Source organism: Schistocerca americana, chromosome X, assembly GCF_021461395.2.
Source record: "Schistocerca americana isolate TAMUIC-IGC-003095 chromosome X, iqSchAmer2.1, whole genome shotgun sequence".
Classification (NCBI taxonomy): domain Eukaryota; kingdom Metazoa; phylum Arthropoda; class Insecta; order Orthoptera; family Acrididae; genus Schistocerca; species Schistocerca americana.
Genome location: NC_060130.1, coordinates 562,741,070 through 562,813,158, shown reverse-complemented (window position 1 = coordinate 562,813,158; position 72,089 = coordinate 562,741,070). Strand labels below are relative to the sequence as shown.

At 42.6% G+C, this 72,089-nt stretch overlaps 1 protein-coding gene across 1 annotated transcript; it reads right to left on the bottom strand.

Moving 5' to 3' along the window:
- Nucleotides 1–14,889: 14,889 nt before the first annotated feature.
- On the bottom strand, nucleotides 14,890–70,004 carry LOC124556158. The gene is made up of 5 exons (XM_047130169.1): nucleotides 69,945–70,004; nucleotides 69,312–69,402; nucleotides 68,000–68,262; nucleotides 15,031–15,096; nucleotides 14,890–14,945 (listed from the first exon to the last, which is right to left on the bottom strand). The coding sequence occupies exons 1-5, from the start codon at nucleotides 69,976–69,978 to the stop codon at nucleotides 14,890–14,892; spliced, it is 510 nt and encodes a 169-aa protein (XP_046986125.1). The 5' UTR covers nucleotides 69,979–70,004.
- Between the last annotated feature and the right edge of the window lie 2,085 nt (nucleotides 70,005–72,089).

Genomic DNA, 72,089 nt, shown 5'->3' with positions numbered 1-72,089 from the left:
GTAGGATCCTACGCAGTGCCGTAGGGGACCGCACCGCCACTTCCCAGCAAATTAGGGACACTGTTGCTCCTGGGGTATCGGCGAGGACCATTCGCAACCGTCTCCATGAAGCTGGGCTACGGTCCCGCACACCATTAGGCCGTCTTCCGCTCACGCCCCAACATCGTGCAGCCCGCCTCCAGTGGTGTCGCGACAGGCGTGAATGGAGGGACGAATGGAGACGTGTCGTCTTCAGCGATGAGAGTCGCTTCTGCCTTGGTGCCAATGATGGTCGTATGCGTGTTTGGCACCGTGCTGGTGAGCGCCACAATCAGGACTGCATACGACCGAGGCACACAGGGCCAACACCCGGCATCACGGTGTGGGGAGCGATCTCCTACACTGGCCGTACACCACTGGTGATCGTCGAGGGGACACTTAATAGTGCACGGTACATCCAAACCGTCATCGAACCCATCATTCTACCATTCCTAGACCGGCAAGGGAACTTGGTGTTCCAACAGGACAATGCACGTCCGCATGTATCCCGTGCCACCCAACGTGCTCTTGAAGGTGTAAGTCAACTACCCTGGCCAGCAAGATCTCCGGATCTGTCCCACATTGAGCACGTTTGGGACTGGATGAAGCGTCGTCTCACGCGGTCTGCACGTCCAGCACGAACGCTGGTCCAACTGAGGCGCCAGGTGGAAATGGCATGGCAAGCCGTTCCACAGGACTACATCCAGCATCTCTACGATCGTCTCCAAGGGAGAATAGCAGCCTGCATTGCTGCGAAAGGTGGATATACACTGTACTAGTGCCGACATTGTGCATGCTCTGTTGCCCGTGTCTATGTGCCTGTGGTTCTGTCAGTGTGATCATGTGATGTATCTGACCCCAGGAATGTGTCAATAAAGTTTCCCCTTCCTGGGACAATGAATTCACGGTGTTCTTATTTCAATTTCCAGGAGTGTATATATAGCCAAGCAAAGAAGTGAGTACTTCAGTATACGCGTCACCGTGGATAAATTCTAAAATCGCACGCATGCCGGGAGCTCAATTTGATAGGATGGGTGTATATAGACAAAACGTTCGCTTGCACGTGGACGTGAAAATTCAAACCCTCGAACGTAAAGTTGGAGGTGTACGCAAGGAACTCGAGACGTATTTTCAAACCCTTCTGAGACTGAACAACACACTGAATGATCGGGTTAATGCAATCGAGAAGAAAGTAAACGGTTTAACTGAAGGGAGGATAGCTGTCATTGAGAACGGGACATTGTACGAATGGGTTAACGCAATTGAAAAGAAAATAGGCAACTTAACTGACGGGAGAATATCTGTTACCGAGAAGGGAGAGCAGCATAAGAAGTAGAAGATAGGATGTATAAAACCTCACGCTGCACAGAAGTCCGATTAGCATATACCGAGATGTCGACTATGCATAAAATCATCGAGACACGGAAGGCCGTTCGCGAGAAGTTACGGTTGCTGAGGTTAAGTCAATTGAAGTGGGAGCATACACTACGAGAAACCTTTTAACCAGTTACTGAATCTCTCGACGAACTCTCAGCGAAATTCCGCAACGACGACGATGACGCTATCGCTGATTTCATTAACAGTCACGGCGGCGCTAGGATAGACAAAACATTGTTGATTGTCAGACACCACACATGTTGGGCACACAGCCTATAACTTTAAATGAAAAGACGATACCGATCGGCAATAAAAAATTTCAAAGAACATCCGGTCTATTGAACCTTATTTTCCTAAGACCCGCAAAAACTGTAAATTATTCGCCTAAAGATCTGGAAATGTATCGTGAAATATTGCTTTTAACTGAACTGCATAAGAATGAAAAAAGTCGAAGCAGTGTGAAATACAAATCCATTATAAGACCTATTCTGGATGGTGAAAAAAATTGCAGTGGTGATGGTATTGACATTCGGCATAAAAGATTGCGCAATCGACTCCCGCACTATATATATTACGACGACCCCAATGAAATAATAGACCGGCTACGACTGCTCATGGCGTCAGCTGCCCCTGGTAATACAGCTCATTCCAATGAAGTTGTTTCAATAATTTCTGAGGTTAGAGAGAGAGGTATCATCGAATAAGTGTGGACACTGTCGTTCGAGAACTGCACAAACCAGCATGCAAAACATACCCTCTAAGATATTTTATGATTAAAGGTTTGGACGACCTGTGGCAGGCAGATCTGGTTGACATGAGAGAATAATGACGTGTGAATAACGGATTTAAGTATATTTCAATGGTCATTGATACTTATTGTAAATTTGCCTGGGCACTGCCTGTGAAAGCGAAAACGTGGAAGGAAGTCGCGCACGTGTTTGGTGGATTGCTGCATCCGGGGACGAATTAAAGCCCAGACCACGTTCAGACAGATCACGGCGGTGAGTTTTACAATAAATATTTCAAAGCTGTGATGGAGCGGTGTGGAATACATCACTATTCGACGTTCACCCATATGAAGGCGAGTGTTGTGGAACGTCTGAACAGAACAGTGAAAACCCGGTTGTGGACGCCATTAAATCTTCGTGGCTCCCACAGATGGATCGATGTCTTCACACAAATAATTTCACAGTATAATCGAACCCAACATCGCACAATAAAAATGAGACCAATCGATGTTCGCGATAATAAACTTCTAGGTACAGTATACAATCGTATTAAAATACACTCCTGGAAATGGAAAAAAGAACACATTGACACCGGTGTGTCAGACCCACCATACTTGCTCCGGACACTGCGAGAGGGCTGTACAAGCAATGATCACACGCACGGCACAGCGGACACACCAGGAACCGCGGTGTTGGCCGTCGAATGGCGCTAGCTGCGCAGCATTTGTGCACCGCCGCCGTCAGTGTCAGCCAGTTTGCCGTGGCATACGGAGCTCCATCGCAGTCTTTAACACTGGTAGCATGCCGCGACAGCGTGGACGTCAACCGTATGTGCAGTTGACGGACTTTGAGCGAGGGCGTATAGTGGGCATGCGGGAGGCCGGGTGGACGTACCGCCGAATTGCTCAACACGTGGGGCGTGAGGTCTCCACGGTAGATCGATGTTGTCGCCAGTGGTCGGCGGAAGGTGCACGTGCCCGTCGACCTGGGACCGGACCGCAGCGACGCACGGATGCACACCAAGACCGTAGGATCCTACGCAGTGCCGTAGGGGACCGCACCGCCACTTCCCGGCAAATTAGGGACACTGTTGCTCCTGGGGTATCGGCGAGGACCATTCGCAACCGTCTCCATGAAGCTGGGCTATGGTCCCGCACACCGTTAGGCCGTCTTCCGCTCACGCCCCCACATCGTGCAGCCCGCCTCCAGTGGTGTCGCGACAGGCGTGAATGGAGGGACGAATGGAGACGTGTCGTCTTCAGCGATGAGAGTCGCTTCTGCCTTGGTGCCAATGATGGTCGTATGCGTGTTTGGCGCCGTACAGGTGAGCGCCACAATCAGGACTGCATACGACCGAGGCACACAGGGCCAACACCCGGCATCATGGTGTGGGGAGCGATCTCCTACACTGGCCGTACACCACTGGTGATCGTCGAAGGGACACTGAATAGTGCACGGTACATCCAAACCGTCATCGAACCCATCGTTCTACCATTCCTAGACCGGCAAGGGAACTTGCTGTTCCAACAGGACAATGCACGTCCGCATGTATCCCGTGCCACCCAACGTGCTCTAGAAGGTGTAAGTCAACTACCCTGGCCAGCAAGATCTCCGGATCTGTCCCACATTGAGCATGTTTGGGACTGGATGAAGCGTCGTCTCACGCGGTCTGCACGTCCAGCATGAACGCTGGTCCAACTGAGGTGCCAGGTGGAAATGGCATGGCAAGCCGTTCCACAGGACTACATCCAGCATCTCTACGATCGTCTCCATGGGAGAATAGCAGTCTGCATTGCTGCGAAAGATGGATATACACTGTACTAGTGCCGACATTGTGCATGCTCTGTTGCCTGTGTCTATGTGCCTGTGGTTCTGTCAGTGTGATCATGTGATGTATCTGACCCCAGGAATGTGGCAATAAAGTTTCCCCTTCCTGGGACAATGAATTCACGGTGTTCTTATTTCAATTTCCAGGAGTGTAGTAGATCCGAGCAAACAGCAAATTTAATGTAGGCGATTTAGTACGTATTTCAAAGCACAAGACAACGTTTGAGGAATCATACATGCCAAACTGGTCAGCAGAGGTAATCACAGTTTCCAAAGTGCAGAGAACGAATCCTAGAACCTACCTCTTAAAGGACAGCAGTGGTACTGAAATTGTAGAATGCTTTTACTCACAAGAGTTACAGAAGAATTCGGAACCAGATGTGTATCTCGTAGAGAGGGTCATACGGCGTCCAGGGAATAGAGCGTTGGTTAAATGGCTTGGTTTTCCCGCATCACAAAACAGCTGGATCGACGCTGACGTTTTGATGTATAACAGGAAGCGCAGACCGCAAGCACCTCAGTAGCATAACAAGCGTGATAGGAGACGCATTAGACGAGGAGGCGGAATTCTCGAAAAACTACCAGTTAAATAACACATTACTGGATATAACTACGGTGGACCTGGAACAAAACTTCAAAAATGATTAGCTCGCGGTGATAAGGGAATAAACCTACTCGACGACGCGTGTATAGAACACGACATCACTTACGCAGGAAATAAAGATCGTCACACCACCCATCAAATTTTAGCTGATAAAGGGGCAGCGAGGAAGGATAGCGGTATAGGTCAACGCATTGCAGCATTAGCAGTTGAAAAATCTACGCGTGGTAAAGTTAAGTTGGGTCTGGGTGTGAAGAAGTTCAGCCAAGTTATGAGCGCTGCACGTAGAGCGCTAAGGAAGAAGATTAAAACCAAAGGGTGCATGAAAAACTGTATCCTGACAGCGTTGTATGCAGCTAAAAGCGCCCTTAAGCAGAAAGGAGTGAGATAACAATGATCGATCAAACCACCCAGGGTTTTACTAATACCCAAGACGTCGGATGGAATTATTCCCTTCCTTATTCCTGCCTTAGCCGGTCTCTTAGCGGTGGGTTCGCTGATTGGGGGTGCTGCGAAAATTGCCTGGACAGTCAAGAATGCACAAAGTTCTCAGGAGCAACTGTAGGAGGCACGAAGACATAACCGTATTATGGAGGCAGCTATACTTGAAACCATACAAGAAAGGAATACGTCTCTTCATAAACAAAAAAGAAACCCCCTAACATTCCTACCAGACAGGGCGCTTACAAATTGTGATCTGCGTGATTTTGTTACGAATAAATTCAACATGCCGAGATTCAGAGATGTTTTTATGCGAAATACATTACCAAAGACTATGTGGAGATCAGGAGAATGAGGAATTGTAAATCTCGATGTAACTGGAGGACCTGGAACGCACTGGGTAGCATATGTTAAGAAAATAAATACAAATAACGTCTACTATTTCGACTCATTCGGCGGCCTGCAACCCCCATAAGAATTACAACGATATTGCACAGGCAGAAGACATGTGTTCTACAATTTTCGACCATACCAAGACTTTGATACATTCCTGTGTGGTCATCTATGCGTCATGTTCCTTCTGACTTTTAAAAATGATGTATAAGGCCGGGTATTAAGCACCCATTGAATAGTCGTCGTTTAGATGCAATGTTGCACACTCTGACATTAAAAGAACGATCGTCTCTACTACGTGCGAATTACTTCCCACCAATTGATTTAAGCGTTGGAGATTGGAGCATCGCGCTGATTGGACTGGAGACATACAACACCATCCTAAATATCACAGAGGCTAACAATAAACTGCATCTGAAAATAAATGGTAAAGAAGAAATCGTAGAAATAGCAACTGGTGCATACGATAGTGACAATTTAAACGAAGTTTCACAAGTTTCGAAAAGAGATTGAGCTCCGTGGAAACATCATTACACTTAAATTTGAAATAAGGACGGAGAATGCATCGATGACTTTAAGCAGAAAGGTTCAATAGGGCCACTACTTGGTTTCACAAAGAGACAGATTTTGAAGACGGAGGCCAATAAATTTTACAAATCTGATCAGATAGTGGATATTCTCCCCGTCAGTAAAATCCGTGTTGAGTGTAACATTTCAACGAACTCATAGCTCAACGATCGAATGGTTCGTTCAATTTACGGATTCTTCCCATCAGTCGGAATAGGGTATAAGATCGTTGAGACTCCTACCACAGCTTTATACCTTCCAGTGACAGTTCAGACATTGGACTATCTGGAGCTGCGTATTGTGGAGCAGAATAACCGACTTTTAGACTTTCGTGGTGAGGAAATCATTGTACGACTGCATATGTGCCAAGATGGGCGTAAGGTATAAAACCAGCGCACGCAGTCACAGCATACCACTTGGCAGCAGAACCGCAAGCAGATAAAGCGTGCTAACTACAAGTTTCTTAAATCAGCAGGCTTGAAACCTCGCAATGACGTCGTCGCTCAATATATCGCATTGGAATACTTCTCGCATAAACCTTATGCTTCAACGACATTTAACAAGAACGATGAAATTAGGATTGTCATCCAGCATCAAGACGCTTTAACTCTTCCATGCAAGAGTTCCATGTATTTGGATGGATCCTTTAAGAAAAAGGATGGTACTCATACTGTGGGATCAAGGCTTACGCGTAATGTTTTGGCATTCCTGTTCCAGGATGTTTGTTATGATCTTAATTGGGTAGAGATTGATCGTACAGGTAATGTCGGCATAGCATCAACCCTTAAAACTTATGTCTCATCATCACCCTCGGACGTGAATGGCTTAGAAAATGCAGGATGGTTCATAGACGAGCCTGTGGGCAGAACAGCAGAAGAGTACCGACGACTTACTGCATGCATACCACTAAAAACGCTTATGGGGTACTTTGAGGACATGCAGTGAGTTATAATGAATGCTAAAGAGGAGCTTATTCTGATACGGATCGCAACAGATAGCAACTCACACATTCAAGGAGCTCAAGAGGAGAATCAGATCATCATCAATAAAATTATATGGAAAATGCCGCACATCACTGTGGCAGACGAGGAGCGCTTGAAGCTTTTAAAAGTTATGAATACCCGTACTTACCTGCCACTAACTTTCAGCTCATGGGAGGTTTTTGAGTACCCGGTGCTACCGACAGCGAGTAGACAAGCATTGGCTATTAAAACCTCAGTGCAGCTGGAAACACCAAGATTCACCTGCATTCGAGACCAATAGTAGTTCAGCAAATGATTCCACCGTATTTGAAAACTGTAATTTAACTAATGCCAGAGACTACTGGAATTCCGATTTCTATCCGTATGACAATTTACTGCTACAGTGGGATCGGAATGTATACAGTCTAGCATTCGACATTTACGCAAGATTCCGTGCTTCTTACTATGAAGGTACAAAAGAGGAAGGATGCCTACTCAGTACACGGTAATTCAAGAAGCTGGAATCAATCAACATGATACACTGTTCTAAAGATAATGAGATAATTAAATCAGGACCAATATATGTACGAAACGAATTTGAATCTTCATCAAATTTCCCGCAACACACTGCAGCCTAAACTGTGGTTCTACATGACCACGTGATTAACTATTGCCCACTTACTGGTGTTGTGCAGCGTGCGGTACAAGTGACCAAGTGTTGTGGCATGCCTAGAGCATTTCACAATGACAACTTGCTGCCTGAACGTCGTTGCTGACATTCAAGATTTGTATGATGATGAGTGTAGATAATTCGTATTTTAAGATGTTGGACTCATAGCATACAGGGAAGATGCTGGTATAATAGAGACATTTTCAGCAAGAATTGTATCAATAAGGCCTTTCAAGTATGTGAACTGTGCTAAAACACGGAGGAGTGCAAAGTTGCTAACACGTTTCGTTCATGGACTGCACTGGGACAATCCTGGTATACCTTATAAGGAAATTATGACGTCACTTCGAATATTCGATTATCCTGAGTCCATCATCTACGTCAAAGGCGAGGAGAAGATCTCATAGATGCAGCGAATCTTCAAGTTTGTAGCTATTCAATACCTGGAAGTCTACGGGTGACCTGCTATCCATAAGCTCAAGAAGAAGAAGATGTGTGAAAATAGTGTTGTGTCTGCTTATGAAAATGTAAAATTAGTTTTAATCTGCATAAATGAAAATAAACGAATTTTTTACCTCGCATTCTGTGTTTTTCTTTCTTTCTACCTAGCTCCTATTTAGATTGCACGTAGCATTGCCCAGATTCTATGTCTGTGGCTTTGTTCAAGCACAGGAGAAGTAATTTTAGAAATGTTTGCTACATGCCTTTGGCAGCGGACACTATCACGAGCCGCCTGTTCCAAAAAACCTATACGTTCAGCGCCACAGGCGAAATCCCATGCAATCATTACATATATTTTGTTTTCATCCATCTTAAATGTCACCCGCGTCATGCTTTGAACTAATATCTTGCACATCTTTCACAGCCTTTATACTCATTTGTAAGAGTAGGGATTTGTGAAATAACATCAAAGACGTATGGTAAGGAATAACAACTTTTTATTCAGATATAAATACTAACAGTAGTAATAGAGCTTTACATTCACAAATCTTGTTATTTCCTCGGTACACGAAGTAATACCGCTTTTAAATTCGGTTCTTGTAACTGTTTCAATTTTTTAAATTTAAAGTTCATAATTTAAAAAAAATTATAGTACTGATTGGAAATTTTTTTGTGTTTTGCATTGCAGTACTCATTACATCTATTGCAGAGGTATAGTTTCTCTTACACTAATACTATTACTAGTTAAATTCCACCCAAACAGAAGATTAATTTATACTTTGAACTGGGTGGCTGTATACATTTTCCACCTGAAACAGCTGAAATAATTTAATAATACTATGAAGATTATGGCACCAAAATGTTCATCCCAAGCAGCTGTACTAAAATGAACTGGGTGGAACTCACACGTAAAGCTAGAATGACTTGGATAGCTAGCGGTAGGTGAAACTTAAACACTAATCTGTTTACACATGTACTCATCCACTCACACAAGCACATGAAGTTCAAAAGCGAGAAATAAAGTGGTAAACTTTTTGTTTATTTATATTTCTTGAGGATTTTGGTTCAATTTCTTAAATCTTTTATCTTCATTGCACATTTTAACTTTTTTATAATTTGTTTTCCCAGCACTTACTGCTTATATAGTCCTAGCTAGATATTATGGTAGTTCTTTACAATATATATATACACACACAGGCATACGTATTTACACAGACATTCGCACTCGATCTCACTCACTAGCATACAAACAGATGCACATCAGCACTCACACATTAAGGTAGGCCGGCCGCTGTGGCCGAGCCGTTCTAGTCGCTTAAGTCCGGAGCCACGCTAATGCTACGGTCGCAGGTGTGAATCCTGCCTCGGGCATGGATGTGTGTGTTGTCCTTAGGTTACTTAGGTTTAAGTAGTTATAAGTCTAGGGGACTGGTGACGTCAGATGTTAAGTCCAATAGTGCTTAGAGCCATTTGAACCATTTGAACCATTCAGGCACGCCATACATCACATATACAATATTTAGGCTTTGATAAAAGACCCTTCCTATTACGTACAAGCTCTGACTCAGCCAGTCACTCATTCACTCACTCATTCTCTCTCATTCACACCGTTGTAGTCCCCCACCCTCTCTCGCACCTCAAGTAAATAGTGTGATTATGGAAAGGGTTTGATCCCGTCATCACAAATGGCCCTTTTATCGTCATGAGGCGACAATCTGACTTCAGCTTGCAGCACACCTCGCGACCTCGCGATCGAATACTAGTTTGCTGTACCAAATGCGAAGGTTGTGAGAGAGCACCGCGAATGCCACCGTACAGGCACTGCAAATAGTCTTCGACCGTGAGGACACGTGATGCCACACATCGCACACCCTTAGCCCACCTCTGGTGGCTTCATTTATTGTACTATATGCATACATTTTGGATCTTAGAACCACGAACTCCACAATCGGCAATCCATCCACCTCACCTTTCATTAAGCCGACAACCGGCCTGTTCGGAGGAACAATACCGTAAGGATTATAGGCTGTCTGTCTCAGTGTGTCGTATTCGTTACCACGGCACCTAGTTACTTCATATGGACCACAGTTCTTCACCCAGTAGATGAAGCTATCTGTATCCTTATAAAGTAACTTTAGCTCCACGAAATGAGTTTTAACAAACTCATAGTGGAATCGGTACATGTGGAGTTTGGAGATGTCCTGTATACACATACCCAAATAGATTGGTTTCGTAAACTCTACTGAAACCTTCGACATCTCCACAACAATAAAGTTCCCATTGAACATAGTGACCCGCTTAAAATCTGCTCTGGCGATGCACTTTCTTACGCCCCACGGCCGATCCCATTCGGCCCTAATCAAAATATCTTGTTCATTTCTGACATTCCTCATTGTTTTACCGAAAATGGAAGTATTCATTAATTTGTAAAAGTCTTTTGCGAAATCACTACTCGCGACCGCTCTCTTTCCGGTATTTATTTCAATATACTCCTTCAACCAGGGGGACTGGTTGAAGGAGATAGCCCGGGTGATTCTACCAAGCTCCATCCCTAAGCTGAGACACTGCTGGAGATTACGATAATGAATTACATACGTCTGCTTGTCTCCAACAGTGGTCATCAGTTTAGGGATAGTGCTTTCTCATAGAACTTGTTGCTCTGGACATAACGGCAAGTTGCTTGTCACTTCATGCATACTAAGAGGGTATATAAGGTCTGCCTCTACCACATACCCTACATCAGAATCTGCTGCCACACCAAATATTTTTCCTCCTAATTCCTCTAGTTCGTTTTTGGGCACAAATTGAAACTCACCAACCAGCAGTGGCTGCGTCATCGTGTGCCCGTATAAGTTATTTACATCCATATATAGAATATAACTTGAATCGAGAGATGCATTAAACCCCACACTCATATGTGGATTATTTGCCTTGGCGTGTCTATGGACACACTGGCAAAGTCGTCCACGGATCCCAGGCTCAAAGAAAAGAAGCATATCAGCATCAGTGAAAAGTTCGATCCTGTGCCTCGTTTTCTTGAGCATTGTGCCCCAGGACTATTTAGGTGCCATGTAATAAAAGGTGGGGTCCTAAGAGTAGGTGGCCATACATATACTCCGGAACTTTTCAAAAACATCCGCAAGCCAGCGCACATCACTGTCTATGTAGAGTCTTGCGTATTCACCCAAATTTGGAATATGGAATTCCCGGCAGACATTCATGACATACTCATAATCGGCACTAGTTATGGCATCGCCTGTGAGAGTGCTGGTAAATGCAGAAATAAAAGGAAAAACTCCTTTCCTAGTCACAAGCTGAAACTTTTCCTTATCTGAGTAAGCAGATCGGGTCATATTCAAATACTCTCAAGGTAGAGTTTCAACGAGTTTCTGGAGTGGCGCATGTATAAAACGTAGCATGTGAAGGAAGCGGTTCCCGGGTTCGATTCCCGGTGGGGTCAGGGATTTTCTCTGCCTCGTGATGACTGGGTGTTGTGTGATGTCCCTAGGTTAGTTATGTTTAAGTAGTACTAAGTCCTAGGAGACTGATGACCATAGATGTTGAATCCCATAGTGTTCAGAGCCATTTGAACCATTTTTTGAAGGAAGCGGAGCGCAATTTTAGGCGTCATTCGTTTGGAGAATGAAATATTCTTCTCAACACTCTCAGGCAGGACACTGACCTTAATTTTTCTCCCGACCGAAATTAACCAATTAATCAACTACAAAGTGAGCGTCATAGCCACTTAAGTTATGGAAGAAAACGGGTATGTGTGGTGGTAACTGATACTTCAAAATTGCATGCATTGTGAGCTTGCACAACGGAACTTCAATGTAAGGTGACAATTATCTATACGTGGAGTTTCAGCTTTTCTATCTAACGGCAGCCCACAAATATGCCAGTTAACCGCATCATTGTATAATTTTTTATCCTCCTCCGATTCGGTCATGGGGATCTTGGTGCTGTAAAGCCTATCAGCACCCCATGAGAGCCTTTCAAGTTCAGTGAGCAACCAAACCGCAGGATTATCTCCAACATAAGATTGATAGCGGTTAAGACTTGAATAATACGAACATGCTACCTGGTACGATGCCACATACGGTACGTGTTTTTGCGTGAAGGTGGTATGTGAGGCTAAGGGGTTCCTTCACAGCAGGTAATAGGGACAAGGAGACATTCGAAGTCTGCATATACAAAAAACGAACATTGTTCCTCGTGGTGAGGATTCTTGAATTTAATGAACTTGTTTTCTTCTGTAGGCATAACAACACGTACTAAAATGGTTGAAATGGCTCTGAGCACTATGGGACTTAACAAAAATGGTTCAAATGGCTCTGAGCACTATGGGACTTAAAATCTGAGGTCATCAGTCCCCTAGTACTTAGAACTACTTAAACCTAAGTAACCTAAGGACATCACACACACCCACGTCCGAGGCAGGATTAGAACCTGCAACCGTAGCGGTCACGCGGTTCCAGACTGAAGCACCTAGAATCGCTCGGCCACACCGGCTGGCGGGACTTAACATCTGAGGTCATGAGTCCCCATGACTTAGAACTACTTAAACCTAACTAACCTAAGGACATCACACACATCCATGCCCGAGGTAGGATTCGAAGCTGCGACCGTAGCGGTCGCGCGGTTCCAGACTGAAGTGCCTCGAATCGCTCAGCCACACCAGCCGGCTAACAACACATACTGGTTCCTTGGATTCACTGTGCTCTAGATGCCTTTTTAAATACTTTTCTTCTGAAAAGTTTTTTAGACATCTGAAACAAAATTTTTTGTGTTCATGTTTTGACAATTGGCTGCAAAGGAAGTGGGACATGTCTTTGATCCATATTCTTATTATCACCTTCAGAGAAGAGCAGCATGTTTATATGAAGATCACGCTCACCTGCATTTTTCGAAAAATTGAGTTGTCAAACTGTAGTATGCATGTCCTACTCATCTGGCTTGCTTTTCTGCTTCTTCTTCAGACCATAAGCGTGAACCGATATTCCGGGATTTTGAGCCTCAAATTTTGGTATGTCCTGAATCTTTACGGGGAACTAGATACCGTCAAAGCTATAACATCCACAAATGTTAAGACCTATTCCATATCGAGATGTGCCCTGCGGATTTTTTGTGTAATTTCTCTCAGAGGCCAGGAATGACACTGCGTAACAAGCATTATCTTTTTCATTTTCAACGTTAATGCAAGCGTTCTTCTTCTTCTTAATATCCTCATGGAGTTTGATATAAATGGGCCCTCCATTTAACGGATCATAGACATGAATATGGATGTCGAGGTGTGGTATTTGGCTGAGTGCTTTAGCTGATCCTCTTACTTCCATCCTGGAAAACTGGGCCAGTATAGCACCCAAGGAGGATTCGTGATACCACTCGGCGATTGATGTGCTCCGAGACATAACGAAATTAACACCCCAGATGTAATGTAAGATTTTCTCCTTGGCTGCACCCTGCTGATTTGGTGAGTGGGTCAACTCGCAGCAGAGCACTGCATTACATTTAATGTCAGTGTATCTTGGATCGTCTAGGGCTTTCTGGAGCTCCACCTCTAACACCGGGAGGCACGCTTCTAGGAACCTGACTGGGTCACGATACCCCCCAGCCGGCTTCTCTATTCTATTAAATGAGATACTCCCCTCAAAGGCCCTCGCAACTGTAGAGTATTCTAGAGGGGCATAACGCCGCTAATCTGATGTCCTTCACTATCAGGACGGCGTAGAGCCCTCCCCTAGCCACAGGTTCATTATCATTAATAATACTACAGCTAGGTGAAGACTGAGTGCAGCCGATGGATGAGGGCGCTGGGGATGAGGTGCCTTCAGGGGGAAGCAGTATGCACCGAGGTACATGTACCTCGGAACGTGAAGTCGGAACGTGAGTAGTAAGATATGTTGGCTGCGACCTCCTGAGAGAGCTCCCATGCTGCGGCGAGGCCGCCCCTTGATACTCCTGCATAGTGGAGCATACACCATGGGGAGGAGAGGGATCGTTGCTCTGACTGAACCACCCAAGGACGCCAGATTGTGTGCAATGGTTCGGGGGCAGGCACTGCTGCAGCCGCGGCCACCTCCCGCACGGCAACGAGCGGTACTTTCTACGGCGGTGCACGCCGCTTGGGTGTGTGTTTGACACCCGCCCCCACAACGACCGCTCTAGTTGCACATGCCACAGCCATCTCCTGTCACGGCGGTGTTTTGCCACCTCTATAACATACGAAAAACGTGAAAAATTAGGCACAATGCTCAAGTTTTTTTAAATATATGCTGTAAACAATCAATTACAATTAAGTAAACCACCTTCCCTGAATAATAATTATATGCTTAAACGATGACAGTCACATTATAATCACCTCTTACATTCTGGGTCACAGGACTGAGCAGTTCAGTCGATCTCTCTGGCACTTCTCCCACTCAGTCAAATATATCCATCCCCTGCACCAGAAGGGAGGGGTCACACTGTCTTTCAGCATCCACCATAACATGTTCCTACTCAAGCATGTCACCCTCGCCGGAATTGTTGTTGTTGTAGAGCCATCGATCAATCTCGCTGAAGTCTCCTACAACAAGTTTTTGATTATTAGAAACAACAACAAAAAATTAGTACTGAATTGGAGTACATCGAGATGTTGATTATAACTAAGAAAAAATTAAATAAATAAGTAAAAAGTTCATACCAGTTGGGAGTGATAACTCTAGATCATCATTCTCAAAACATATCACTACAGGAATCCGATTTTCTTCCTGAGTAGTAGAAACATCTACGACAATGAATTTATATGTGCCTCACACAACTGTATGTGATAAAAAAGTCTAATGGCAATATATTACAACTGTAGTCACTTTCTTGCTGCGTTTAAGACTCCAGAAGCTGCAACTCAAAGTCCGTCAGCTGCTGCTCTATCGCTGCAACTGCGAAATCAAAAGTTTTATAACCACTTGTTACGATCTTTTCTGAACATGTAAACTACCACACAGAATTTGGAGATGTACTTACAAGATGCTAGCACAAGCTCTTCCACACCATGGGGACTTTCAGTTTCCAGCTGCTGCTGCTGTAATACTAGAACAACAGTAGAAATGCTATAAGCACTTGTTACGATTTGAACACTTTGGAGACGGTTTCTGAACATATAACTATCACACACAGAATTCTGAGATGTACTTACATGATGCTAGCACACCCTCTTCCACTTGCTGGAGACTTTCAGCCTCCAGCTAGCGTTCTAATTCCAACAGCATTTTGAGAATGGATGCTCCAATAGTAAGAAAAAAAGAACATTTATAACCACTTGCTACAAAAATACTTTGCTACGAAATTTCATAACTGTGAAAATTAGAACTCATATATTTTTTATAAACACTAATACGGCAACTGACTCAAGTTTGGTCGTTTCCCACCCGAATTACCGCTGGCATCACTGCTGGCTGAGCGCTTCATGGCGCAGGAATCACGCTATGCACTGTCAAAGACTGATATGATTGTGGTGGGGGTTGGGACTTATATATCTTCAGACTCCTCCATCTATTTTGTAGAAAACCAATAGGAACTCAGACTGCCATACCAGCAAGTTATAAATTGTATTTTCTTTCTTCAAGCAGGCTTGGTGCAGCTGTTTAAGAAAAGTATCACATCTGTTGGAGGGGGAGAGGGGGAGGAAAGAAAGATCTGAGACAAACATCCTGTGTTTGCCTGCAGGTAGATGGAATATTGAGTGCAGCTGCTAGCCTGAGGAAAACACTGTTTCTTCATTCTGAGACAGTTTCTGAAAGCAATTCCAAAGATTTCTGTAGCATACGCCTGTCCAGAGGGAGATTTGGCTGTCAGCTTAACATTGACAACCTTCTAGCTGTGCCATGCTTTTGTTCCTCAAAGGCAGGTGGCCACAGACATTAATAACGTGTGATAATCCATGTTTTGAACGTCACGAAAGCTCTTACAACAATAGCGATCATTAACTATTTCTGCAGTACTTCATGATTGGCAGGAAGGGGTGATATGTAATGAACAGGGTGTCTCATTACGATCGCGAAGAAGAATGGGTTCTGTGATATTCTGGGATGTTTTCGTAAACAGTTTCTGAAGGCAGTGCAAAAGATTTCTATAGTGTGTCCAGAGGAAGGCTTCGCTGTCAGCTTAATACAGCCAACCTTTCAGCTGTGCTGCAAGGGTAGGTCGCTAAGACCTGTCTTTGATTTGACTCTTTAAATCGAGGGTTTGGAATTAACACTAACGGCTGAGTTATACAGTAAGTCACACTTACAGATCATGTACTTGCCAGACTACCATACCAACTACCAAAAACAATTGGTTAAAATTGCCCAAGATTTCCGTAGCATACGTTAGTGAAAACTGATTACTCATGAAGCAGGAGTGACTGGACGTTGTGTTAGCCATTTGGACACAATGGACAGCTTACACAACAGCAATGTGTCAGTAGTCAGGTAATTAAATGTGCAGGCTGAAGAACTCTCGCGCCCTATTACCAATATATATCACGGTTTAACTACCTCAGAATTAATTACCTAAATTTTAATTACCTCATTATGAGATGAGACTTTTTAGAACTGTGAACTACACTGTAAAAATACGGAAATACCTTGTGGCTAGGGCCTCCCGTCGGGTAGACCGTTCACCTGGTGCAAGTATTTCGAGTTGACGCCACTTCGGCGACGTGCATGTTGATGGGGATGAAATGATCATATAAGGACAACATAACACACAGTCCCTAAGCGAAGAAAATCTACGACCCAGCCGGGAATCAAACCCGGGCCGTTAGGTATGACATTCCGTCATGCTGATCACTCAGCTACCAGGGGCTGACACTTTAAAAGTAATTGTCTCAAGATGAACGCCTGAATATATTACCGATCCGTGCTATTATCAGCACCATATTTTTTATTAATAGGTTACTATTGTATGAGTCACTCTGCTCGCTTTTCTTCGGGTTATTCAGTGTTGACCTTTGCCCAGGTCCTGATATTTGTGGGAAATAGGTAAAATTCGTTTCTAAATTTATAACTTCAGTGTGCAGTTTGAGACCAAACCATGTTTACAAAGAGTGTGGAGAGTGGATTTCCCTTGTTCTCGTAGCGAAAATAACTGTCAGCATCTGTTAGGATTCTAAGTGGTCATCAATTTCCAGCAGATTCGGAATGCTCTTCTGCCATTTACAGCAGGAGTAGGTAGCACAGATCTGTATGTTGTGGAAGCTGGCCTCTACAATAAGCAATTTTGTATTCCACTTCTTTTGTGTGGAGAGTGGCTAATCACAGAATCAGTTACCCTTTTCATAATTCGTTAATTCACTACGCTTCAGTATTTCGACTGCAGTTTATAGTGTCCTAGCGACACTGCCGTTTTGACCAGGGACTAATTAACAGAGAAGAAAAGTACGTGTCATTTTTTAAACATAACAGGATGTAACATTGAAGATCATTATTAAAGTCTGTCCTCTCAGTCTGGTTAACAGGTTCAAAAATGGTTCAAATGGCTCTGAGCACTATGGGACATCTGAGGTCATCAGTCCCCTAGAACTTAGAACTACTTAAACCTAACTAACCTAAGGACTTCAGACACATCCATGCCCGAGGCAGGATTCGAACCTGCGATCGTAGCGGTCGCGCGGTTCCAGACTGAAGCGCCTAGAACCGCTCGGTCACACAGGCCGGCGGTTAACAGGCAGAAGTCGTCTACAAAAAGCCTTTAGGCATGATGATACATACAGTCCGCAACCTCTTAGTAGACCGTTCACTAGAATTAATTCAGCTGGTATTTCGAACACGTGGCACTCATCTCGGCCAAGTAGCTACCATTACCATTATTAATGCCTACACTACTCAGTTGGGGCTTATGTGTTGTATGTTTTGGAGAGGACGCATGGGTGCTGTAGTTGCAGGACTCGGGACCGAAAGGAACCAGAATCGTCTCTTTGAGAAAAAGATACCTGCTGAGTTTCACTACTGCATCCACACATCCGTCTCGATTTGAAGCGTTCTCGAAGTTTCTGGGAACTACACTGCATCAGGTTTTACTCTAATTCTGCATTCGTGATTGTAATACACCATTTTAATAGCAGTACAACACTGCAACATACTGATGAGAAGACAACCCGCAATTACATAATTTTGTGGAGGGCAGTCAAATGAAAACTGAACACACCCCACACAGGAACATGGAATGATTCCATTCAAATGTAATCAGGAATGCGTTAAGCCATTTATCATACTGGGGCACGGAACGGTCGATTCCTGTTTAGTATAAAGCGGTCGGCCGCTGAGGATTCCACAACCGTATCACACAGTGAAGAACCAAAGAATCTGGTATAAGCATGCGTGTTCTAATACAGAGTTATATAAACAGGCAGAATACAGCACTGCGGTCGGTAACGCCTGTGCAAGACAACAAGCGTCTGGCGAAGTTGTTAGATAGATTACTGCTGCTACAATGGCAGTTTGGACGTGGTGTTTTAGTCGGCGCACGAGCGATGGGACACAGTTACTCAAAGGTAGCGATGAAGAGGGCATTTTCCCGTACGACAATTTCACGAGTGTACGAGAATATCAGGAATCTGGTAAAACATTAAATCTCCAACTTCGCTGCGGCCGGAAAAATGTTCTGCAAGAGCGAAGCCACCGACGAGTGAAGATAATCGTTCAACGTGACAGAAGTGCAACCCTACCGTAAGTTTCAATGCTGGGCCATCAGCAAATGTCAGCGTGCGAACCACTCAACGAAACATCATTGCTGTGGGCCTTCGGAGCCGAAGCACCGCTCGTGTACCCTTGATGACCGCACGGCACAAAGTTTTACGCCTCGCCTGAGCCTGTCAACACCGACAATGGATTGTTGATGACTTCAAACGTGTTGGCTGGTCGGACGAGTCTCGTTTCAAATTGCATCGAGTGCATGGACGTGTACGGGTATGGGGACAACCTCATGAATCAATGGACCCTGCATGTCAGCGGGGGACTGTTCAAGCTTCTGGAGGCTATCTGATGTGGGGCGTGTGCAGTTGGAGTGATATGGGACACCTGATACGTCTATATATTACACTGACAGATGACACGTACGTCAAATTCCTGTCTGATCACCTGCATCCATTCATGTCCATTGAGCATTCCGACGGACTTGGGCAATTCCAGCAGGATAATGCGACACCCTACAAGCCCAGAATTTCTACAGAGTGGCTCCAGAAACACTCTTCTGAGTTTAAACAGTTCTGCTGGCCACCAAGCTCCTCAGACTAGAACATCACTGAGCATATCTGAGATGTCTTGCAACGTGCTGTTCTGAAGAGAACTCCACCTCCTCGTATTCTTACGTATTTACGGACAGCCCTGCAGGATTCGTGGTGTCACTTCCCTGCAGCGCTAGTTCAGACATTAGTTGAGTCTATGCCACGTCGTGTTGCGACACTTCTGCGTGTTCGCGGAGGCCCTACACGATATTAGACAGGTATACCAGTTTCTTTGGCTCTTCAGTGTAATATTGCACTTCCTCGTCCGACTGAAACTGATGTTCACGTATTAGTTTCTTCAGATCGCCAAAGATGTGAGAATTACACTATGAAATATCCAGGCTTGCGGAGGATGTTGCATTGTTTCCCATCAGATTCGCTGAAGCGTAGCGTTCATCTGATTCACAGCGTGACAACGGACGTTATCATGCAACGGTATTATTCATTCCGACAGCATTCCGACAACTGAGGGCAGATGACGCAGCCGACAGTGGAAACATCCCATATCGCTCATGGTAAGAATATCCAGAGCTGTTCTAGTTCTGTTCAAGTCATAAAGATCTCCTTCTTGGAATGCAGGAGCCCTCTGCTTGTCGAGTAGCTCGAGCATGGAATTACAGTGAATGCGCAATACTATGAAAACACTTTGCGGAGATCGCGATCCTCTATCAAAACGCCGAGGAATAGTGTAGGACCGGAAAAAACAAAAGGATGTTCGATCATTATTCACTCCAAAGTTTCCTGAAATTTTTAGGGCACTGTGAAAGTCACAATTAAAAGCTCCACCCGTTCTTCGGATTCACCTGAGAGTATCACAAGATATCAGAAAAACGTAATCCGTGGCAGTTTCAATAATCAATTCCACCTTAACTCGAGATCACATTTCACACTCGGATTCACATATTTCCTCCCCAGAAAACAATCATAGGCTCATAGTGAGCTATCGTAACAGTTTGGCACCTGCCCGCTCTGGGCGCTCCTGAGGTCTATAGTTCTAACCATTGTCAACATTAACCAAAATTCGTATTTACTTTTACGTGTGGATTTAAAGTTACTGAAATTATCATTAATAAGATGTCACTGCTAGTAACGTCATAAGCATGGCTGAGATGTTTAAGTAGAAAATATTACTGAAGAAAGGTATATTGTTTTGCGCCAAGCGTCGCAGGTGAATCCTTGCAGTCTGTATAGGTTGCAGCACGATATGGTTCCCACTCATCTCACCGTTCCCACATTCCGAGACCGTCTGTCCCATGACGTGTCGTGTACCCTTCTTCCCACGTTACAGCGACAGGAGTCTTCCAATACAGAACGTTAAAACGTACTAACAAAAATGTATGAAATGTAGCTCGAGATGTGGCATAAACGCCACCTATTCCGTATCAAATTTTTTAAAAATATTTCGTATCTTTAATAAAATTTAGGAAATACGACCAGTTCCAACCTTAATAAGGCGTTATCTGGACTGCTACAAGATATTTTCCAACTATTTTGATTTCAATATTTCAAAATTCGTTATGTCTAAGGCGCTCGTCCCTACCGTCTATATACAACAACATATACACGTAATTAAATAGTTGAAACATTTTCCTGTTGTAAGATAATGCTACAACTGCTTAGCGATTTCTTTTCAATACACCAAACAATAATTTTCATGTTCAAGACTCACAATATTCTCACGTCATGTCCACCTATTTATACTGTGTGGCTACTTGCAGACTCATCTGTTGATTCACAATTTGACTATGCCGTTTCGGTGTTGCTGGTATCCATTCTCGGCTCTTATCGAACATCTTGAAACACGAAACATACATTAAACAGTTCAAACATTAAGCACGTAAACCATCACAGTCCTCCTAAAAGAGAGATGAAAATAACAGTAGTATAAATTATCTAAGTGATTAATGACCTCAACACTAACTTGGATGCTAATCATACAATATTCCCTTCCAGTTCTCAGACCATTAAATGCCTCTTTCGTTTCTAAACATTAAATGCTCTCTTACGTCTTGTCGCACACCACACAGCGATGCGTCATCTGTATTCCGCTCTGTGATATACTACAGGAACTACATTGCCACAAAAGCTTTTGGATAGCATTTCGTCGCCTCCCACATTGTGAGACACTCCTCCAGAACTGCTACTATCTCCTCACCTGATTTTAACAGTCCATACACTGTGTACTTATTCTGCGAGATCTCTCTTTTACATTAAACACATAATAAGTACACAGATCGAGGACAGTGCCACACCATACTAGCAAAACTTTAGAATAACATCACAGTATATATTAAATCAGTAGGTACACTTCTAACAGTCTAAACAACTACATATTGTTATCACCTATGGCTTCTACTATGACGTAAGGGAAGATGTCGTTTAAAAGGGCCATACTGCTAAACCTCAAACCAGTGAGCGTAGTCTTTACAAACAACACAGATCCTTGAAAATAATTTCTTTTGTTTTCTCAAGTATCTTAGCAAAGGTTAATTTCTCGTCATAGCTTGTTATCTGACTTACCTGATCGTTACCTACAACAATAATGTTATTGAAAAAGTATATGTTTTACCCTGTAGCCGTAATTTGCAACTGCTAAACTTCAGTAGTAGCCGACCGCGACAGACGCAGCAACAAATAAGTAAACCGCTTTTGTGACATTTACAAGTCCCTAACAAGGAGCGAATTTTATTATATCATCTGTGTGCTTTCATAGTTTAGTTTCTTGAGTTCCTGCGTGTAAATTTAAAATCTAATAGCTACAGTTCTCGAGTTTTCGTTTGCGTGAGAAAGTAAATCGATGTTGTGACATATTAGAAGTTCCTTATCAGGGGCAAATTATTTAGTTTCACCTGAGTGCTTCGGTAGTTAATTTCTTGAATATCTGCGTTTTACTAGACACAGTTCGTGCGTTTTCGTCAGGGTCTACATTAGAGTTGCGCAGCACGTGCCGATAGTCCGTTTATCTGCATAGTTTAGTTTCCTACGGTCTTTGGTATGGACAAGGATTGCGATTGATTTGCGCGGATGCGAGCCGAGTTGGTGACACTTCGCTCTCAGCTTCAGGCTGTGACGGCTTCGGTCACACAGATTGAGGCTGCAGTGGATGGGCACCACTGTCGTGGGCCAGCCTTGAGGATCCAACGGATTTCCAGCACGTCAGAGTCCTCCGATCGGTCCTCACCGGTGGCCAACCCAGTTACTGCTCGCACTGAGGCTGACCCCTCACCTGAGGTCGAGTGGGAGGTCGGCCCATGGCGAAGCAGGCGGCGAAAGACTTCCAAGGGGGCCGCACGTAAGGTGGTGTCTGTGGCTGAAACTGTCACTGATCCGTATGCTTTCGCCTGTCCTGTTTCAGAGGAAACCACTCAGCCTGCAAGATCCGGGCAATCGCAGAGGGTGGGACTATCGGTAGTTGGGAGCTCCAACGTTAGGCCCCTTATGGGGCACCTTAGAGACTTGGCTGACAACGAGGGTAAAAAAACCAATGTGCAGTCCGTTTGCATACTGGGTGTCCAGATGTGGAAAGGGTCGTCCCGGATGCTATGAAGACCACAGAGTGCAGCCAAGTGCAGGTGGTTGCTAACGTCGATGCCAATGATGTGTGTCGCTTTGGATCAGAAGAGATTCTCTCTGGTTTCGAACGGCTAACAGAAGTGGTAAAGTCTGCGAGTCTTGCTTCCAAGATGAAAGCAGAGCTGACCATTTGCAGCATAGTCGACAGGACCGATTGCGGACCTCTGGCACAGAGCCGAGTGGAAGGCCTGAATCAGAGGCTCAGACGGTTCTGCGATCATGTAGACTGCAGATTCCTCGACTCGTGCCCAAGGGTGGTAGAGTTTCATGTTCTGCTGAATATGTCAGGTGTCCACTATACGCAGGAGGCGGCTAAACGGGTAGCAGGGTCTGTGTGGCGTGGACTGGGCGGTTTTTTATGTTAGCGGGTCTCAGGAAAACACAAGATTGGATTCAGTCACAAAGGGTGCAGGCTGAACACAGGAAGAAGATAGATAAAGGAACCATTGGTATAACAGTTGTAAATTGTCGTAGCTGTGTTGGGAAAGTACCAGAGCTCCAGGAGCTAATAAGAAGCACTGATACTCAAATCGCTACAGGCACTGTAAGCTGGCTAAAGCCGGATATAAGCTCAGCCGAAATTTTAGCGAACAACCTAACGGTGTTCCGAAAAGTAGGCTAAACACGGTTGGCGGTGGCGTGTTTATTGCTGTTAGAAGTAGTTTAACTTGTCGCGAAATTGAAGTAGATACATCCTGTGAGTTTGTATGGGCAGAGGTCATTGTTGTCAACCGGAATAATACGATAATTGGAACCTTTTAACGACCTCCCAGTTCAGATGATACAGTTGCTGAATGGTTCAAAGAAAACATGAGTTTGATTTCAAACACGTACCCTACTCATACGACAATAGTTGGTGGTGACTTTAATTTACCCTCGATATGTTGGCGGAAATACATGTTTAATTCCGGAGGTACGCATAAAATATCATCCGAAACTGTGCTAAACGCATTCTCTGAAAATTATTTCGAGCAGTTAGTTCATGAGCTCACCTGAATAGTAAACGGTTGTGAAGACACACTTGACCTCTTAGCAACAAATAATCCTGAGTTAATAACCAACATCAAAACCGATATAGGGATTAGTGAACACAGGGTTGTCGTAGCGAGACTGGATATTGTAATCCCCAAATCCTCGAAAAATGAGCGAAAAATATACCTATTCAGGAAAGCAGATAAAAATTCACTTTACGCCTTCTTGAGAGACAATCTCCACGCATTCCAAATTACACTACTGGCCAATAAAATTGCTACACCAAGAAGAGGACGTGCTACAGACGCGAAATTTAACCGACACGAAGAAGACGCTGTGATATACAAATGATTAGCTCTTCAGAGCATTCACACAAGGTGGGCGACGGAGGCGACACCTACAACGTGCTGACATGAGGAAAGTTTCCAACAGATTTCTCATACACAAACAGCAGTTCACCGGCGCTGCCTCGTGTTCTTTGTTGTGATGCCTCGTGTAAGGAGGAGAAATCCGTACCATCACGTTTCCGACTTTGATAAAGGTCGGATTGTAGCCTATCGCTATTGCGGTTTATCGTGTCGCGACTTTGCTGCTCGCGTTGGTCGAGATCCTATGACTCTTAGCACAATATGTAAGCTGTGGGTTCAGGAGGGTAATAAGGAACGCCGTGCTGGATCCCAACGGCCTCGTATCAGTAGCAGTCGGGATGACAGGCATCTTATCCGCATGGCTGTAACGGATCGTGTAGCCACATCCCGATCCCTGAGTCAACGGATGGAGGCGTTTGCAGGACAATAACCATCTGCACGAACAGTTCGACGACGTTTGCAGCAGCATGGACAATCAGTTCGGAGACCATGGCTGCGGTTACCCTTCACGCTGCGTCACAGACAGGAGCGTCTGCGATGGTGTACTCAGCGACGAACCTGGGTGAACGAATGGCAAAACGTAATTTTTTCGGATGAAGCCAGGTTCTGTTTACAGCATCATGATAGTCGCATCTGTGTTTGGCGAAATCGCGGTGAACGCACATTGGAAGCGTGTATTCGTCATCGCCATACTGGCGTATCATCCGGCGTGATGGTATGGAGTGCCATTGGTTACTCGTCTCGGTCACCTCTTGTTCGCATTGATGACACTTTGAACAGTGGGCTTTACATTTCAGATGTGTTACGACCCGTGGCTCTACCCTTCATTCGATTCGTGCGAAACCCTACATTTCAGCAGTTTAATGGACGACCGCATGTTGCAGGTCCTGTACGGGCCTCTCTGGATACAGAAAATATTCGACTGCTGCCTTGGCCAGCACATTCTCTGGATCTCTCACCTATTAAAAACGTCTGGTCAATGGTGGCCGAGCAACTGGCTCGTCACAATACGCCAGTCACTACTCTTGATGAACTGTGGTATCGTGTTGAAGCTGCATGGGCAGCTGTACCTGTACACGCCATCCAAGCTCTGTTTGACTCAATGCCCAGGCGTATCAAGGCCGTTATTACGGCCGGAGGTGGTTGTTCGGGGTACTGATTTCTCATGATCTATGCACCCAAATTGAGTGAAAATATAATCACATGTCATTTCTAGTATGATATATTTGTCCAATGAATACCCGTTTATAATCTGCATTTCTTCTTGGTGTAGCAATTTTAATGGCCAGTAGTGCAATAATGTAAGTGTGGACCAGATGTGGCTTAAATTCAAAGAAACAGTATTGGCAGCAATTGAGAGGCTTATACCAAATAAACTAACAAACGACGGAACTGATCCTCCTTGGTACACAAAACGGGTTAGAACACTGTTGCAGAAACAACGAAAGAAACATTCCAAATGCAAACAGACGCAAAATTCCCAAGATTGGCGATCCTATACAGCAGCTCGAAACTTAGCGCAGAGTTCAATGCGAGACGCCTATAACAGTTTCCACAACGAAACTTTGTCTCGAAACCTGGCAGAAAAATCACAGAACTTCTGGTCGTATGTAAAGTCTGTTAGCTGCAAGAAACAATCAATGCCTTCTCTGAGAGATAACAATGGAGATACTATTGAAGACAGTGCTGCCAAAGCATATTTACTAAACGCAGCCTTCCGAAATGCCTTCACAAAAGAAGGCGAAGTAAATATTCCAGAATTCGAATCGAGAACAGCGGCCAACATGAGTAAGCTATCCTAGCAGTAGTGAAGAAACTCGAATCACTTAATAAAAGCCAGTCTTCTGGTCCAGACTGTATGCCAGTTAGGTTCCTTTCGTAGTATGCTGATGCATTAGTATCATACTTAACAATCATACACAACCGTTCGCTCGACGAAAGAAGCGTACCCAAATACTGGAAAGTTGGACAGGTCACACCAATATTCAAGAAAGGTAGTAGGAGTAATCCACTAAATTACAGGTCCATATCGTTAACGTCGATATGCAGCAGGATTTTAGAACACATATTGTGTTCGAAAATTATGAATTACCTCGAACGAAACGGTCTACAGACACACAGTCAACATGGGTTTAGAAAACATCGTTCCTGTGAAACACAATCAGGTCTTTATTCACATGAAGTGCTAAGTGCTGTTGACAAGGAATCTCAGATCGATTCCGTATTTCTGGATTTCCGGAAAGTTTTTGACACTGTACCACTCAAGGGGCTCGTAGTAAAATTGCGTGCTTATGGAATATCGTTTCAGTTACGTGACTGGATTTGCGACTTCCTGCCAGAGAGGTCACAGTTCGTAGTAACTGATGGAAAATCATCGAGTAAAACAGAAGTGATTTCTGGCATTCCTCAAGATAGTGTTATAAAAAATGGTTCAAATGGCTCTGAGCACTATGGGACTCAACATCTTAGGTCATAAGTCCCCTAGAACTTAGAACTACTTAAACCTAACTAACCTAAGGACATCACACACACCCATGCCCGAGGCAGGATTCGAACCTGCGACCGTAGCAGTCCCGCGCTTCCGGACTGCAGCGCCAGAACCGCTAGACCACCGCGGCCGGCGGTAGTGTTGTAGGCCCTTTGCTGTTACTTATATATATAAACGATTTGGGAGCCAATCTGAGCAGCCGTCTCCGGTTGTTTCCAGATGACGCTGTCGTTTATCAACTAATAAAGTCATCAGAAGATCAAAAAAAACTGCAAAACGATTTAGAAAAAATATCTGAATGGTGCGAAAAGTATCAGTTGACCCCAAATAACAAAAAATGTGAAGTCATGAGTGATAAAAGGAACTAGTTAAACTTCGGTTACACGATAAATCAGTCTAATCTAAAAGCCGTAAATTAAACTAAATACCTAGGTATTACAATTACGAACAGCTTAAATTGGAAAGAACACATAGAAAATGTCGTGGGGAAGGCTCACCAAAGGCTGCGTTTTATTGGCAGCACACTTAGAAAATGTAACAGACCTACTATGGAGACTGCCTACACTACGCTTGTCCGTCCTCTTTTAGAATACTGCTGCGCGGTGTGGGATCCTTACCAGGTATGACTGACTGAGTACATCGAAAAAGTTCAAAGAAAGGCAGCACGTTTTGTATTATCGCGAAATATGGGGGAGAGTTTCACAGAAATAATATAGGATTTGGGCTGGAAATCATTAAAAGAAAGGCGTTTTTCGTTGCGACGGAATCTTCTCACAAATTCCAATCACCAACTTTCTATCAGAGCAAAGAGCCATTCTTGCAACATATCCGGATAAGCCATTTCTGCGAGGAAGCTTGAGCAAAAAAAAAAAAAAAAAAAAAAAAAAAAAAAAAAAAAAAAAAAAAAAAAAAAAAAAAATGGTCCGTACACATGATGTCGGGACACAGAGAAGATAACGTTCAATTTTGCGGAAACTCTTTGATATTTCAAAGGCTCATGGCGATGTTCTGACACCAAGATACAAACATTATTGGGATTTACCTTCCTACTTAGATATAAAACTGCCTCATTACTGAACGAAACACAATCAGGAAAGTCATCTTCCCGCCGTAACACTTCTATTACAAAGCAATAACGTACAATTCCCCACTTCCGTCTTTGGCTACTGACGTTCAAAAGTTGATTTCAGAACAGATATCTTAGGACTTCGAAAGTAAGACGCTTAGACACAGTTAGCATTCTCTTCAGAAACTTTATGGTTGTCCTGTGCTTTTTCTTTTACGCGAAACACGAACATCTAGTCGTATCGAATTGACTATACTACTAGCGCATGTTTCTGGCTCATGGAGGATTACAATTATATTTTAGATGAAACGCATCTTAAACTGAAATCACAGACTCAATGATGGCAAAACTGCAGAACACAAAACTCATTATACTTAGGAGCAGTCTTTTGCGTATGTGGCGTTTGTGATGCTGGAAGCGGGAAAACAAGAAAGCAGTAGCAGCGAATGTACTTACCTGAAACGGGTGGAGATATTCTTTATACGAGATCTTGAGCTAACTTTCTACAACGTTTGCAGCTGATACTATTCAAATTTATAACTGGTACCTGAACATAAATAAGGTAAAAGGGTTAACAACTAACGTGACATAAACAAGAGAAGATGTTCCTGGGAACAGTGAAGAAAAGATGAAAGAATAGAACATGGCCATGGCAAGCAATTAAAAATCACATCACAGTCATGAAAGGTAGCTCCATCTGACAATAAGCATAAAAATGTACAAATATTTATAAGCAACCAGGCAGCTCAGCTAGAAAGAACGAACATTATCAAACCATCGTCATCATTTGTGTCACATGGAATCATTCATTCAGTCAGTGAAAAATATGAAATTTATGAACAGATTAACATTATGATATATCAAGTCACATTTACAGCACATGAAGAAGGAAAAAAATTACTCAGATAGGATCTGAGTCGTCACCTGGTTGATCGCATACATACATTTCACCAATGGAGATTATTTTAAAAAATCTCAGTGTCAGAAATGCAGCTTCAGGGGTTCCACCTTTTGTCTAGAATATCAATAACTCATTTTCAAAACAGTTATCCATACTTCACCAAACCTTACGAAGCAGAGAAATGTTTTAATATTTATTTTACATGCTCCATCTCTTTAACCAACATTTTTCTCCCAAAAGGTTCCTCAACAAGTGACACTATGGTGACTGCTCTTCAATTTTCATCAGATCCTTTCTGAATCTACATATTACAAAATATACTATGACCTCTCATTTTCTGTAAACTACATTATCATTAGTAGCCTTTCAAATTTATCATGATACCAAGGTTCTGAAACCTGACGTGGCGTACATTATAAAGAGGGATGCTTTGTTCAATCAAATAACTGTGCTCTCCTTATATCGTATTGAACAACAAATGACTTAAATGCCTTTAACACCAGAAAAACACCTCATTAACCTCAAAACAGGATTTGATTTTTTTCCATTAGGAATCAGAAAGCTATTTTCATCATCAGGACTACAACAGGAGACACGTGTGAGGAGATCAATGATCATCATTGCATCTTTCATTGAAACTTAAGACAACGTAAAACTCAGGAAATCAAACGTTTCATTCTCAGCTCTTGAAGGGATTCAGAAACCCCCCCCCCACCCACCCCCCCAAAAAAAAAATCATTTTAAATAATCTGCTAAGAATTAACTGATAAAACCAGAAACGAAGTTATCACGTAATTCTCATCAAAAAATCTTTACAACCATTCTAGTCACCATTACAAGCTGGAGAAACCATTCTAAAACAACTGGAACACAGTCTGTACCACATCTTACTCACGAACACTCCTTTTCATCACACATGTAATTATGGCCTGCGCAATAAATTAATCATTTTGTTTTAATTTCACATGGACATATGCACTATCTTACATATGACCAACCTCTTCATACCATTCTGACACCTACCACTGTAATCGTAAGAGATCCATTCATAGACAAATGATCAAACAATGGTAAGGACACAGCACGAATATAAAACATAAAATTATGCACTGCTCAGTTGGAGTAATTGTGTGCTGTCTCGCCCATCATATGCACAGTAAGTATGTGCCTCTAAGGTTTAAGACAGTAACGTCACTTCATGTCATATTCACATTCTTTCTCACAGCCCACTCACAGTCTTTCATTAATGAAAGAACAGGCACGGCAGCCTTCACGTCATATACTCATATCATACAAGAAACGACTACGTGCAATATCTAAATTAACTTGTCGACATTCTAGGACAGAATTATCACTTAGACCAAATAACTGAACAGTCATGTAATTAAAATAGAAAACCTGAAAAAATATGAACCTACACACAGGTCACATCCTGCCTACACACATCTGCATCATGTACTAAAAATCACTGCATAGGAACTATCCACTCATGATAACCTGTTGCAGCTCAAGATTCACAATAAGCAACAACAAAATATCCTCATCCTGTATCAACTCACTATGTCAAATAGTCTCGAAATTAATCAAAGACCATTATATTCATCAAGAGCGCGCGATGAGGCAATGCTAAGAAATAACTGCCAGAGTCATGTAGTAAAATTACTTGTTCACTGAACAAAAACCAGTGTAATAATAAATTTGTCATGTTCTAGAGCACTCCACACCAGCTCATTAAACATTAAGGTTGAAAAATCACTGCACTCTCCCCAAGAGTACTAAATTCCTCAACACATATTGCCTCTTATATGGAAGAAACGATCTGATTCTTGCCCTGTTGATAGAAAAAATCTAATAACCTGAAAGATAATCATAGAAATACTATAAAAACTGGCTTGTACAAAGAACACACTAGAGCTGCCGGTTTCTACACCGAAATATAAGTAGCATATAAACAAAAGCAATAGAAATTTGATAATAACAACATGAACATTAGGAAGTACGGTACCTCCACACTTCCTGACACTGAGTCCTGCACTACGCTCAGTAAATCTTAAACCTGTACACCTCACTTTTCGTCACATGGTTTCCCCAGCTATTACGAATGGAACTGTATGACTTGAAACATTATGCAGTCCCTGTTGAAAATTTGAATACCTCATACGGGACACTAACTGACTCCCAAAAACATAAAAATTCCAGTTTTCGTGGTATCACCACAAAAATTTTATTCTGTTACTGCCTCATACTCATCGGCAAACAGAAAAGACACAGCTCATGTTTGGAAGCTTTACTCCTCACTGGAACAGTATTTAGCAAGCGACATTGACCTTCAACAAAAGGAAACACTTAAGTTGTGAACTCACTTTTTCTCCCTGAAGCTTCATTCATTACCTCTTAACATAATGACAGTTCATTTACTATAATATCACTGATAGGTTTTATATCTAGCTCCACGTGTTCCTCCACATCTATATTGGCACACAGATTACGATCTGCAACTAGAGTAAATTATCCTAACCCAGATTTACCTCACAAATTTGGTTTAGCATGTACTGTGTCCTCAGCAGGTTTAGCGACCGTCTCCTTCTGACACGTTGTGATACCCATTGAATCATAAACATTGGCTGGAACTGTGCAGCTTGAGCTCTACTCTATAGTCAGGTGGCCTACAGCAGCTGCAAGTTCATTAACTTCATTAACTGTTTTCGGCACCTCAGTTTGTACCCGTAATTCACTGGTCCTATCTTGCGACTGCGTTTCTGTTCATCTCATTGACTCATGAAGATTGCCGCCCATCAGTTCACTCTTCCCTCCAAACATTTTACAATCTACATCGCCATCTAAATCTACAAGGCTACTCAGTAATCACTCGTAAGTGCCCGGCAGAGGGTTCATAGAACCATCTTCTCACTGATTCTCTGTTATTCCACTCTAAAACAGCGTGTAGGAAGAAGCAACATGTATGTGTTTTCGTGCGAGCTCTGATTTAGCTAATTTTATGACAATAATCGTTTTTTGTCTTAAGGTAGGTCGTCTTCAAAAAAATACACGACTGGGCTTTAAAATTGCTACACCACGAAGGTGACGTGCTACAGACGCGAAATTTAAACGACAGGAAGAAGATTCTGTGATATGCAAATGATTAGCTTTTCAGAGCATTCACACAAGGTTGGCGACGGTGGCGACACCTACAACGTGCTGACATGAGTAAAGTTTCCAACCGATTTCTTATATACAAACAGCAGTTGACCGGCGTTGCCTAGTGAAACGTTGTTGTGATGCCTCGTGGAAGGAGGAGAGATGCGTACCATCACGTTTCTGACTTTGATAAAGGTTGGATTGTAGCCTATCGCGATTGCGGTTTATCGTATCGCAACATTGCTGCTCTCGTTGGTAAAGATCCAATGACTGTTAGCAGAATATGGAAGTGGTGGATTCAGGAGGGTAATAAGGAACGCCGTGCTGGATCCCAACGGCCTCGTATGAGTAGCAGTCGAGATTACAGGCATCTTATCCGCATGGCTGTAACGGATCGTGTAGCCACATCCCGATCCCTAAGTCAACAAATGGGGACGTTTGGAAGACAACAACCATCTCCACGAGCAGTTCGACGACGGTTGCAGCAGCATGGACTATCAGCTCGGAGACCATGGCTGCGGTTACCCTTGACGCTGCATCACAGACAGGAGCGCCTCCGATGGTGTACTCAGCGACGAACCTGGGTGAACGAATGGCAAAACGTAATTTTTTCGGATGAAGCCAGGTTCTGTTTACAGCATCATGATGGTCGCATCCGTGTTTGGCGAAATCGCGGTGAACGCACATTGGAAGCGTGTATTCGTCATCGCCATACTGGCGTATCACCCGGCGTGATCGTATGGGGTGACATTGGTTACACGTCTCGGCCACCTCTTGTTCCCATTGACGACACTCTGGACAGTGGACGTTACATTTCAGATGTGTTACGACCCGTGGCTCTACCCTTCATTCGATTCGTGCGAAACCCTACATTTCAGCAGTTTAATGGACGACCGCATGTTGCAGGTCCTGTACGGGCCTCTCTGGATACAGAAAATATTCGACTGCTGCCCTGGCCAGCACATTCTCCAGATCTCTCACCAATTGGAAACGTCTGGTCAATGGTGGCCGAGCAACTGGCTCGTCACAATACGCCAGTCACTACTCTTGATGAACTGTGGTATCCTGTTGAAGCTGCATGGGTAACTGTACCTGTACACGCCATCCGATCTCTTTTTGACTCAATGCCCAGGTGTGTCAATGCCGTTATTACGGCCGGAGGTGGTTGTTCTGGGTACTGATGTCTCAGGATCTATGCCCCCAAATTGCGTGAAAATGTAATCACATTTCAGTTCTAGTATGATATATTTGTCCAATGAATACCCGTTCATCATCTGCATTTCTTCTTGGTGTAGCAATTTTACTGGCCAGTAGTGTATTTTCGCATTCGAAGGAGAGAGATGGTGATTGAAATTTCGTGAGAAGCTCCCGCCACAATGAAAAATGCCTTTGCTTTAATAATTTCCATCCAAAATCCTTTATCATGTCCGTGACACTCTCTCCCGTGTGTCTCAGTAATACAAAATGTGCTACCCTTCTTTCATCTTTCTTGATGTACTCCGAAAAGCCTATCTGGCAAGGATCCCACTCCGCGTAGCAGTACTCCAAAAGAGAATGGGCAAACGTAGCATAGGTAGTCTCTTTAAGAGGTCGATAAGCTCACACATTTATTATTGAAGGTCAAATGCCAATTTTGGCGCCTTACAAATATCTCATCTAAATCATTTTTCAGATAGTTTTGATCCTCTGGTGACTTTATTAGACGACAAATGACAGCATCAACTGCAAACAACCTAAGACGGCTGCTCAGGTTGTCTTCTAAATCATTTATGTAGGTAAGGAACAGCAGATGGCCTTTAACGCTTGAATGGGAAACACCAGAAATCACTTCTGTTTTACTCGATTACCTTCCGTCAGTTACTACGAACTGTGACCTGTCTGACAGGAAATCACGAATCCAGTAGCATAACTGAAACGATACTCCATAAGCACGCAATTTGATTGCAAGCCACTTGTGATGTATAGTGTCAAAAGCCTTATGGAAATCTAGAAATAAGGAATCAATTTGAAATCCTTTGTCGGCAGCATTCAACATTTTGTGTGAGTAACGAGCTACTGGCGTTTCACAAGAACAGTGTTTTCAAATCCGTATTGACTATGTGTGAATAGATCGTTCTCTTAGAGGTAATTAATAATGTTCGAACACAATACAGGTTCCAGAATCCTGCTGCATATCGACGTTAACGATATGGGCCTGTAATTTAGTGGATTACTCCTACTACCTTTCTTCAATACTCTTGTGACCTGTGCAACTTTCCAATCTTTGGGTATGGATCTTTTTTGGGTGATCAATTGTATATGATTGTTAATTATGGAGCTACTGCATCAGAATTCTCTGAAAAGGACCAAATTTGTACACAGTGAAGACAGGAAGACTTGCTTTCATTAAGTGATTAAAGTCGCTTTACTTCTCCGAGGATACCGACTTAAAAGTTATTCATATTGGCAGATGTTCTTTATCCGAATCCTGGAATGTTTACTTCGCCTTATTTGGTGAAGGAATTTCGGAAGGCTGTGTTTAGTATCTCTGCTTCAGCAGCACTGTTATCGAATGCATTTCGATTGCTACCTCACAGAGAAGGCATTGATTGTGTCTTGCCGCCACCATACTTCACCTATGACCAGAAGCTTTTCGGATTTTCTTCCAGGTTTCGAGACACAGTTTCGTTGTGAAAACTATTATAAGCGTCGCACATTGAAGACCACGCTAAATTTAGAGCTTCTTTAGAAGATTGCAGATATTAGAGATTTTGTGTTCGTTAGAATTTGGCATGCTTTTTTCTTTGTTTCTCCAACAGTGTTCTAATAAGTTTTGTGTACCATTGGTGATCAGCTCCATTTTTGTTAACTTATTCGGCATAAATCTCTCAATTGCTGCCGGTACTATTTCTTTGAATTCTAGCCACATCTGGTCTTCACTTACATTGTTAATTTCGAAGGAATTGAGATGGTCTCTCAGGACAGTGACAAGAGAATTTTTATCTGCTTTTTTTGTACATATATTTTTCGTTTGATTTTGGTGGATCTAGGAGTTACGGTACTTAGCCTCGCTACGATAACCCTGTGCTCACTAACCTCCTGCTACGGTCGCAGGTTCGAATCCTGCCTCGGGCATGGGTGTTTGTGATGTCCTTAGGTTAGTTAGGTTTAAGTAGTTCTAGGGGACTGATGACCTTAGAAGTTAAGTCCCATAGTGCTCAGAGCCATTTGAACCATTTGAACTAACCTCCTTTTCCTTTTTGATGCTCGTTATTAGTTCAGGTTTATTTGTTGCTAAGAGGTGAAATGAGTTATCACAATCGTTTACTATTCGAGTGGGTTCATGAAGTAAGTGTTCGAAATAATTTTCGGAGAATGCTTTTAGCACAGTTTCGGATGATGTTTTAAGAGTACCTTCTGATTTAAATAGGCATCGAAGGTAAATTAAAGTCACTTCCAACTATAATTTTATGACTCTGTTACAATCTTCAAATTAGACTCAGTTCTTCTTTGAACCTTTCAAGAACTATATCATCAGAATTGGGTTGGCGGTAAATGGGTCCAGTTATTATTTTCTTTCGGTTGCCAAGAATGACCTCTACCCATACTAACTCAAAGGGACTATCTACTTCAATTTCACTGCAAGATAAGTTACTTCTAACAGCTACAAAAAAGCCATTGCCAACTGTATTTAGCCCATCATTTCTGATTATCATAGGCCCTTCGATAAAATTTCAGCTGAACGTATCTCCGGCTTTAGCCAGTTTTCAGTGCCTATAAAGATTTAATCATCAGTGCTTTCTATTAGCGCTTGGAGCTCTGGTACTTCCCCAACAAAGCTTCGACAATTTACAGCTGTTATAATGCTTCAGATGGCTCTGAGCACTACGGGACTTAACTTCTGAGGTCATCAGTCCCCTAGAAATTAGAACTACTTAAACCTAGCTAACCCAAGGACATCACACACATCCATGCCGGAGGCAGGATTCGAACCTGCGACCGTAGCGGTCGCGCGGTTCGAGAATGCAGTGCCTAGAACCGCTCGGCCACACCCGGCCGGCTTACAGCTGTTATACCTGTGGTTCCTATATCTACGTTCTTTCATTGTTCGACCTGCACCCTTTCAGACTGACGCCCTTTTCTGATTTCTCCGAGACCCTCTAACCTAAAAACCATCCTGTCCACCCCACACAGCCCCCGCTACCTGTATAGGCTCCTTCTACGTGTAATGGAGTCCTGAACTACTTAGCGGAGCACGAATCCCCACCTTCCTATGGCGGAAGTCGAGGACTCTGCAACCTACACTGTCGCAGAACCGTCTCAGCCTCTGACTCAGACCCTCCGGTCGGCTGTCTACTAGAAGTCCACAATCGGTTGTGTCGACCATGCTGCAAATGATGAGCTCTGCTTTCATCTCACAAGAACGACTGGAACCCAAAAACCTACCACCCTCTGACGGAAGTAGATGAATCTTCAGCTTACACGGTCGCAAAACCGTCTGAGCACCTGATTAAGATCCACCACTCGACCCATACCAGAGATCCGCAATCGGTTCTGTCGACTGTACTGCAAATGATGAGCTCTGATTTCAACTTTCAAGCAGGAGTGGCATCCTTTACCACTTCAGATACTCTTTCGAAACCGGAAAGGGTCTCGTCCGACCCAGAGTGACACATATCGTTGGTACCGACATGAGCTTCTACCTGCAGTTTGTTGCATGCTGTGCTCTTCATGGCATTCGGAAGGACCCGTTCCATATCTAAAATGACTCCACCTGGTGTGCACACAGAATGACGCTGGCTGTCTTCTCTCCCCCCCCCCCCCCCCCCCTCCCATGGCAGCCATGGTCTTAACGTGCAATATAACGCACCTAACATGTAAAGTACGAGAGTACCTTTTACTAGTCCTTCACGATTATCCATCATTTCTTCACAGCTTCTCCTCACTTCTTTTAATAATTCCTACAAGAGATGTGCTAAAAATGAGTTGTGTTCTGGCTGTTGTTGGATTGAGGGGTACATGACTTCACAATTTACAGTTGTATCATGTAGTGCTATGAAGTTTAGAATTGTCAGCAGTTACTGTTTGGGTATAGTTCCTATTATCTCCAAGAACAGCATCTTCTCTACATTCACTTGTGCCCTTTGTATGTTTAGTCACTTCCTTAGATTATTTTGCCCCTTCAGTGTAAAACTCCTTCACTTTTTTAGTCTCAGCTTTAAATTTCCTCATAGAACACTATTTAATTTCTTACGTCTTGTATGTAATTACTCTGACGTTTTCATTAACAGTTTTAGAGCAGTGTTCTCCCCATATCTTTATGGCTCAAATTATTCTGCCACCAAACTCACCAGAAGTCACTGAATTCTCAGAGGCTGAAGCAACATCCTGTGTAAGCACTTTGAGATATTCCACTATTACAATAAGTGTTCAAATAATCAAGACAATGATTAACTTACCTCAGTGTTAGACTAAACCTCTCAGATGCAATAATCACATGGTAAACATCTGAAAATTATAAAAAATCACCCTTCACATTTGCCGCCAAAACTTCTGTATAGCATCATAAAATTAACAAGACGATAACATTTGAAGTTTTTCCTCAAGAATCAGCAGGATATTCGAAAACTACAATGGAATCCTGATCAGCTGGCAACAAAAGAAAGTTCAAAGCTCTCGTCAGACACGTATATTAACTAAATAACTGTGGCGTACATTAGTCTGTTTTACGGAAACCAGAGTAAACGGTTTTTGTTGCTGAAAACTAATATCATGATAAATATGTCTCCTAACTAAGCGTTACGTGTGAGCTGGGACTTCACGTATCACGTGCAATGAGGAGCCAAAAGGATACGACCACCTATTTAATAGCTTATTTGCCCATCTTTGGAGAAAAATACGTCACTGATTCTGCTTATCAGGCATCCGATAGTTTGTTTGTAGGTTTGTGGAGGTATGTGAGATTAGATATCTACGCGCAGCTCATGTAATTCGCGTAAGTAACGGGCCGCTGATTTGCGCACACGCTGTTGGCGCCCGATAGCGATCCAGGTGGGTTCCATATGATTTACATCAGGTGAATTTGATCGTCAAGATATCAACGTGAAATCACTATATTGCTCCTCGAACAAATGTAGCACGGTTCTGGCTCCGAGACACGGACAATTATATTGCCGAAGTACGAAATCGCTGCCATTCATCTCGATAACGGCGTTTATGGAGACGACCAGCGACCAAGTGTAGCTAGAATAAGATTCACCGGAAGAGCTGACACGGACGGTCGCATTCCGATGGTTCCGTACCCACTGCACGATGTCGTTGCGTCAACATTTGAGACGTAGGGGTGCTTTGCTACGGAGCTCCATGTTCGATAATGTACGATGACGATGTGTCGTGAAACACTTGTTCGTGCACCAGCGTTGTGCTCTTTCAGTAGAGATGCCATAGGCCACCATCTGTCCTACTTTACAGAGGAGGCAAGCCTCAGGACCTCACGTTCTGTAAAGAGTCGTGGACGATCAACCATTTAGCAACTAGTGGTAGTTTCTCTCTTCTGATACCTCTTTCCGTAAATGCTGATGCCAGTAACACGTCAACATTCGACCAGCTTTACCGGCTTCGAGATACTCGCTCACAAGCTCTGCGTAATAATAAGTCGCTTGTCTCAATAACTTTCACCATTTGCAATGCATATCGTCGGTAGGGTGATCCCATATCCGTTTCCGCTCCGCTACATGTTACAGCGTCACGTGCCCGCAACGCCACCAGGCGGTATGCAACGTTGCTGTGGGAACTGGTCATAATGTTCCGGCTTATCGGTGCATACTGCTACCATAATCAATAGGACAAATAAATTAATTGAACTTTTCTAGTTTAATCGCGCCGCTTCTCTGCCTTCCGCATATGGGTGGTTTCTGGAGCATCTCCCATCTCTCTGTAGCGACCAGCAGAAATCAGCCAACACAGCAGTAGTCCGTCGTCCTGTATACTGCTGCTCCACGAGTGAAATATCCTGGAGAGACCGCTAGCCGCGCTCATCACTGAATGCACCACAGTTCTCTGGGAACACAGCGATATGGGAGTTAAGAAATTTCATCTTCAGTGTCATGTTGCAGCTAACGACCTTATAACCATGAATGGATTCATCCACAAGGTCCCAGTAATTTCCGACTTTCCTGTTTCCCAAGAAGAAGGTTGTCCTGTTACGAAAAAAGTGCCACAAGTACAGCTGATCAAGAGTTTGAGTGGCCACAAAGCGTGTGTCTTCCCACAGCTGGAGTACCTGTGGACCAGTGAATACCCGCTTCGTGACCTTCTCTGAGCAGTGTCGTGGAAATTCCTTACACACATACTGAAATGCAGTCCTGTGCACAGACCTAGCAAATGCTGCTATGAGTCCTAAATTTATGTGCGACTGCAGAACAATTTTGTTCGGATTCACTACAGGTTCTTCCACAACACTTCTTGACCCAGGCTCCCAGACTGTTCGTGGAGGCCATTCCCTCTGTGTATAGTTTTTTTCTCTTGCGTGACTGTCCCACTCACGCAGGAGGCAGCAGTGCAAGGGGTAGCCTCCTTGCAAACCCAACAGAATCTTAATAACTTTGAAATTTCCGCAAACCAGACATTCAAGTCTATTGTAATTAACACATTTTCGACATGATATATCTTTCTTTAAGCAGACAGCATATGCGACAGGAATTGATGCCATTTCATTACTGTTGTGCAAGAATAATGCCTTCAATTTGTTATTGAGCCATCTATAAAGTGTCTCCACTCCTTCGGTTTGTATATAAGGTTCAGGTCTTTCAGCAAAGCGCCATTAGCCCTGCAGAGAGTAATGTTGCTTCAGGTACTGAAATGACCCACAGGTTTTTTCTGATGCTTCTGAAACATACACACATACTGTGTCAGCGAGGAGATTTCACTGTTGCAGTCATGAGGCCAAGATAGCAGCTTTATGCCTTTGAAGATCTAATTCACTAATCATATCACTGAGTTGACACTGTGTGATGTTGTGTGGTTCTCCATTTGACGATATTAATGTAAATATAGGATCATTGTCACTGGCGGATGACTGCACCTTTTCGGCTTGCTTGATGGTGGTACACGTGGGCCGAAGGGGGAATAACGCATGTGATGTCTATAAATCACGGCTACTTTCGTTTCTGTAAAAATAGAAACTGAAAATTTGTGGACCAGTGTAATCAATTCACACAGGCTAAATATTAATCACAGTCAATAGACAATCAGTACCAGAAGCCAGAATATTTCAGTTTTCGTAAATATATGTTCAACAGTACCTCATATCTATATATACCACAAACATTTATCTAATGGATACATGATATCTGTGTACATCAGAGAATTTTGCACCCTTAAGATGTGTGGAAATGATTCTGCCCTCAACTATATGCATCATAATATTCAAATGTAGCGTAGGGGGCAGGTGGAAGATATTTTAAATTTCCAATCTCATGAAAACATGATACCTGTGTACTACATGGAATGTTGCACCTTTAAGGTGTGTGGAAATGATTCTGCCCTCAACTATATGCATCACCATATCCAAATTTAGCGTAGGGGGCAGGAGGAAGATATTTTAAATTTCCAGTCTCAGTTAACATTCTACTACAAAATATAAGCGCAAAATCGATTCATAATTTCCATTATAATGAAATTATTTGTTTCACGAGGCCAAATGAAACCCAATTACAAATCCCATTAAAACTACTACTCGTTAAGTGTAAGAAGATATATAACAAATCTGTAAGAGTATCCTACCGCACAGATACAATTCAAATATATCAACATTACAACACTGAACCCTACTTTGCAGACGATCTGATACATGTAATTCCCAGTAATGTTTCACATCCCAGGAATTACAAAGAAAACTAGCCCTTTGGATACAAATATAGAGCACTACAGTACACTTCCGAAAAGAAAATTCCTTATTCATTGACATAGATGAAAAAAAGAGAATTACAATCATTTGAATAAGAAGATATTATTAACACCACCTGATTAGAAAACATGTCTCAAACATATGCAGTGTGTCAAAGAAGGAAAATTTCCTCGAAAAAATCTGCAGTGTTCCATACACCTATCCTCAAATTAATATCACAGTGGTTTCTAACAAGATTCCCAAGTGCCCTATTCCATAATGTTGCTCTGTTTATAATCATTCAATAAGACTGTTCGTCAAGAAAAGAAAGATCTCAACAGTGGCTACATACTCTCTAATCCACAAAATACGTAAAGCAAAGGTAATTTCCCGTCACAATATGACACAGAAAGATCTCTAACTCCAAATTTAGCGAAAGAAGACTGCAAAAAATGTCTCATCACACTCTTATCACTGCAGCAGGTCTATCCACAGGCCTGACTTCATGAAACGCATTGACCTACATTCAAGAATTAAAGGTAATAACCTGCGTGTGTATCAAGTAATATTTTGTTTAATGAGTGGATAATACAGAACAAGAAAGAACTTCTAACCTCAGTGCATATGTGTTATCCTTGTTCACTGATGTATGTTTTTAAAGTCAAAACAGAAGCAGGGGCGCTTGTGTTCTAGTAGTGATCGTCCAGTTCCGCGGTCCACAGCGCCAGAACTATTAGGTTACTTAGGAATGGCATAAGTTTTTCGTCAGTAGAAAAAACATACTGGTTAATTAGAAGTTTACTTTAATAGCAACTGAGGCTATACAGGATGTTCCGAAACTAATCGAATGCGCGAATAATTGTCTGTATGCATGCAGTACCATCGACTGTCATGTCTGTTCGAAGAATTCTGGTATGTCCACAATAGTACCAGCAGCGACAGCAGGTCTGGCGACGAAGTCTTCTTCCGTTTCCACAACGGTTGCTGCCTCATATGCCTCCAGAGGAAGAAATACCTAGCGAGGTGGCGCAGTGGATAGCACTATGGACTCGCATTCACTTTTAACCCTCCCCCTGTAAACAAAGTGGGTGTTCGTAAAACATACTCTAACAAAGGCGACATAAGTGTTACACAGAGGCGCCACATTTAAAGCAGGGAAAACATATGTATCCCAATCCATAAATGTGTTCTCACACATGCGGTCGAATATAGATATTACTGAATTAGGGCTGGTTCTCATTAACAATGTTATTCCTAAAGTGTTAAGGAGAAAAATCAATGCGATTTTCAGACTTATGCAGTTCCCTAGCGTGTTCTATAGAGGAGCGAAACGATGTCATATACACCACCTTCAATAGTGTGAGGGGGTGTACTCGAGAGATATGTTGTTAGGACCAAATTACTTTATTATCCTACACATGAGCAAACCTACCTAGCATCAAACCAGGACTCCTTTGTACAAGAGGAATGCTACCAGACCTGTGGTGATGCTATTGTAAACATCCATAAGACTGTTACAGACCCTTGGGCTACATATCTTGGTGCTTATTACTTCCACTGCTACTGTGCATCTGCATGGGATTAAATGTAAAGGTCATCACCTTCAGACAGTTGTTTGGAAGTGTTCCTCAATGCTGTAGTCTCGTCCTATTACCATATACCGCAATGCCCTCAATGTGTTTTTATTTTATTCCTAATAATGTAACAGTACCTCTGTTTTATTTCTACTACCTAGTACATGTTGTGAAGAACATCATTCGGTGATGGTTAACCCCAGAACATTAATCATGTACCTCACTGAAAACTGAAAAGATAATGTTCTTCGAAACAGAAGACCAAGATATCCACTGCCCAATCACTGTGGAAGATGAGTTTAACTGTATAGGTCACAATCTTTGGATAGCTCTTGGAAACACTCTACACCGCAGCAAACACTTCCAATTTCTAAATATTACGATGTCTTCCACATTTTTGTCAATGATAAACCTGCCCTCTATCTTTTACTTCAGCCAACCTGTGTGTTGTGGGAGCTGCATAGTTTACACATGCAATGTTAAACTTTCTGTGAGTGTCAATGGATCGAAATGTGTTAATGTCAGGTTGGCAGCTGGCACAGACCTCGAATTCATGGCAGAAAAACAAAGTGGATATCAGTGTACAAAGCTGTAATCTTTTGTTGCTTGGGTGTGTTACAGCCGAAAAACTAATGTACTAAACGGCTTATGAAATACCAACACAGGAACCACCCTGTTGTGATTGATAGTCTGTTGGGTATGATCTTCCTCTAGTACAGTCGACAAAACTTTATGCAGATCTGTGCAAGCGACTTAAAGCACTGGACTTGCACTCCCAAGGAGCGATATATGTATATGTAAAATTCTCAATGTCAACACACAGACAGTATTAGATTTTTCGATATATCAGAAGAGAGAGACATCGTAAAATCTTGTAGGAAGTTGTATTGCAAGACAGGCTCTCACGATTTCTTTTGTCAACTCAAGTGTGATATACTTTCACAGTGGTAAAATGGGAATGCCATAGGGTGCAAATTGGCAACGACCCCTTGCATTATAGTTTGGGTGATCTGCGCGCAAATCGACAAAACATCTGAACTGTTTCTTAAGCCCAGGGTGTTAACCAGACATTGTAGATAAATATGAACCTGGCTCTGTAATGGAGCTTATATCAGGTGCAATTAGAATTGCTTCTGTCACGTAACCATAATGCATAAATTAATAAAAGTGAAAGTTTGGGATTCATTCTAGAAAAACAAAACAGCTATTCCCTGTTTCATTCTACATATAATTTATCACTGTGCTTTCAGGGTTCAAGTGACACACGACAATCATGTCCAATTACTTCCAACACTCAATAACAAAATATTTAATCTTGGACATATTGAACTGGCGATTATTGAATTAGTTATCTCTATGTATGAAAGTTTTTATCCCATGCAAGAATGATTAAAAATCTTCACCAGCTAACTTACATCGACAATGGCGTAGCTGGTCAATGCACTGAGTTAGTGGAGAATAATTTTACTTTTTAAACCAATGAAAAACTCTCATGTACTCAATGTGAGGGTAGGTTAGTATCCTAGCTTTTGCTATTCAATGGTCAAAGCATGCGCAAGTTGGAGGGAGCAAAATCTCGACTCAACATTTACTGTGGCCTAATGCGCGATGGTACTGTACCAAGCAGTATCTGCAATGGTGTTTCTCCTTGCTGGATCTGAAATGCTAATTCCCTGCTCTGGCCTTGACTGAATCCACTCAGTCTCAGTTTTCCTGCGTACTGTAGAGCGTTAATCTTTCCCTAGACGAAATAATGGCTATTGCACAGTCGCTAAAGGTTGGAGCGACATGCACAATTTATATGCCCACAAAAGTTCCCACAGGAATAATTAACTACCTCTTTGCTATCTGTCGCCACGATACGTGAAGCATATCGTCCTAACTTCTCAGAAGCAAAGCTTTCAACACATTTTCCACACACTTGTGCGGTTCACCGCAACATGAGAGAGATTCTTTAGAAATTTTAGTACGCAAAATTCTTTTATATAATGGGCATCTCCCCAAAGTGTTCCATCTGTGTCGCCCAGTATGGATTCAGCCAATCGTTGTCTGGTTACAGGTGAATTTTATTTTCCTTGCCGGGTCACCACCTTGTCCTATTAATGCCGTCCAGCCACTTACCCACGGTCCCGGTCATATTTACGTTAAAAGGAGTAATGTATTGTTCTGGCCTTATCCCTTTCTGCACTGAAGCTCGCCGTTCTCTTCTTAAGTGGGGTTTTCCAATGCCATTAACCACCTGCTCGGTTCATCTCCCAAATGCGTTTCACTTTAACTTGCTTATGGATGCCCTGTCCTTATAATGGTAGATTTTGCTTTGTTAGTTTTCGGTACATGAGATAACTGCAATTGCTTTTTGTTGACATAATATAATTATTATTTTCTGAGGATGTCATACTGTATCATACTGTCGCTATGGATCAAGCTCATTTAAGGTCCATAAAATCCGGACGCCTTACACTTGGTGTTGTCGATCGTAAAATGATTGTATTTTTCTGACATATGACCCAATGGCGTGTTATACTGTATTCTGTAATGTCATTTCATGTGTCTGACTAGTTTGTAATACACACATTCATGACAGTTTACTTACAGGCACTGATTTGAACACAAGAGACACTCTCAGGTCGTGCAAGTTGTACATGAAACTGAAAGAAATTGTTTAACATAGACTTTTTTCTTTGGAGTTTAGATTCTTGCCTTTTCTTTACTCACATGATGGTTTCGAAATAATGATGACAGCCTGCTGTTGTCGATAGCTTTTGCAGGAAAGTAGTGGAATTTTTTCCCAGTTTTATGCAGGAAAGACGTGTATAGGGGTTGTATAGCATGACCTCTGAATCTGTTGGTATTATGTAATCGGTGGCGGTGGACTTTGTTGGGTGTTGCTAAATAATGAGATGCGAAATGTATCCTGCAGCCAATCACGAAAATTTGAGAGATTTTGCTCACAAAACGAAAAGAAAGTGGACTGAGCTTATTTTCGTGGAAAGAGGAAATTTATTATCATGATAATTGTGTTCGCGCTTTAGTCGATGGTCAATTGTAAGAGATGCGTTTGCATAAAATAAAAGTGTTCTCCATCGCAGAATGGAGGTTGCTTGTGGTGGCGGTGTGGATACGGTCCAGTGTGTTTGAGATCCCTGACACAGCTGCGCCTGACCAGAGCGGCAGCATGTAGAGTGGGACAGTGATACTAAATTTTCCTTTTGTGTTATCGAAGAACCTTGAAACTGAGCATCCCGCTATGTGCTCTGCCCTGGGGCCACAGCCAGGGAAGATTTTGCTCTCAGATACAACAGGACCTGTGGTCTGCAGAGGAGGAGGAAGCAATCTGCCTATTCTCCGAGCAGTGAACAATTGATAAAGCGATCTGGAGAGTTCTCTGGAGTTTCGTTGTTGTTCCAGAGGGGTCCTGTCTCTCTGAGAAATACGTTGAAGAGAATGCAACAAGCGTTCTCTTCTTGCCTTTTGTCTATTTGTGACTGATTTCCACAGACAGGAGACGGTATATCAACGCCACCAGAAGGATCTCTTTGTAGAACGCCAGCAGGAAGATGGAACAGGCTTCTGTCTGTACCTACAGTGAGTAGAGGAAGGGAGGTAGGGAGAGGGAGGTCATTGGGGTGGGGGGGGGGCGGGGGGAGTGGAAGATTACCTCCAAGTCAGTTAGTTCATGAACGCTCATCGAGGAGAATGCACGTTCAACTACAGCCCCTCTGCAGTCATTTGGAACAACGATTTTCCCCAGTAATTGTGTTTTATTATGACGTGTTTATTATGAATGACGATTTATTTCACGACAGTTTTGATGTGTAATTGGAACAGTGATGAATTTTCCATCAGCTGCTGTAGCATGTATTGGCTTTGATTATCTGGCCTGCAAGGTGATTGTCAAGCAGGCGTCTGTAGCGAACTCTGACATCAAACAGTGATAGATACAGCCGTCAGCTGTATGCTTACAGATAATACACTTATTAAATTACTCTTTGTTCAACACGAGCATCTCGTCAGTTGAATATATTTTACACGAAAAAAAATAAAGGTAGTACCTTACACTCCATCCTTTTCCTGCCAGCTTGTAGATGAAGGGTAGAGTTTGAAAGTGTCTGCCACTACTTTTGAGTGGTTCAGATGGTTCAAGTGGCTCTAAGCACTATGGAACTTAACATATGAGGCCATAAGACCCATAGACTTAGAACTACTTAAACCCAACTAACCTAAGGACGTCACAAACATCCATGCCTGAGGCAGGAATCGAGCCTGCAACCGTAGCAGCCGCGTGGTTCCGGACTGAAGCGCCTAGAACCGCTCGGCCACAGCGGCCGGTTAGTTTTGAGTGGTATTGTGAATTTTCTTCCCAGCAGGATAACACCAGTTGTATGCCATCGTCATGAGATTTTAGGCAGTCCTTCTGTAGCCCTATGGATATAGTTTTGTAATTAGTGCCGATCTTTATGATCAATTACGTAATTAGGACCGATCTCTACTTCTGTTTCTCAACCAAAATAAATAAACTACACTAACCTAGCCTTCCTCTCCTGCATCTGGACAGTTTCCATGCGTTGGGGAGGGGGGGGGGGAGGGTTCACATGGGCTTTCCATCGAGAAGGACCAAGGTCGAGTGCCAGAAAGGCACTACTAGTTTTATGTTCCCGCCAATTCCAGGGTGGGGGTGGAGTGGGACTTCAGCACTGCCCTGGGAAAAGAAATTGCCAAGGGGACCCACGTGCAGGGTGATAAAAACACAGGACACATCCAGGGTGGGGGTTCGGGGTGGGCGTGGTTGGGGGTAATAAATTGATCAATTTAAATAATTGGCATATCAATTTGATATCAAAAGTTTCCCAGCACTACCATCTCTATATGCGACTCTCATGTTCCTACTGGTATAATACATTGTGCGATACAATATATGATGTGATTCCACAGACAACAGGCAACAAGGCAGCACAAATGGAGTTTCTATTTCATTATCAGCAGCAATCGAGAACTACTCTGATGAGGATGTAGTTGCAGCTGACCATTATTAAAAGCTGAAGGCACTGAAAAAAGATGACTGGGTGCACCTGTACAATGTTATAGACATCAGACATAATTCAAATGTGATTCCTCATTAGCTCTCCAAATACGGGCACAAATTCCTCGAATTCTACAAAATGAGTCCACAAGGTTTCCTCTTTTGGGAGGATATAGAAGGAGGAGGAGAGAGGAGGAGATTAGTGTTTAACGTCCCGTCGACAACGAGGTCATTAGAGACGGAGCGCGAGCTCGGGTGAGGGAAGGATGGGGAAGGAAATCGGCCGTGCCCTTTCAAAGGAACCATCCCGGCTTTTGCTTGAAGCGATTGAGGTAAATCACGGAAAACCTAAATCAGGATGGCCGGAGACGGGATTGAACCGTCGTCCTCCCGAATGCGGGTCCAGTGTGCTAACCACTGCGCGGCCTCGCTCGGTTGGGAGCAAATAGCATCCAGTACTTTGGGAAAGTAGGACAGATATTTTGCAACTTCTCCTGTAGAGAAGCTACACGTGAGGGTAGGTAGGAGCAAGAGTTTGAGTGGCGTTATTCAGTGTGGTATGTATTTAAATGATGGAGACATATTAATAAACGTAGGATAGTATTACTACAACTGTTCAGATCCACGAAGTATTACATGATTCAGCTTGAGGAGTATTCAGAAGCAACGTTACTGGATTTGAAGTGAGATTAGTAAACATTAGTTGTGCAGCGGTGGGTGGAAAACTCTCAGTAATGGCAGACAATGTGTTTGAAGAAATGGAACAAGCCAATGATGATAAGAAAAATATCCGAAACGTCCGTCTCGGCTCCGTCCAGCTGTTCATTCAGAGGTCAAAGAAGCTGAGCTTTCACATCCCGTCAGCTGAAGGTGTCTTTTCATGTCAGTAAGTTTTTCATTTCCACCTTCCGCACAGCACGCAAAAAATACAAACACAAGGCAGCTCCTCACTTCCGCATAGCAGGACATAGCAGTCGGCAGTAGCCTAGCATGTGGCGCACAGCTGCCAACTTCGTCGCGACAGCTTTCAACACATCTCACGTACACTATTTGATCAAAAGTATCCGGACACCCCTAAAAACATACGTTTTTCATATTAGGTGCATTAGTCATTAGACGTCGTGAGAGAGGAGAATGGTGCCCTCCGCGGAACTCACGGACTTCGAACGTGGTCAGGTGATAGGTAGTCACTTGTGTCATACGTCTGTACGCGAGATTTCAACACTCCTAAACATCCTAGGTATACTGTTGCTGATGTGATAGTGAAGTGGAAACATGAAGGATCACGTACAGCACAAAAGCGTACATGTCGACCTCATCTGTCGACTGAAAGAGACCGCCGACAGTTGAAGAGGGTCATAATGTGTAATAGGCAGACATCTACTCAATCCTTCACACAGGAATTCCAAACTGCATCAGGATCCACTGAAAGTACTATAACAGCTACGTGGGAGGTGAGAAAACTTGTATTTCATGGTGTATCGGCTGCTCATAAGCCACACATCACGTATGTCAATGCCAAACGGCGCCTCGCGTGGTGTAGGGTGAGTAGACATTGGACGATTGAACAGTGGAAAGACGTTGTGTGGATTGACGAATCACAGTACACAATGTGACAATCCAATGGGAGAGTGTGGGTATGGCGAATGCCCGGTGAGCGTCATCTGCCAGCGTGTGTAATGCCAACAGTAAAATTTGGAGGCGGTTTTGTTATAGTGTAGTCGTGTTTTTCATGGAGGGGGCTTGCACCCCTTGTTGTTTTGCGTGGCACTATCACAGCACAGGCCTACATTGGTGTTTTAAGCACCACCTCGCCTCCCACTGTTGAAGAGCAATTCGGGGATGGCGACTGGATCTTTCAACACGATCAGGCACCTGTTCATAAAGTACGGCCTGTGTCGGAGTGGTTACACGACCATAACATCCCTGTAATGGACTGGCCTGCACAGAATTCTGACATGAATCCTATAGAACACCTTTGTGATGTTATGGAACGCCAACTTCGTGCCAGGCCTAACCGTCCGATATCGATACCTCTCCTCAGTGCAGCACTGGGCTGCCATTCCCCAAGAAACCTTCCTCCACCTGACTGAACGTATTCCTGCGAGAGTGTAAGCCGTCATCAAGGCTAAGGGTGGGCCACACCATATGGAATTCCAGCATTACCGTTGGAGGGCGCCACGAACTTGTAAGTCATTTCCAGCCAGATGTCCGGATACTTCCGATCACATAGTGTACTTCCACGAGAATGGACAGCAATACACCTTTTCATCCACTGTTAAAAACAATTTCGATACGATAGCTACATTTTGTATGCATAAATCCATGACGTAAGACTCACCAAACCTAAACTGGCCAGCGACTACATTCCCCACTGCAAACTGTTCAAAACATGCGCGGTAGTTCACGTATTCGCAGAGTATCACAACAACAATGGGAAATATTGTAAAGAAAAGTAGTTCATCATCAGCCTGTAATGTGATACTACAATATTCGAAAAAATCATCACTTTTTTTAACTAATAGTTTCCCCAGAATTGAATGAGTAAGACAGCTTAGCGGAGAACATGCGCGAACCAAAAAACTGTGGTTTTTAATTTTTTGTGCGAAATGTAAAAGTTATAGGGAAGGCCACGACGTTAGCATCGCGGATTTACTTCAATCTTTGTACAACTGTAGCAGGCCATCAAAACAATAAAATGTGGAAGTAGTAAATTGTACTACTCTGGCAGTTTACAGACAATTCCAAGAGAAGTTTTACGCGTGTTTCTGCAAAGACATCACCTGCATGAAGTCAGTGTGATGAAGTGGTTACCTTTCTCGCACACCAAGAAGTGTTGTGGATGAAGCGGCGGTTCGAGTCTTGTTAAAACTTACGTTTTAATCCAAATTGTTTTCATCAATGGTCACATTATTTAGTTTACATGCCATTTGAGAGCTAATATAATGAAAAAAAACCCACGTACATTTTCATGAAGTTGTAGGGAATTTCATATTTGCTATTTTAATTAAAGTTTCAAGGACGAGAGACAAGCCGAAGTCAAACCTCGATAGATAATGTTACCAATGGCGTTATGGCAGGCCGCTTTGGCCGAGCGGTTCTAGGCGCTTCAGTCCGGAACGCGCTGCTGCTATGGTCGCAGGCTCGAATCCTCCCTCGGGCATGGGTGTATGTGATGTCTCTGGGTTAGTTAGGATTAAGTAGTTCTAAGTCTAAGGGACTGATGACGTTATATGTTAAGTCCCATAGTGCTTAGAGCTAATCTCACACGGAAGAGGTTCCTTGGTACTCTTCCTTCCAGGTCTCCACTGATCCAAAAGTGGATTGTCAACAGTTTCTGAAGGAGCCACAGATTGCTGGACAAAGGACTTCAAGGTCTTCCTCTATGCCTGACGCTACTTCAGGGAAGTTCTCCCACCAAGTGCCTAAAAAGTAACGAAAAAGCGAGCAGACAAACATGAAGTATGCTAACAAACAGGAAATTCCGGTGGCCCCGACTCCACTACCCCCTACCAGTTCTGCGTCTGAGAATGAGGGGGAGCTTTTAGCATCCCCTGAGGACCTGTCTATCGCCGACCTCTCATCCGCAATGGAAATGAATACAAATATCCACCGGAGGCAGGAGGTACCCTGAGGAGTAATTTGCCTCCTTGGTCCCTTCATGCCTTTTCAGAGGACAGAAAGCGTCATCCTCCAGTGGAAATCAGGCGGTTTTCTCTCCCACCTTCCTGAGTTACAACAACTTTTAAGTGTTACAGCTGCTTTTTCATTGCCCTTCGGGAAACCTGGTTTCCCCCAATGCGGACTCCCTTCCTTTGTGGCTATCAGGGGTGCTACAAAAACCGTTCTGACCGTGACAGACTGTTAGGCTGAGTTTGCATTGTGTCCTTACCTCTGTTTGTAGCGACCCTGTGACCCTTCAAACACGTTTAGAAGCTGTGGCTGTCAGTGTGAGGACAACGCAGGAAATTACCATCTACCTTCCTCCAAATGGCGATGTGCTGCATCATGTGTTGGCTGCAGTAATTTCCCAACTTCCCCAACCTTTTCTACTTGTGGGCAGTTTCAAAGCTCATCACTTTTTATGGGGTGGAATCAAGAATTCCGGCCATGGTGAAGTGTTGAGAACTGGTGAGGTGATCCAGACCAGCACTACTACAATTGTTGCTGCAACTGAATATTCATCCGGCTGCCCCAAACAGAAGTCGGTGCTTTGGTGGCGTCAGATGTCGCTGCGGCCATTACTGACTGTAGGGGGGCCACCCTACATCATAAGCGCCATCCATCCGTCGAGCACCTCATTGCCTTCAAACAGCTCTGCACCCAGGTCTGTCAGCTCTTCAGTTAATGGGAGCAGGAGTTTTGGCAACGATACATATCCACAATCGGATCACATGCATCTCCTTCGCAGGTTTGGACAAAGCTCAGATGACTCTATGAATATCAGACCCCTGGAGGAACACCTGGACTTTCCACGCATAGAGATGTCTCTGCCAATCCAGACATAATGGCAGAGCTTCTTACCGAGCATTACGCTTGCACCTCTTTGTCTGTGAATTACCACCTCAGCTTTCGTCTCCTAAAACAGTGGTCGGTCAACACCTATCTTTTGCTCCATGCCACTCTGATCTATTTAATACTCCCTTGAGTGAGTGGGAATTTTTCAGTGCCCTTGCTGATTGTCCTGACACAATCCCTGGACCAGGCAGCATCCATTCCCAAATGATTAAATATCTGTCAGCGTACTACCAGTGCCTCCTCCTCTCCGTCTTCAACAGCATCTGGAGTAATGGCGAAATTGCTGTCGCAATGGTGGGAAAGTATCGTCGTTCCAGTGCTAAAGCCTGGTAAGAACCTGCTAGATGTGGACAGCTATCGTCCTATCAGCCTCACCAACATTCTCTGCAAGCTGCTCGAACATATGGTGAGTCGACGGTTGTGTCGGCTCCTCAAGTCTCGGAGCCTTGTGACTCCCTCCCTGGGCGGTTTTTGGCTAGGTCACTCCACCAATGACAACTTGGTCTACCTGGAGTACGCCACTGAAACGGCCTTTTCCCGGCGTCAGAACCAGATTGCTACCTTTTTTGACCTGATGAAACCCTACAATACCACTTGGCGACACCGTATCCTCACTACTGTGCATGAATTGCTTCTCTGGGGCCCACTCCTCATATTTATATGGAACTTTTTGTCGCGCTCCATTTTCAGAGTTTGAGTCAGTGCTTTACACAGTTCGCCCCACATTCGAGAGAATGGGGTCCTGCTGGGCTCTGTCTGTGTTTCCCGTTATTTTTAATTGCTGTTAATGGTCTTGCAGCAGCAGTGGAGTTCCCTGTATCTTCCCTCTTATATGTTGACGATTTTTGTATTTCCTTCTCCTCCTGTTCTTTTGGTGAGGCTGAATGTCGACTGCAGAAAGCAATATGAGAGGCACATTCATGGGCCCTCACCCACAGCTTTCAGTTGCCAGCCGCTAAAACTTGCGTCTTGCACTTTGTAAGTAGGCTGTTTAGGTTTTTTTATTGGTAACGCCACCTCTGTGTGAAAATCACTGGCTGTGCTGTGTGCAGTCTGTGTCTAGTTTGCATTGTTGTCTGCCATTGTAGTGTTGGGCAGCGGCAGTTGGAGGTGAGCCGCCAGCAGTGATGGATGTGGGGAGAGAGATGGCGGAGTTTTGAAATTTGTAAGACTGTCATGAACTGCTATATATAATATGACTATTAAGGTAAATACAGTGTTTGTTCTCTATTAAAATCTTTCATTTGCTAACTATGCCTATCAGTAGTTAGTGCCTTCCTTAGTTTGAATCTTTTATTTAGCTGGCAGTAGTGGCGCTCGCTGTATTGCAGTAGTTCGAGTAACGAAGATTTTTGTGAGGTAAGTGATTTGTGAAACGTATAGGTTAATGTTAGTCAGGGCCATTCTTTTGTAGGGATTTTTGAAAGTCAGATTGCGTTGCGCTAAAAATTGTGTATCAGGTTAAGCACAGTCATGTATAATTGTTCAAAGGGGACGTTTCAACTTCTGTTATCATCGTACTGTCCACCCTTACTCGAAAATCTACCTCAATGACCAACTACTTAATGTAGTGGAGACATACAGCTTTTTTGGATCGGTCTTCAGTGCCCACTTCACTTGGCTTCCCCAACTTCGTCAGCTTAAGGAACAGAGCTGGTGACATTTAATTATTCTTCAATGCCAGAGCCACACTGACTGGGATGCTGATCGCCCTACACCGATCCAGCTGCACAAAGCCATTGTGCAGTCCCATCTTGACTATGGGAGCCTGGTGCATTGTTCCACATCGCCCTCAGCGTTGCAGCTGCTGAACACTACACACTACTGTGGAGTTTGGCTTGCGTCAGGAGCATTCTGAACCAGCCCAGTGGACAGCCTCCTCATATAAGCTGGCGTTCCTCCATTGCGAATTATGTGACAGCAACCGCTTGCGAACTATACCGCCCACCTCGCCATCCACAATACCTGTTTCTTTTCCCTAACATGCCAATCCTTCTCCCACAAAGGAGGCCCAGATCATGAATTCCAATAGAAGTCCATGTCCAGTCACTTCTTAATGCACTCAAAACTTTCCCTCTACCACCTTCCCTGCGAGTCCACTCCCGACCGCCTCCATGCTCCATGCCTTGGCCAGAGCTTCGTCTGGACCTTTTGCAAGGCCAAAAAGGCTCAATAACACCTGATGCCGACCCCTGGCGCCTTATCTCTATTCTCGGCGACTTCCAGGGTTAAGAAATTGTCTTCACTAATGGCTTTATGGTCGATGGTCACGTTGGTTTCGCCTACATTCACGCTGGCCAAACTGAACAGCATTCTTTGCCGAATGGCTGCAGTGTTTTCACTGCAGAGTTTATAGCCCTCTCTCGGGCTCTAGGGCATATCCACTCCTGCACAAGTGAGTACTATGTCATCTGTAGTGACTCCTGAAACAACCTACAAACTCTCGACCTGTGCTTCTTTCGCAGTCCGGAACTGCGTTGCTGCTACGGTCACAGGTTAGAATCCTGGCTCGGACGTGGATGTGTGTAATATCCTTAGGTTAGGTAGGTATAAGTAGTTCTAAGTCTAGGGGACTGATGACCTCAGATGTTAAGACACATAGTGCTCTGAGCCATTTGAACAGTGGACATTCAGTGTCCTTCATTCGAACCCCAGGACAAGTTGGGATCATGGCTCAAAATGGTTCAAATGGCTCTGAGCACTGTGGGACTTAACATCTGAGGTCATCAGTCCCCCAGAACTTAGAACTACGTAAACCTAACTAACCTGACACACATCCATGCCCGAGGCAGGATTCGAACCGGCGACCGTAGCGGTAGCGTGGTTCCAGACTGAAGCGCCTAGAACCGCTCAGCCACAGCGGCCGGCTGGGATCATGGGCAATGAACTTGCTGACAGACTAGCCAAAAAGCTACCGGTAACCCATCTGTAGATATCAGACTGTCGAAGTATGAACTCTGATCGCTCTTACACGGCAAAGTTGTTGGGATCTGGGATACAGAATGACAAACTCTCAGTACAACTAATAAACTCCGTGTTGTCAGTGAGATAACGAATGTGTTGCCGCCATCCATGTGAGCCACTCACAGGAACTCTGTTGTCCTCTGCCGACTCTGCATCGGCCATACTTGACTTACCCTTGGTCACCTACTCCATCGGCAGGACCCACTCCAATGTCACTGTTGTTGCCTCTTGGCTGTCGTTCATATCTTGTTGGACAGCCTAATTTTAGCCGCTCTGTGGCATTCTTTTAAGCTTCCCAGCATCCTGCCTCCGGAGTTGAGCGACTGTGCCTTAACGGCTTATTTAGTTTTACGTTTTATTTGTGAGGGTTGTTTTTATCACACAATCTAAGGGTTGGCCTTCTCTCCCATGCCTCCACCTTCCCTCCATTTCAATTCTTCTTTACTCTTCCTTTGCTGTTTGGTGCCTTAGTGTTCGTCTTTTCCCTATGTGTGTTACTCTCGCCTTGTCTTTTAAGCTGGAGGTTTTAGAGTGTTGCGGAGTGACTCGCTCACCGTTTTTTATTCTTGTGATCAGACACCTCAGGCCAACTGCTGCCGGCCGGTGTGTCCGTGCGGTTAAAGGCGCTTCAGTCCGGAACCGCGTGACCGCTACGGTCGCAGGTTCGAATCCTGCCTCGGGCATGGATGTGTGTGATGTCCTTGGGTTAGTTAGGTTTAAGTAGTTCTAAGTTCTAGGCGAAAAGTCAAATAACATGATATTCACTAAAACGTCATGCAAAAACACGAGGTTTTTTAATTATATTACCTCTAAAATGACACACAAATTAAATAATACGACCAGCGATGAACGCAATGTAGATTAAAATTCATGTGCGACTGGGAGTCTAATTGTCACCTCATCCCTTTTCGTCCTACGGTGCCCGAACGCTAACCAAATTTTTTGTTATTATACCTTCTTCTTTTTTTTATTTTTTTATTTACTTTTTCTCCCTAGATCCCTTCCAAATCAGGCGTTGGCCCCTATCATCCATACTACCCCACCAATCGTGTCTGATACACCTGGGTCACCGGATTGTACGATGACGTATTCTGCAGACGTTTAATCCAGTAAGCGCCACGTCGCCCGTCTGACCGTCACTGTCCTTCCTCACATGGCTGAACAGCAGACGTGGCCGCTGGTGCCGAGCACGCTGACGGTTCTAAAGCGGGCAGCGTCATCGTGGGTTTGTAAATCGGTCCCGCGGGGATCCCTAACTGGAACGAAACAACGTCCGCGTCCGTCATGTTCCTCGCTGCCCCAACTTGTGTAATAGGTAGTGTCGTTGGTTATGATGTAGGCGTCGTCTCTGCACGTGATATCTGGACGATGCGTCTCTGCAGGTATTCAGGACGGACATTCCCTTCCTCCCCACGCATGGAGCAAGTTCGCGGTTGACCGTCATAAATAACGATCGCTCGACAACCACCGATCGTCGCGCTCGACTGGATGTGTTTGTGTGGTTCGATTCGCACCTGATGCACTACATGCAGAACAGGACAAGTCTAGAAAGTACGTCACATTTGTTCCACGTGACTTAGTACTTTTCCATAAGGCCGCAGCGCGTTCACGACAAGCATGGCCGGAACTTGAAACGGCAGCTCGAAGATTCGTGTGGTCCAAACGCCGAGTCCTGCATGATCGACAGTCACTACACGCACGTTGCCGTCCGAGTGGTGGAAATGATATCCGTCGGTGAAACGGTGAATAAGCTGTTCGCACGCTGCCTCATCGACAACTTTCAGGTAAACTGTGCTGAATACAATCGAAAGATGCATACGGAGAAGTTCCTGTGGATAGACGTGCATTACTTCACGTAGGAAACGCTCTGCTTCGTATACCTTAGTTCGTGCGTACTGGGCGTGGAATATTAATTTAATTGTGGTCTTTCTATAAGAAAGCGCCATCGTCGTTCTAGGTGATGTGTTTACACTTCCGTACCACTACCCGCGCGAGTAAATAACGCCGCGTGGGATTAGCCGAGCGGTCTCAGGCGCTACAGTCATGGACTGTGCCGCTAGTGCCGGTGGAGGTTCGAGTCCTCCCTCGGGCATGGTTGTGTGTGTTTGTCCTTAGGTTAATTTAGTTTAAATAGTGTGTAAGCTTAGGGACTGATGACCTCAGCAGTTAAGTCCCATAAGATTTCACACTCATTTGAACATTTGAGTAAATAACGACCCGCACACGGAGCGCCACACAAAGTCCCGCGCACATCCACTCCTCAACACACCTGGGAGCCGAGTGTCACTAGACCAACGTGTACCTCAGTTACATATTATACGCGTAAAACTTCTCTTAAGATTTTCTCAGAATTACCTAATTAGTACACCTTGCTACTTGCATATCATACTGTTTTAATGGCATGCCAAATTTGCTTTATCTAGGTAAACAATTCTTTTTAGTCACATCGGGTGACTTAAAATGCCCCTCGCTGTGTGTCGTACGACACGAGTTGTACGGAGCGACAAGCAGCCCGTGTTGCACTGGGCGATTCGACAGATTTACGTGTCGCTGTTGTATTGATGCCGCCGTAGTATAAACCTGTTAAGCAGCTACAACAATGCCTCTGTGCACTCCGCTGACGCTGGTTACTTCTATGTCGAATGGCGAGTAGCATCGCGTATCGAATTTCCTCTGTCTGAAGCGCTGCTTAAGCCTTCGGCACACGGGACGAGTTAGCTGACGTTGTCGTGGTGCTGTATAAGTTTTGTGACGTCGCTTCCTGCTGTTTCTTGTTGAGGAGCCATTTCGTCACGTGAAATAAAAAATAAGCTTTGCGATATTTCGGAAACGTGCCATGTAAGTCATAACCAATATGAAACAAGAAGGCTCCCCACATCACAAGCAGAGAGTAGGACGACATATTGTATTTGTCGCGTTCGGCAGAAGTCCAAATGAGATGGGCTGTTGTTATGCATTACACCCTACGAATATATGCTTTTTCAAAGCACCAGCACATTGAATGTCTCGAGGACGAATCGTTATTGATAAGATTTTTTACAGTAAAATGACGGGAAACGTCATATTGCTGATTAAAAAATTTTTGTATTTAGTCACTTTCACGTTATCACTCGCGTGTTATAAGAGTAAGCTCTTTTAAGGAATGCAGAAGAAGATTCATAAAAATATGTCGATCTTGTTAGGATTTGCTGTCAATAATACTTCGGTGTTTCAAGACTTTAGAAGCCCATTATAAAGAATATTAAATTATCTGAGGCTGAGTTGCAGCATAGCATAGTTGATTGAGACACAGCATTAGGGAACTGATGTGGGTAGTTGATAGGTTTGTGTCCAACTGTATGCTATTTTCTTTTTATCTTCGCGTTTTATAAAATGTTGTAGGAGTTCCCTACGAAATTAACAGGAATAATTTCTATATTATTTGGCTTTATGTAAATAGTTTGCTGTCGACAGAGGCGGTTTGTTCGAGTTGGTGAGCTTTTATAAGCTGATGTCATTACTGAGTGAACATTTGTCTTTCACGTGTTCTTATTACACCAGGGACAGTCAAGATTTTACCCCGTGAGTCATGCTCAGGCACGAGTGCCAATGCACTCAGTCTCGCTACACATGTCATCTACCACCACGCAACGCAGTCTGAGCGTGAGGAGTGGAAAAGAGGAAATACAGCATTTAAATGCCATGAGACTTTGTTTTGTACTTGACACTTCTCAACAACAGGCGTCGCAAACAAAACAAATTTTCCGTATTATTTAATTATTTTGGGCTCGATGAAGACATAGCGTACTTTTTACTGGTACAAACTATCGGCATTTGGACAGACACAGACAATTTCACAGAGAATCACCCTCAAGTCGTCAAGTAATCGTGACTTATTTAGTTTCATAATCGAAAAACGGTCTTTTACACAAATATATAGATCGAAATATTGTAGTACTCCTCCAAGCTCATTGTTGAGACTTAGAAACTCTACCTGAAAAAGCGATGTAGACATCCTGGACAGTTTTAACGTTAAAGGTATTTGTCGGTAAAACTGGGGTTGCCTTGCTGATCAGCTACACATGCACACGCACAAGGGCGCGTTGAACTGAAACGGCATCAAGGACAGCTCGAAAACCGAGGTAAAACTGACGGTGTGCACAAAACCTTTGTAAAACTATCATTCTAATTCTTTTAAGGCTAGAATTAATTCTTCAGTCCTCACGTCTGCTTTAACACCTGTGAGCTTAGGGAACTGGACTGTCTTTGTCGGAATGTGTCCCTTCTTCAACTCGATTTTCTCTTTAATTGCATGCCCTTCAAATATGACAGAAGTGACCTTGCAGTACTTTATTGTGGACAGTAAGCAATCTAGTCCACTTAAAATTCCCAGTCAGCAACCCATTACGGTCTAATATTCGTTCTTAGAACTCTTTTTACTTCATAAATTCAACAATAGTGAGTTTTAAATCGAAAAATCATTCCAGTAACGCCTCCATTCAAAACTCTTGCACCTGGTAATAGTATAATGTGTGCGACATCAGTAATTTTACTATTCGCACCACCAATTACGTCACGTACTCCATGCCTGCAATTTTTGCACAAAGTCTTGATGATCTGAAGAACAACGAATCACATCTGTCGATCGACGTAATTATTTACTCCTCGATCATCAAAATATTTAAATTCGTTCTGTATGGTATTGTAATGTCGTACCATATAAAAATGTGTATTCGTTACTTATACGAACTGAGAATTCTCATCCCTCTCATATGTCACTCCCATTTATTTTAAAGAATTGAGACGACATATCGCTAGACTGCCACTTTTTGTGCAAACAGCCACTCAACCTGTAAACGTCCTTCATAGCACAAATAAAAAACGAAAGGTAATCAGCGCAGACACCACGATTCTGCCGAACTCAGAGAATTGAGCTGACCGAAAAATGCCACACCGTATTGCTAAAAGAAATGTCGCGCTGTTCCGTATACTTCCGAGAAGGACTGAGCAAGGCCGAGTGACAGGCCGGGCCTTCAGCCACCCACGGAGCGCACACACTGCACGCCTGTAGTCTGGCACGCCGTGCCTGACCCGGTGTTACATTTTCACGATTACTGAAGTTTTCGTTTATATACGCCACTAGCATATGCTGAAGAAAGGAAATATGTGTTGTTATAGAGCTAACCTAGGAATTACATGAGAGTCCCTTTCCGTGATTAAACTGTGTAGTTTGTGAATCAAGTAGGGCTGACAAGAGCCTCTGGCTAGCACTTACAGCTCAAAATTACTTTAACCAACTCAGACCCTATTCTAACGGCGCCGTATCTCATGGTGCTGGATATCCTGTCTGCGCACGCGTCAACATTAGTTGCCACATACCATGTGGGAATGGCTTTAAATGTGAATTTTCGCGTGACGTCGAATATTTGAAATGTCTCTTTTGTTTCGGCCTCACGTGGTTTGTGCGCTTTTCATCGTATTCCTAATCCACATGGAAAGTGCAGTATTATAATTTACCACTTTCAGGTGACCAGCAAACTGTACTCTGAATTATTGGATCAATTAGCTTTAGAATAGGAGTTTGCATAAAATGAAATTTTGAGGATTTTTGGGCTACGAACTGTGCCAAGTGCTGTTACTAAAAGGCTGTTTCTGTGTAAAACAATAGAGTACTTGAATATGCTTGATTTCTGAAAACAGTAAACCTTTACTGTTTCATCGCTAATTTCTTTTCCTCTTTAAAGAAGCGAGTATGACTCTCCGTTTCAGTTCAGGCTAGAAGAAGAATAGGAAATTCATTCAGGAACAACAATGAGTTCCGGGAATGTCCCGTTTGTGTCATTGTTCTGATGGAGATGGAACACTGAAAATTTCGGTCGTCAATATGAAGTGCTGGAACAGAAATGAGGGAACCATTTCCAGCAGATACAACAGTTTGCTGCTTTGTCATCCATGACTCAGGTATAGAAATATTTCTGTCAACCCCATACAAATCAAAGCGTTCCCAGATACAGAAGTAATTTATAGTTCCAGCGATGATCATTTGATAATTTTCACTTGAGGACCACAACTGAAGGTCGATATAGAAAAGACTGGAAAATGAATATAATTTGGACAACCGACGCCGTTTCTGAGCAACACCCTTTGACAATATCAGTTTTCAAACTTAGTAAGGGTAATGAACATATACAATGAAGCCTCAGTATAGAAGTATCGTTCAAACTATTGAACCGCTCCACTCAGTTAGTATTTGAGGAGAAGATTACTCGTAAAACACTAGCTTTCTTCGTGAAGACCAGTCTGCTAAAAGCTCTTAGACATGCTGAAAGAAATTTTTCCTCAAGATGAGACAATTTTATAGCTCAAAGACTGTGGAGTCAAGAGTGTTAATGAAAACGCAGAAGTTGTAGTTAGTGTTTCTACTATAACTGCTGGTGTTCACTTCATGTTCTACTGCATTAAGTCGAAAAAATATGTACGTTAATAATTGGTGTTTTCAATAAACTTCATAGACAGTGTCAAAACTTGAATACAGTTGACTGCCAGTTATTTCTAAAAGAATTATTACCCTCCGTGAGCAACACAACATTAATTTGGAATAAATTACATTCTATTTAAGGAGATGGTGTCTGCCTTACAATAAGGACTTTAAATTTTTGAAACAATCACTTTTTAAAGACACAGTATTAACAGGTCTCGGACAATAATGGCCATCTTTAGATGCTACACTACAGAAAAGAAAAGCTTAAACTAGGACATGATACAAATAGAATACCTACACTAGGTGTAATTGTGAGCTAAATAAAGTACTATTAACATACATATGGTACATTCCTATGGACAGCAATTTCTGAATAGCAACGTAGCAACGATATTACTCAGTAATGTGCAAATTTATCTTCCACTGTTTCTAGTTTTTCTTGCATTTGATAATAATAGTAACAGTTTAAGGGTTACATCTAATTTTAAAGAAAAGCATTTCACGGCACCCACAGGGTGCCATGTATAAACTACTTACTTTGTACTCCAATTAACATTGGAGGGAGCCCATGAAATGTCACTCGCAAGCGAGCGTCTGGAAGTTAGGTATGGAGGGTGGTGAGTTGCCAGGTGAGGGAAGGTGCGAGAGTCACTCAGCCGGAAATCATACAGGTGTAGCATTCACGCGGGAACACTTAACAGTCTTTGCGCAGGTAGACCATTCCGTCAGCTTAAAAGCGTGTGGAACGGCCATGTCAATGGGGAGTGCCCGTACTAGTTCACTGTGCAATAGATCGAGATATCACAAATGACACAAAATACTTCTGGAAGTTTTTAAGCCTTCGGGATAAGAACTATTTTTTACAGTAATCTAAAGTAGATAATAGAAGACCATACCAAATGAGACAGAGTGCTCTCTCGCTGTTAATATGATTTCTTTCAATTTCAAATGAGAGTAAATGAAATGTGCTCTTGAGAACGGAAGCATATGTTTAGTAAGGAGGAAGGGGGGCGGGATGTTGCCATATAAGGTACTGGCTCGCCCGAAAGAATAAGTTGCTACAGAGCTGCCTGAGAGGCCCGTCACGTGGATGAACGCTCCGAGACGATGTTTATCTCTGGTTTAGTGTAGTATTTTCGGGGTATTATCGCTTTTCGGACACTGCTTCGTGTGTCCGAAACAACATCTGGGTAGTGGCAGGTTATTCAGCAAATCTTACACGCAGTGTTGTGTACGAGTAGGAAGTGACTTTGAATACGCGAGGTACCAATTCTTTAGTGATCCAGACTGCAAACAACGCAGAGAACTGCACATGACGAATAAAATTCCTTCGACAGTTTTATTCTGAACTAGTTTCAGAACAAGTATGAGTCCGAGCTGCCGTGAGTTAGAGACAGCCTCAATTTCCTTCCAGGTTTTGTGAAATTTTCCAAACTGAGACAAAGGCAAGGCCCCCTGAAAATCCTAACAAAGAGGGTATCGTGCGTACTGTGACATGAGAAAGAACAGATCTACCTGGTAAACCGTTTCCCTTTGTGACACCTACAACATCGGCTCCAACCATGTGATTCACAGTTATTGTGAGAAAGAACTCGGGGTGAGCTATTGCTCTGTTGTGTTTGTGACGCTAATACAAAATCAGCAGCATCCTGTTAAGTGCAGACCTCAAACATTGTCGCCCTGCAAATGTCTGTTTCTGACAAGGAGTTCGCTTTCTTAGCACTGGTCAGTGAAATGCGTATCGATAACACTCATTGTTCATAATTACCAACTATAGCAAACTATGGCCAATGACGAGATGACAGTCTTTCATGTGTACGGCATAGTTTGTATCCCCAATGTGTAGTATATGAAATTCATGAGCTGTTTGAATTCATAAGTTAGCCACGATGCCGGTTTCCTTCTTACTTTTCCGGTATTTTGGGAAGCATATCTATCTTATAGCGGGATATGTTTCTTAGTGAAACCATGAAGTCGTCCCACGCACTATTCCTTGCACCTCACTTGTAAGTTCAGACAGATTTATGTGTTTGAAGTTTCTGTATACAGTTAGTTGTAGTTCCTTTCAGGGACTTTCTAGTGAACACATCATGAAAATTATGTCATATTTGAGGAGCACATGAGCATCGTTCATGACTTGCAGTCTGCAACAAAATTTAGTACAGTTAGACGAGTCCATCTGCAACCTGTCGTACGCTGTTTATGCATACTTGTTTGACACTTCTTTGGTAAAAGAACCCTGCGACCTGCTTTGTTCGGTGTTGTCCTGGCCAGATGCAACGTATCTCGTTTTCATATGAAACTGCATGAAACCTGAGAGTTGATTGTTATATATGGCGATCAATATTGTCATACCTGTGGCCTGTGCCGGGCGGAGTGGCCGTGCTGTTCTAGGCTCTGCAGTCTGGAGCCGGGCGACCGCTATGGTCGCAGGTTCGAATCCAGCCTCGGGCATGGATGTATGTGATGTCCTTAGGTTAGTTAGGTTTAATTAGTTCTAAGTTCTAGGCGACTGATGACCTCAGAAGTTAAGTCGCATAGTGCTCAGAGCCATTTGAACCATTTGAACCTGTGGCCTGTACGTTCACCTGACACTTCGCCGATGGAAAATATCTGGAAAATAATGTTGCAGCACCTGCCTCAAACTCGCGTGACGAAAACTACTATTGTTCCATTGTTCATGCATAAACGTAATGTGTGGCTGGAGAGTACCCAGAAGTGTAGCCCTACCCCCTCTCCACCCATTTAGGAGCACCAGAATCGTATCATACCGAATTCTTACAGCCACGATATACAGTCATATGCCGTTCGTATATTTGTATTTTTTGTATCAAGTAATTTCAGTAACGCGATATTTTAGTCCATAGCAGAACGTATTTTTTGAAATAACAACAGTGAGCAAGATATGTAGATAATAATTAAGTACTAGAAGACGTACTCTTAAATACTGTACAGAGAAATGAAAGACATTTACCTCGTGGGAGCTTCACAAGCAAATGGCTATTCAAGAATAAGAATATTGCACTTCACACTTTTCTATCGAAATGGAATTTTATGCTCACTCTCTTTGCTTGCACAAAATAGTGATGAATTAAAGAAATTGTCCTTGCAAGAACACAATATTTTTCTACTTGCTCAGTCTCAAAACATGTTTTGACCACAGTTTAATCTAGAATAGATTTTTTCTTTATTGTTTCTCTTTATTTCCATAACAGGTGTCATGGGGCTGCCAACAAAAATCAGGCGCAAGAATGAATTAATAGAGCATGTCATCACTGCCACAGAGCACCTGTTCCGAGTAGAACTCGTTTATTACTTGCCAGATAAATAAACTATTGTTATTATTTTGGCATTTCATAAGGCGTTATCTAATAGTTACTTATGAGTTCTGATTGTTGTTTCGTTCCTGTGACCGAAATACAAACTTGCAATACGAAGTGCGTGACGACGTGAGGAAACATGAGGCAATGCTTCTTTAAATCTAAAATTTATTACAACGCATTAGCAAGCAAATAATAAATGCAGCTAAGGACAGATCATCTGCAATTATCATGACAGTCCGCATAAATTTAGAGTATTTGCTGCCTTCTGCTGGCAGCCACAGAAGACATAACGTATAAAATAAAGAAGAGAAACAATAAAAGAGACTGAATATGACAATAATTTGGTGCACGATCATTCAGAATTATACAAAATGAACAAAAGTGTTTGCTAGCAAGGAGAGGACCTATTTCATTCACTATTGTTCACATTTATCATTAATGCACTACAGAAAGCGCAACCTCAGCAATTAATATGTTATCATACAGATGAATGGCGTTTTTCTCTTTGGAGTGGGAGTAATTAACACTACAGGTCCGATTATTAAATCCCTACCAATAAAAACCAACTGTTGTAGGAGAGTTTGTGTTTCTTAGTGATTAAATTTTCTAGATCTTTAAACAGCAATGTGCACAACTCTAATACGAAACCTTATAAAATATTCTCAAATTCCTTTCTGAGCTACAAATATTCCTTGTGAACCAGCAGAGAGTAATTCCCGGCTAGGAAAGAAGCTAGAAAATTCATCTACCATTGTTAGTGTCAGTAATAAAATTTTATCAGTATTACTTCGTGGTTTAATACACTATCAAGTTAAAATAAAATTTAAGTTTATTATTATTGTGTTTCCGAATCTGTATGCACTGACCTGTGTCCCATCAAATTAGCACTTTGTGTTTCTTAGTGATTAAATTTTCTAGATTTGTAAACAGCAATGTGCACAACTCTAATATAAAACCTCATATAATATTCTCAAAGTCCTTTCTGAGTTACAAATATTCCTTGTGAACCAGCAGAGAGTAATTCCCGACTAGGAAAGAACCTAGAAAATTCATCTACCATTGTTAGTGTCAGTAATAAAATTTTATCAGTATTACTTCATGGTTTAACACACTATCAAATTAAAATAAAATTTAAGTTTATTATTATTGTGTTTCCGAATCTGTATGCACTGACCTGTGTCCCATCAAATTAGCACTTTATTAATTCAAACATCACAAGCTGAAGCTACCACTATTCTGTAGTAAAAGTCACATAAACTGCATTAGGCGTATTGTAATAAAGATTATCTGGTATTGGAATGATTTTTCACTTACCATTCCCATTTAATTTCAGATCATTGATGTGTACTCTTAAAAAAATTTCCTTTAATGCTCTCCTAATGAAACAACATACAAACCCATTGATTTGCTACATATGTCATAAAATAAAATGACAATGAAATTAAAACGGGCCTATAGTTCTCCTTCAGGTATAGGCTGGTCATCCTATGAGGAAAAGGAAGTACACGATAGGAAGACGGTTCACCGAGTACTCTGAATATTGACAGCAAACTGTTATATTTGTAACAGCAGAAGTAAAGGAAACATAATAATTCAATATGAGAATAATTGTATAGGTAAATTAATGTCTGCAAAACAATAATATGAATGTAATTTAGATTATCTCCATTACATTAAAACAACCATCTGTAGCAAGTGTCTGCATTCTAGAACAGATGCATAATTATCATTTTGGAGTAAGTACATAGACAAGTGTGCCACTTCTTCACCATAATTATTTAGTAAATGTACATTCACTGAATTTAGATAGATACAATGGCATCATTAACTTATATGTGAAGCAGGGACTGAAGATGTAAGTTTCATCTTCAGTATAATGTTTACTCTGATACACATTATACAGTGACAACTACCTCTCTCTCTCACTCCTTCCCTCAATGGCTTTACCTTCCATTCCGCCTAACTGATCACTGTAACTACTGATAACACTGATGTAAGTTTTATCTTCAATATAATGTTTACTCAGATACACATTATACAGTGACAACTACCTCTCTCTCTCACTCCTTCCCTCAGTGGCTTTATCTTCCATTCTGCCTCACTGATCACTATAACTATTTATAACACTGATGTAGCCACTAATCTGAATCTTTGTGTAGTGTCCATTCTATGTATAATTAGAGAAAAATGCTATATTTCAACATTTAAGGAAATTCATAAACAGTGCCCAGAACATGTATAATACCTTTTCCATAGGAACAGATGAGTAATGGTAATACAGTTCATAAGAATTGCAATTTGATAGTAACAGTACTAGAAAGGTAAAAAAGAAATTTAAGTCAACAGAAATTATTCAAAAGCTATTTATTTTCTTATAGAATCATTACAAATTGATAAGTGTAAGTACACAAACGTTGTATACATTAAATATAAAATCAAAAGTGGTACCATTGCCTTATGCTCTGGTAAGGCAACCTTCTATTCTATAAAACATACTGTTAAGCAGTCTCATGTTTATTATGAAGCTATTCATGAGGTACACTGCATTATTATATTTTGATATACAATCAATATAATTTTGCAACTGTGACTATAAAAAAGTTCCATACATTGAACACAAAAGCAAAAGTGATAAACTTGACAAGACTATATATTCAGCCAGTTTTGCAAAAAAGCGATTTGCTTTGTACACCACATTGTGTAACAAGCTCGTAGTCCCCTGAAATTGTTAATTTATTGAAATTCTCCTTTTCCATAAAAATGGCCAAGGGTAATGTATAAAAGTGAAGTGATAACATTGACAATGAAAAATACTTGGAGGCTCCTGTGAAACCACCAGGTAGTCACACATTTTAGTGTACGACTCAGTTCACATATATCTAAATTTGCTGCAAGAGTTCATAGATTTCAGATATACAGTTGTCCTCTGTGGTACAAACCTCAAAGCAATTGAACATCACTGTACCCACTATGACGGTGTTTCTGAGGGAAGAAGATTTTCCATTTTCATGTATTTGTGTGTGTGTGTGTGTGTGTGTGTGTGTGTGTGTGTGTGTGTGTGTGTGTTTACATACTCAGTAATGAAACACGCAGATAGGGGTGATGGGGGTGGTAGAAGATGATGAGAGGGAAATAAAAACTGACTATGTTTGGGGGAGCAGAGGAGGATGGGGGGCAGTTGGTTTATGGAGGAGGAGGTTTGCGCTTATTAAACAGATACTGTATCCTCGTATTCTACAGTAAGCAGCTCTGCACTACTGTACTTCATTCTGTATGTAACATTGTACTTAATGGAGAGGAATGTAAAATTCTTGCTCAACATAATCCACATAGCTGCAGTGTTTAGAGCAAAACTGAATAATATTAGCATGACAAAGGCTACTTTAAGAACAATGGTAGATGTAGACAAGGGCGTTTTTTCCACCTGCAATCCTGATGTTTCATTCCATACTGTTGTATTGAGCTCTGATTGAGGTGTACGAGAGTCCTGATCACCTTGCCCTGTTGCCACACTGAACTCATCATACCATTGTTCAAGGTATTCCATTTCAGCTGCAGATGTTTCTGCAGTGTACTGTTGAAAATGCTCCTTGGTGTCCATTCCAGATTGCAGTGTGTTTGTGGATTCAAGATGAGTATTCTCCTTTGTCAAATCAAGTTCATCATACAGCTTAGTGAGGTCATCCATGTCATCAGATAATGCAGCATTATCTACTTTCAGTGACCCTGTAGGTGCTTGGCTGAAGTCTGGACCATTGCTGAAAGCCCGAAAAGTAAGACTATTAGTAATGTTTGACAGAAATTAGCTAATTTTAATGCCACATCAGATAAAAATCGTAATAGCTACTGAAAAATATTAAATGAATAACAGTGATGTGATAATGCCAATTTTGCAATTAGCAAAGAAGACTTAGAGGATTTGTTTATACAATAGTTTTGGAAGTTCCTTTATAAAATGTTATATAGCTGTAAAATAATGTAGCACTAGGAGATTAAATGATAGTCCTATGCAATGTTCCACATGTTGTTATCAAGAATAGTGTAATATAGGTAGCTACCATTACAGTCCAACTTAACTTCATTGTCTTTATTGATGCATTCTATGAAAGATGTTGCTAGTATTAAAAGTACATATCGCAGTCTATATGCCAAACCATGACATACTCTGGTAATGAATTTGTCAGGTACTGGTTCACCCATGTTAGCTAGTGAATTAAGATGACTGGAAGTGAAGTATATGTCCATGCTTAGTTTTACTGCGTTTTGTGATATGTAAAGAGAAATCAGTTTGCTACTTTTAATATACACTTCACCTGTGGCAATTAGCCACAATGTGTCATGCATTGCATTGTAATATTAGGCAAATATGGCTAGTACTATACAGAAGTGAAAATTGGTGGATATAATTGCCCTAACATACTACAGTAACAAATAATAGTGATGTCCTCCTGTATCATGTAATGCATGGTAGTAATCTAATTCACTTTCTGATGTTGTTCAGTTATAAATCAATGTAACAGTGAATTATCTGTAAAAGGAGGTTGTAACTCGTTACCTATATTGTCTGCTATCCAAATACCGATTCATAATTGATTAAAATTACCAAAAGTCTTCATGGTAATTATAGGACATAAATATACAGCGAATTCATTGTGCTTACAGAGCCTTATACTTAGTGTCTGTAGAGCGGACTTAAAGAATGCATTCCCATAACGTCAAAGTCCCTTCACCCCTGTGTAATATCTAGTATCATCCATATGAAAGCTTGTGGAACGACAGCAAAGAGTAAGAACATAGTAATACTTACTAATATTGACGATCAGACAGCTCATGTTCAGGAACAACATGTGTGAAATTCCTGGGATCTGTGGTCGGTTCTTTAAGTACAGCTGTAGAAACTGAAACAGATGGTAATCTGTAAGTACCCACAGGAAATGAAAATTAAGTACCATGTTTCACTTTGCTAACAATTTGTCACAATATTATTGTAGCAACAAATACAAACAGTAAGTAAGAACATTGTCCATAATAGGGGACCATAAACTGGCCTATCCTTCAAGTATGTAGATTACATATGAGTATGACCATTCAGCTATAAAATAACGGGAAGAAATATTTGTTTAAGGCGTCGATCAGGTCATCACATGCATAGGTTTAAATAAGTTAGCTCAGCGGTATATTTTGTGTGGCTTTATTCTCTGCCTGCTACCTCTGATCCTGTCACCAAAGTTTCGAAATTATTTCAATAGCGGCTCATCCTCTTTGGCATTGGAAAACATTAATTGCACGTTACAATGAGCCTCAGTAATTGATAAATGCAGCAGTATTTTGAGATACCGATTGAAATCATCTTACAGACCGTTTACAACAACCAATAAATCGGAGTCAGATCAAAACTGGAGTAGTGGAAAGAAGTTATTCTTTGAGTAATGGTACTTACCTAAAATACTTATTAAGAAAGGGAAGAATTCCATGTCTGTAGTCAGATAGCAAATCACAATTATATGCCAACACTGAACAATAGCAGACGTCTTCGTCACACAGCGGACAGCACGAGAATGACGAGAGTTGGCTTTGCGTTGTCAAGGTCGAGTAAGGCGTTAGGCTGCTGGCGAGCGAGCCTTCGGCTGATAGTAGAGATCGCCCTTCCAGCGAAGACGCCAGCTCCATCTCTCGAATGATTTTGGTACTATCCACATGAATTCTTCAAGCACTCTCTTTGATACAGGCCTCCCACTTTTGTGCAACAAGTGGCATCATGAATCGTAAAAGAAATCTATGGTTTTTAGACGAAACTAACTTAAGCTTTGGAAGGAAATAAAATTAAGGGATATCAGTGGAAAACTTTAAGCACAGTGTGTTAAATGAGACCTGTTTCAGATAAAAGATGGTTAATTCGTAACTATCGGAATTGTTACTTATGATTTTATTTAGCAAGTCATGTTTCTGTTGTTGCCAGTAAGAAAAAAAAGAATATCTTCCATGTTTCGTGTTGACAGGTACACGCTCAAAAGCAAATTTCGTAGCTTGAATTAGTTGCAGTGTTTACACCAATGAAATATTGTTTACGTATTAATGGTGTCTGTTTTTCAGTGTTATATAAAAGTTTTAATCTGATGTACTGTCGACACTGCCAAGTTGCTCTGCATGTCTGGCAACGACACAAATAAGCAAGGCATCTCAAATCGCGCGGCCACCCCACACGGCAGTGAAATTTTTCTTGGAAAACCAAGTTCAACGCGCAAAATATTGAAAACCACTGAATCAGTTTCATTTGCATTAAGATTCACTCCTCGTATTGCTTATTTGGACGAATATCTTCCGGCGGGTACAGTGGGGTTCCAAATGTGTGTTCCAGCTGAATGTAAATAGTGATAAGTTTGCTTTTTCATTAAGGATTCCAGTAAGCAGCACACAGCAATAAATATCACTTGCACATTTGTATACCGCTTTTAGAAATCAGTACTAGTAAATCATGCTCACAATATCTTTATAAAAATACGACATAGGTGCCTTTCATTGAGTGTCTGAAGACACGCAACCAGTACAGCACCTGTCTTATTTACAACAGTTAGGCAGTCTCTTGGTGACTCATAGCCGCAACCGCACCCAAACTACGCTGTTCACTTCTGCGAATAACGTAGCGTGTGGGCTCCAACTTCGATGCAAATTTGATAGACGAAAACACAGCAGAGAGCGAACGTTACTAACACAAGTAACGTGAGCTAATTTGAGAATTGTTGTGGAGTTCATTCCGAAGACTGGTTGATGAAGCTATCCATTCTTGTCTATCCTTCGCAAGCATCTTCATCTCAGCATAACTATACCAACTTCATCCATTTGAATTTGCTTATTATGTTCAGGCTCTGGTTTCTCTCTAGAATAATTATTTCGCAGTCTTCCTTCCATTACCAAATTGAAGATTTCTAAAAGTCAGAATCTACCCTTTCAGTTGATAATTTCATTTAGTCGACCTGTACCATAAATACCTTTTTTACCCAATACGATTCGGTATTTCCTTATTAGTTATTGGTCTACCTATCAGATGTTCGACATTACTCTGTAGCACCTCGTTTTTAAGGTTGGTTGGTTTGTAGAGTAAAGGGGCTAAACTGCATGGTTATCATTCTGTTACTAAGGCTGTCATTCCCTCATTGTTGAGCCAATTATCGTCCAACTTTCTCTTCCGAATATGATTAAACTCATTACAAGTACCATCAGCAAGTATTCCTAAAACTTCAGTTTATACTTTATGTCAACAATTTTCTCTTGCTCAAAAATGATTTTGTTACTGCCAGTGAAGTAGAGCCTACATAGGAAAACGCGTCGTCTACTTTCAGTGTCTAGTTCCCTAATTTAATTCTGTCGGCACCACCTGATGTAATTCGACTACATTCCCTTACCCTTGTATTACTCTTGATGATGCTCATCTTACAATCTCATTCCAAGACAATATCCGTTATGTCCAACTGCTATTCCAAGGCCTTTATTACAATATAGCCTTTAAGACACCAAGTTTCTATTTGTTCTCTCTGAACATTATTTCGTACTCTAAATTTATCTGTAGTTCTCTCTACCGTTTGTT

Excerpts from the sequence above, each read along its gene's own strand:
- LOC124556158 (XM_047130169.1), bottom strand. The coding sequence starts at position 69,978 with ATGGAATTCTTCCCTTTCTTAATAAGTATTTTAG. Across the intron at positions 68,263-69,311 it reads CTGTCTGATCGTCAATATTA|CAATGGTCCAGACTTCAGCC; the intron begins GTAAGTATTACT and ends TCGGGCTTTCAG. Across the intron at positions 15,097-67,999 it reads CAGTGTGGCAACAGGGCAAG|TATTACAGCAGCAGCAGCTG; the intron begins GTGATCAGGACT and ends CTGTTGTTCTAG.